The sequence below is a fragment of the Magnolia sinica genome, chromosome 1 (assembly GCF_029962835.1).
Source record: "Magnolia sinica isolate HGM2019 chromosome 1, MsV1, whole genome shotgun sequence".
In the NCBI taxonomy this organism is placed as follows: Eukaryota; Viridiplantae; Streptophyta; class Magnoliopsida; order Magnoliales; family Magnoliaceae; genus Magnolia; species Magnolia sinica.
The window spans coordinates 26,536,051-26,608,139 of record NC_080573.1 but is presented as its reverse complement, the minus strand read 5'-3'; the positions used below and the strand labels follow the sequence as shown (position 1 = coordinate 26,608,139).

The 72,089-nt window shown below is 40.8% G+C and overlaps 3 long non-coding RNA genes and 1 other non-coding gene across 6 annotated transcripts; 2 read left to right on the top strand and 2 right to left on the bottom strand.

Annotated features, from left to right (window-relative positions):
• Window positions 1-23,541: 23,541 nt before the first annotated feature.
• Window positions 23,542-32,627, top strand: LOC131243475 (uncharacterized). The gene is made up of 3 exons (XR_009170095.1): window positions 23,542-23,638; window positions 32,050-32,409; window positions 32,540-32,627. It is a non-coding gene; the product is annotated as an uncharacterized LOC131243475 (long non-coding RNA).
• Window positions 32,628-34,442: 1,815 nt separating this feature from the next.
• On the bottom strand, window positions 34,443-39,042 carry LOC131243457 (uncharacterized). Its single transcript, XR_009170082.1, has 4 exons — window positions 38,749-39,042; window positions 37,912-37,983; window positions 36,252-36,329; window positions 34,443-34,590 (listed from the first exon to the last, which is right to left on the bottom strand). It is a non-coding gene; the product is annotated as an uncharacterized LOC131243457 (long non-coding RNA).
• Window positions 39,043-39,651: 609 nt separating this feature from the next.
• Window positions 39,652-40,903, top strand: LOC131243464 (uncharacterized). 3 transcript variants are annotated; one of them, XR_009170083.1, is made up of 3 exons: window positions 39,652-39,764; window positions 39,982-40,088; window positions 40,770-40,903. It is a non-coding gene; the product is annotated as an uncharacterized LOC131243464 (long non-coding RNA). The 3 variants fall into 3 exon arrangements; XR_009170092.1 differs by lacking the exon at window positions 40,770-40,903 and adding an exon at window positions 40,218-40,430; XR_009170094.1 differs by lacking the exon at window positions 40,770-40,903 and adding an exon at window positions 40,209-40,430.
• A 13,842-nt stretch (window positions 40,904-54,745) lies between these two features.
• LOC131222596 (small nucleolar RNA R71) lies at window positions 54,746-54,851 on the bottom strand. Its single transcript, XR_009160118.1, has one exon. It is a non-coding gene; the product is annotated as a small nucleolar RNA R71 (small nucleolar RNA).
• Window positions 54,852-72,089: the final 17,238 nt, after the last annotated feature.

Below are 72,089 nucleotides of genomic sequence, written 5' to 3'. Positions count from 1 at the left end.
TCCAGGTGAGTGCCTTTTCCTTACACTATGAATATGGGCCTTTGAGGTGGGCCATCTGGGATCAATGGTTGATCAAGGCATTTGTATTCGATATTTGAACAGATGAAAAAGTTCCTTTTGTCGATGAATTTTCCTTGCAAGCCGTTGAATTGCATAATGCGTAGTGGACGGTGATTATCCATTTGTCTAGAAGCAACTTGGACAAGTGCTGGGAAAGCCAAGTCTAGATGGGCCATGTTCAGGACCCAATTGTCGAAATGGGCCATGTTCAGGACCTAATCGTCGAAATGGGCCATAAGTTAAAACCATGGATGGGCTACGTCCATGGTTTGGATTAATCATTTGAGAAGTGGGTGTTACACATCATAGTAGTAGGATGATTTACCTAACCATATGAGAATGGACGTGTGTGGAAACAACTGATCATTCTATTGATGTGGGGCCCACATGATGCATGCATAAGATCTAACCCGTCCATCAAATGCTTCGGCACGTGTTACCATCATATCTTAAAACCAAGTAGATCAGTGAATCAAGTGGGTCACACCATAGAGAACATGTCGGGATGGACATCCACCCTTTATTTGCATGGAGGGTCCACCGTGGTGTATATATGAAGTCTATGAAATTGAGACCCTTAATCTGATTTGAAAACTTATGGCTAGAAGTAGCGATTCATCTCCATTGCTAATCTTATTGTCCAAACCTCTAGATGATCAACATGCTATTTGATTTGACTTGATATGATTACTTCCTACAAATGATGATATTGTTATCGTTAGCCTATTTTGCAAATTTCAAGAAGTCTTGTTGAGCTTCTATGTGCTCAAGCCTCAAGACAGTATTCTATTCTTGGATTCTAGATCTTTTTTATTGTTAACTCAGTGCAGTGTCATTGAGATTACACGGGCCTTGTTTTTAGATATCATTGGAGGTTTCCTGGTTGGTGTTTTGTCCTTAAGGTTTGAGGATCTATATTCTTTACTTATATAGGTTGATTGCGGTAATTAGTTAGCACTGATGTAAATTAGGACCACCTTAACATGGATATAATGCTACCAAGACATCCTTGATGGGAATATTACCATTACCAGTAAAAGAACCTGAAATGGAGGAAAATTTCGTGCAGAAGGCCTAGTGTATCCTCCTTTCAAGAAATTTTCTTGTCTTTGGGAGCATGGCATTACTACCACAAATGTGAATAATAAATAGTAACTTGGCTTTTGGGCTAACATAAAATCCCCCTTTTAGGTTGAGTCGGGTTGAGTTTTGCAACAAGATCCTTGATCCTAAAGTGTATACAACCAACTTTAACATTATTGGGAGACTGAATCGACTTTTGAAAGGTGAGGATCACTCTTCAAGCCTTTTTACATTATGATAATAGGCATTGTTTAATTATATTCATTCAATTATCTTATTGATTTCTTAATACAATATGGAAATGATAATAAAAGTTAGTTTTAATTGAGTAATTCTTTATAAATAATTGATGACTAGATTAAATTCAATGATTCAATGATTTGCACTCTTCTTGGAAAATTGTAATTAATTAATTCATGTGGTATGGATGATTATGTGCATATATTTACAGATATGTATAGATCTTTATTTTTTTTTTGTGATTGGTGACCACATGTGTAGCATGTTTTGCCAGTTTATAAAAAGCCTCTTTTTTTATTATATCTCACTTTTTAGATACTGCATGCACGTGATATCAGAAATGGATTTGATGCCCCTTAGCAAGAATTGGATGACGAAAGATATATTGAGTGATGAATACATTAAAGGCGTTGAATTATTTATTATTTTTACGAAAAGGAATTCGGGAGGTGTTGATTGGTATAGTTGTCCTTGTGCTAGATGTTGTAATGTGCGTGGGAAGAAAATACTAAGTATGCAACCAGATCTGCCCATAAGGAATTCAGGAGGTGTTGATTGGTATAGTTGTCCTTATTTTTGCTGCTTTAAACAGATAATATAGATTCACTCTTGCAAGCAACCAGATCTTCCCATAAGGTTTTTAAGATGAAAACCCTTACAAATAAATTACAAGAACTACTGCACCGACACACTCTCAATGTTTGGGGGCAAGTTACTCTGGCCCTTCTTGAATTAATTTTACATGCAATTTCTTTCTTTTTCTTTTTTCTTCCTTTTTTGAACTAAGTATGGAAGGCCGATATTAAGTATTACAATCTATCCAACCTTGGATGGGTAGCTAATTTATGATTTAATTGAGCGGTGGTCTCTAAAAGGTGGAAACCGTTGTTATGACCATGATGAAATTGTCCATTTCCTATGGATAATAATATGAGTGGCCTGGCCATTTGGACATGCCTGTGTTTATGTATTAAACATTGATGGAGCAGACCCGGATGTGCGTCGGAGCAATCAGGATGTTGAGCGTGGGTCTCTGGAAGGTGGGAACTGCTGTTATGACGATGATGAAGTTGTCCATTTTCTATGGACAACATTGGAGTGGCCTGGCCATTAGGACAGACTGTGTTTATGTATTGGCTTGAATTTGTAGGAGCAGGCCCGTGTTTATGAAAACCTTCATTTATGCTTGAGTTAATTTTGTGTAATTTGAAATGAGCTTAACCATAACCTATAACCTATAACATATAACCTAAAATCTAAACCTAAACCTATAACCTAAACTTACTTCACTTAACTTAAACCTACACCTAAACCCAAACATATAACTCGAACCCAAACCCGAACCCGAATTTCTAAACCTGAACCTAAACCTAAACCTAAACCTATAACCTATAACCTTAACCTAAAGCTATAACCTATAACCTAACCTAAACCTAACCCTAAACCTAAACCTATTCTCAAATCCCTAAACCTATAACCTAAACCTAAACCTATAACCTATAACCCAAACCTTAACCTATCACCTTAACCTAAACCTATAACCTATAACGTAACTTAAACCTAAACCTAAACCTATTCTCAAATCCCTAAACCTATAACCTAAACATAAACCTAAACCTAAACCTAAACCTATAACTTAAACCTATAACCTAAACCTATTCTCAAATCCCTAAACCTATAACCTAAACATAAACCTAAACCTAAACCTAAACCTATAACTTAAACCTATAACCTAAACCTATTCTCAAATCCCTAAACCTATAACCTAAACCTAAACCTTTAACCTATAGCCTATAACCTAAACCCAAACCTAAACCTAAACCTTAATCTAAACCTATAACCTATAACCTAAAACCTAAACCTAAACCTAAAACCTAAACATATTCTCAAATTCCTAAACCTAAACCTACACCTAATCCTAATCTCAAATCCCTAAACCTAAACCTACACCTAATCCTAATCTCAACTCCCAAACCTAAACCCAAACCTAAACTTGAAAACCCAAACCTAAACCCGGTCTCGAATCTAAATCCCTAAACCCTTAGCCTAAACCTAAACTTAAACTTAATTCACTTAACTTAAACCTACACCTTAACCCAAACATATAACCCAAACCTGAACTCAAATTCTTAAACCTAAACCTAAACCTAAACCTAAACCTATAACCTTAACCTTAACCTATAACCTTAACCTAAACCTATAACCTATAACCTAACCTAAACCTAAACCTAAACCTATTCTCAAATCCCTAAACCTATAACCTAAACCTAAACCTAAACCTAAACCTATAACCTAAACATTTTCTCAAATACCTAAACCTATAACCTAAACCTAAACCTTCAACCTATAACCTAAACCTATAACCTATAACCTAAACCTAAATCTAAACATATAACCTTAACCTAAACTTATAACCTAAACCTAAACCTAAACCTTAGCATATAACCTAAACCTATAACCTATAAACTAAAACCTAAACCCGATCCTAAACCCGAACCCAATTTCCTAAACCTAAACCTTAACCTATTCTCAATTTCCTAAAGCTACAACCTATAACCTAAACCTAAACCTATAACCTTAACCTAAACCTAAAACCTAAATGTATTTTCAAATCCCTAAACCTAAACCTATACCTAATCCTAATCATAACTCCTTAACCTAAACCTAAACTTGAAAACCCAAACCTAAACCTGAACCCAAACCCGAACCTGATTTCCTAAACCTAAACCTTTAACTATTCTCAATTCCCTAAACCTTAACCTATAACCTAACCTAAACTTAAACCTATAACCTACACTTATAACCTAAACCTAAACCTATAACTTAAACCTGTAACCTTAACGTAAACGTAAAACCTAAACCCAAACCTAAAACCTAAATGTATTCTTAAATCTCTAAACCTAAACCTAAACCTAAACCTAAACCTATAACCTACAACATTAGCATAAACTTATAACCTACAACATTAACCTAAACCTATACTTATAACCTAAATCTATTCTCAAATCCCGAAACCTATAACCCAAACCTAAACCTTAACTTAAACCTAAACCTATAACCTATAACCTAAACCTAAACCTTAACCTATAACCTAAACCTTAACCTATAATCTATAGCCTAAACTCAATTCCTTAAACCTTAACCTATAACCTAACCTAAACCTAAACCTATAACCTAAACCTAAACCTAAAACCTAAATGTATTCTCAAACCCCTAAACCTAAACCTAAACTTAAACCTATAACCTAAACCTATGACCTACAACATTAACATAAACTTATAACCTACAACATTAACCTAAACTTATACTTATAACCTAAACCTATTCTCAAATCCCAAAACCTTTAACCTAAACCTAAACCTTAACCTAAACCTAAACCTAAACCTTAACCTATAACCTAAACCTTAACCTATAACGTATAACCTTCAACCTAAACCTATAACCTCTAACCTAAACTCAATTCCCTAAACCATAACCTATAATCTAACCTAAACCTAAACCTATAACCTACACTTATAACCTAAACCTAAACCTATAACCTAAACCAATAACCTAAACCTAAACCTAAAACCTAAACGTATTCTCAAATCCTTAAAGCTAAACCTACACCTAATCCTAATCTCAACTCCCTAAGCTAAACTTAAACCTAAACTTGAAAATCCAAACCCAAACCCGATCCCGAACCCGAACCCGATTTCCTAAACCTAAACCTTAACCTATTATCAATTCACTAAAGCTATAACCTATATACTATAACCTATAACCTAAACCTAAATCTTAACCTAAACCTATAACCTAAACCTAAACCTTAACCTAAACCTAAACCTATAACCTTAACCTAAACCAAAACCTATAACCTAAACCTTAACCTATAACCTATAACCTAAACTTATAACCTATAACCTAACCTAAACCTTAACCTATAACCTATAACCTAAACTTATAACATATAACCTAACCTTAACCTAAACCTAAACCTAACCTTAACTTATTGTTGTTTCTATATTTTTTAAAACTTTCTTTTAATTCATTGCTTAGTTTCAATAAGATTGTATATAATTTATTTCAAAGGAAAAGAAAAGGGCTTAGTTTTTTAGTTCTTTTAAGCTTCCTTATCATTTATGCATGGCACTGCAAACCTTTACTAAACTATAACTCTAATTGGAACTTTTTATGCAATCTGATCAACTGCATTAACATCTAATACTATCTTATTCCTTTGTAGGATAACATTGCCGTATTTATGGGCCCTTGTGCTGCGATTCTTGTTCTCATCATCAGTGGACTCTCATGCATGGGAATCAAGGATGTATCCCTTTAACACGTGCCCCGTTTTACAAAGCTTTAATTTTTGTTGTTATTTATATTAACTTGAATTGAAATACTTTTTTGCATTATTTTCTTGCATTAGTTTTATTTTAATGATTAATTTTATTTCAAAAAAGTGTGCCCACTTTTTTGAAAAAAAAGAAGCAAATGAAGTTTCTGCAATTCTTCATAATTCTGAATTATAATGTTTTGTTGGTTAAATATTTTTTTATTAGATGAAAGACACAAAAAGTAAAAAATTGTTGCTGATTTTATTTTTTAATGCAAGAAATTTTTTGATGGCTTTAGGCCGTCCATATTTTTCTAAAATATTCAAATCTGAGACGGTCCATAACCATCCTTTTAAGATCTAATCTTTCATGGCGGTCCATGATCGTCCTTCTTTAGAGACGTTCCATAACTATCCTTTTTTAAAGTGCAGCCGTGTAACATCAGAGACTACTCATAACAATCCTTTTATTATCCATCTTTAAGGACGGTCCATGGCCATCCTTCGTAATGGACGGTCCATAACCGTCGTTTTAATGTCTATCTTTATTGACGGTCCATGACTATCCTTCGTAATAGACAGTCCATAACCATCGTTTTAATGTCTATCTTTATTGACGATCCATTACCATCCTTCTTACAGATGGTCCATAACCGTCCTTTAAATGTCCATCAGTAATGACGGTTCATGACCGTCCTTTTAAGTAATACGACGCAGCAAAATAGGACGGCCCATGAGATGGTTTAAAACCGTCCTTTATTGTGATTTGAGAGAGTTTTCAACCGTCCTTTTTTCACTGTTTTAGCGTAGTGCTACCTAATGCCAGATAGCTCCTTAGCTGCTTGATGTTATCCCCTCCATTTTATCTAGGGAAGACAACATCTCCCTTATGGCTTCTCCTTCATTAAAAGAAGTCTAACAGACAGCCCTATTTATCCCCAAGGATGACGCAGCTAGCCTAGGTAGTTTTTCTTGTGCCTTTTATTTTGGCTGCTGGAACATCATCGCTCACGACATCCATAAGGCAACAGAGTTCATCTTCCAGAGTGGCAACATCCCTCGAGCCATCACTACCACTCTAATATGTCTGGTCTCAAAATCAGCCGCCCTAAAGCGATTATTAAGCTTTCATCCAATAAGTCTTTGTAATTACCTCTTCAAGATTATCTCTAAGATCATAGCTTTCAAGTTAAATCAGAATCTGCCCTCTCTAATCTCCCCAGAACAAGGGGCTTTCATCCAAGGCAGATCAATGGCCGAAAACATGGCCCTTTCCCAGGAATTATTTAAGGAAATCAATAGGAAGACTCGTGGTGATAACATTGTGCTGAAACTAGACATGGAGAAGGCCTATGATAGAGTCAATTAAAGCTTCATCAAAAAGGTATTGTAGAGGTTCGAATTCACTTCCCCTTAGGTAGAGCTGGTGTAGAAATGTTGGGCTAATAATTGGTTTTCTGTGTTAGTAAATGGAGAAGCGACAGGGTTCTTTAGATCTTCTATAGGCCTGTGCCAAGGAGACCCTCTTTCTCTTATCCTCTTCATTCTAGTTACGAAAGTTCTGAGTTGGGGTCTAAAATCTTTGATAAATCAAGGGCTAGCTCAACCTTTCAAGCTAAGAAAGGGATGTAAGACCCGTATCCTAGCCTATACTGTCCCGTAGGCTTCCGCGGTTCTCCCGGTTGAATTCCGATGACCTGCGACGCGTAGACAACAGTTGCGCGTGATCTTGAGTCGTGTCCCATATATCAGAGTTGCTTGACTTGAGACTTGTACCATTGCGACCGCACCGTCGCCACGATTCCAATGCCATGACTCGTGGACCAATCCGATACCTTGGCAGGGAAATGTGGACCCGCGTTTAGTTCGAGGAAAAACACCACGCATTGCAAATCCCAAGAAAATCTCTACAACATGTCCCATCAATCAATCACTCCATCAATCAATCACATCACATCATGTTAAGTACAAGAGCAACCCATGCTTCCTTTTTCCACAAGTCAAGCAAACCCCAAAGTCAACTAATCTTTCACCTCACCCATCACTCACCTCACATCTATCACTCACATCTCTCTTACAACCACCACACCTCTCTCTCTCTCTTTCTCAACACAAATTCCAAGCAAAGTGATGGACGTCCATGGCTTTCCCAAGTGAGAGAAAGTGTGATGTATGTGGCCCACTTCCTCTTTCAAGATCTTTCATCTTAGCCATTCAAACCTCATCATCTTCCATCAAAGTGTGGCATAAGGAGATCGGCTTTCCAACGGACCAAGAAGATTGAAGGTGGGTGCTCCTATAGGCTAGTTTTCATATTTTTATGATGGGCCAAGCGAGGCCTACCGATCAATGGTGTGGATCTCACTTTGGACCCTAGGTGTGGCCGATGGTCCACCTTGATTCTCATGATCATTCCATGATGGGGCCATTCTCCATGGACCCCATCATGATGTTTATTTTCCTTACATGGATAGGTTCATCTAGACCTTACATCTTGGTGGAGAAGGGATCTCCATCATTGATCTTTGATTTTGTAGGCCCACATGCAATGAGACCCACTTGATGTATGATTGGATGCTTGAAATGGAGGGCCCATAGTGCCAGGATCCCTCCATCACGCGTGTCCCTCTATCTTTCTCTCTCTCCCTCTCTTTTTATTTATTTATTTTTTTTTTGTGATGAGGTGGCTGTGTGGCCCACTTGAATGGACCCCACCATAAAGCATGTTTTCATCCAAGCCATATGTAGATGGGGCCCACTTCACATATGTGTCGTATCCACACCAACAATGCATTTGGTGGCCCACCTGAGCCAAGCCCACCTTGTGCATGTGTTAGGCCCAGACCATCCAGCGTCCAGGGACGCTGGACGTGGAATGAAAATACAAATATTAGTTAGATTCAAAGCTTTTTGGGAAAGGCCACTCCTACAAGCCCCACCTTGGTGTATGGACTTAATCCATGCAGTCCATTCCTTTCCCCACTTCATTTTAGGCGTTGAGCCGAAAAATGAAGCTAATCTACTCATCGGGCGGGCCATACCTTTCAAAACAGTGATCCTCACTGTTTAAATTCACTTTAATTTTTTCTACACGTCGAAATATATTCAATATTGGACTTGTTTAGCTTGTCTTGAGCCATGGAATGCAATGGCTGTGGTGGATTTTGAGGATGCGGGCCCCATGTGCGAAAAACCTTGAGAAAACAGGTTTTCAAAAAAAAAATATAACCATGCAGTAGCTGACGCTGGTGCTGTCAGAGCCGCAGGCAGCGCCAGCGCTACGCTGGCGGGTGGACGGGCAGACCACTGGTCCCCTGCCGTGGGCCCCATTGTGATGTATGTGGAATATCCACACCGTCCATCTTGTTGGCCCTTGGCACAGTGGGCCCCACCCCAAAAATCATCCGAATACACGACTCAGGTGGCTCATATCAGAGGAAACAGTGGGAGTTTGAACGTCTGCCATTGAAACCCTTTTTAGGTTGCAGAGGTTTTGAATCAATATGAAATCTATTTTTACTCCCATCCAGGTCAGCGTGACCTTATCAACAGGTTGGACGACATATAAATATTATGGTGGGCCCCACGTGGGACCCACCTGATTTGGAATCGGATTGGCTAGAGTACGTTTACAACAGCTAAATAGCTGCTGTACTAACATTAGCAGGTGGGGCCTGGTGATCCAAGTCGTTCATGTGGACTCCACCGTGAGGCAGATGTTGTATTCACGCCGTCTAAACATCACAGTGATGTTTTCATTTTATTTTATTTTATTTTTATTTTATTTCTCATGGCAGTAAAGGGAGTATGGGATAGATCTAAATTTCATGTGGGACTTACCACATGTACATGGTATACTAGCAGGATTTACGGGTTTTGGATGGATTGTGGGACCCATCAATAAGGTTTGTATTATATCCGCCCCATCCATTTGTAGCTCGTGGGCCCACCCCACACGTGTGACATGTGTGGGTGGGACCCCCCTTGCTGTATATACTTTATGTCCACAACGTCCAACTGGACGGGTGGTGTACAACCACTACAATATATGTATTTCATCCTTGTCGCCCGTCCATTTCTGGACGTGTGGGGCCCACCCCACATGTGTGGCATGGGGCCCACCTTGATGTATGTAATCTATATACCGTCCATTTGCCCTTGGACGGTGGGGCCCCCTATTATGTATATGTTTAATACATGTCATCCATTAACATGTTAGGTGCACCATGATGAATGTGTTTCAACCATGTCGTCCATCTAATTCTCTTGGGGTGTGGTCCACCTTAATGTATGCATTGTGCATCAGCACTGCCCATCAGGACGTGCAATGGGACACACCATGATGTATGTATTGAATATCTATGTCGTAGATTTGATGAGGCATATTGTGATGTATTTAGAGCCCATGGGTTGAGGCCCATTGTGATGTATAAGGGCCCATGGGTTGAGACCCATTGTGATGTATTTAGAGCCCATGGGTTGAGGCCCATTGTGATGTATTTGGGGCCCATGGGTTAAGGCCCATTGTAATGTATTCAAGGCCCACTGTGATGTGTATGAGGCCCGTTATTGAGGCCCACCTTGACATATATGAGTACCATATGATGAGGCTCATTTGATGTATTTGAGGCCCATGGGTCGAGGCCCATTGGGATGTATACAAGGTCTATTGCATTGTGTGATTCCACCATGGATTATGTAATGACATTTATGGTGGGCCATGCATTGAGAGCAATGTTGGTTTGACGTCCACATTGTAAGAATAATGTTGGTTAAATGTCTGCATTATAACTCTCCCTAGAGCCCATTGATAGGCCCATACTTGTTATGTGTAGGCCATCAAGGCCCATCTTTGTTGTGAGGATAGTTCATCACCATATAAAATGCTTAGTATAACTCCATGACTCATGCCCATACGTATCATATGTATGCCCGATATGAGGAATGTTTGATCATAATATACGCCATTAGGCAGACTATTTACAGGACTCCTTATGAGACGGAGTGCCCACATTATAGCGCCATATGCGTAGGATTGCTGCATGACTAGATAGTGTGACTCATGCATCTCACATATATGTGACTTGATCATTGTATGCCCTAGCGACATCAGGGCCGTGGCCTCCATAGACACATCATGGATGGCCAGATGGGACACCAAAAATGCTTGGTTCTAGCACTGTGGGCACGTAGGATGTCTTTGGTTGAAAATCTCATAACCTCTTTGGTACCAGGAGATGCTCCAATGTCTAGACTGAGTGGAATATGAGTACCGGTGCCTATACCATGAGGTCGTGTCTCCCACTTTGTCGTGGTCAGTTGGAAGGGGGTGTGACATTATCTGCCCAAGTGAGGAGGCTATAAGCTAGGCTGAGTATGACCAGCTCATAAATGGGTCCGCTATCGACGAGCTGGGTCCGATATTGGCAGGCAGATAGTGAGTTCTCTTCCACTCACTGGGCTGTGCAGCTAGGGAGGAGGCAATTGGAGTGGAGTGTAATAGACCCCGATGATTTCCCCAGAGAGCAACCGTACTGATATGTGGACTCATTGAGCAGGAATTGCATATCCATTCATTCATTCATTCACTATCCACTCGGGCTGGTTGTCACGCCCCAAACTCGGAAACCGAGCTCACAAAATTTCCGATCGCCGAATCCGGTGTCGACAGCCTCTGTAGAACCCCATTCTCGGCTCCCGGTACCTATTCACTAGGTTCCGATCCTGGGATACTACAAGGAGGATTTATAATCATCAGTCTGATTCATAATGAGCATAACCCACGAACAATAACCACAAGAACACCATCACAAAATCCACTAATATAATTATTTGAATACATTGCTGAAAGGAAAATACATAAATCGAAAATCAAGCTCCAAAAGATCGCTGCATGCTCCAAGCTTAACACTGCTGCAACCTAACATCACCTACACGCATTTATTGTGCATAAGCTTATAGGAAGCTTAGAGGGTGGTGTAAGTGTCTGTACAAGGTAAGTGTCAAGTATTCAACATGATGACATCATCATATAAGACCAGAAATACCGGTAATCCATAAATTATACAATATCGGAATAAGCAGAAATATTGATAAGATCATGAATTATCAGAGTAAGCAAGAATATTGACAAGATCATATGATAACAGAGTAAGCTAAAATATAGACAAGTCTATGAGTCACTCAATGTCAGAATACACAATATAGAACAATTATGCAAATGAGGAATCAAAGATAGCCAAATATCAGATGCAGAGGATGCAATACAATATAAATTCTTGATGAGTAACACAAATAGCGTCAGCCATACCTAGACCATATAAATGCAGAGACACAATAACCCAAAATGTCGTATGCTGCGAATGTTATGCAATATGCGATGTGAATGGAATGACCATACTGGAGTGTGAAGTCGAGAAGATAGTACGTAGTATCGCAGGCTATGGAGTCCATCACAAGGGACTTCTATCCAAACCAGTCCCATACCTAAATTTGGATAGTTAGACTCAATGTGTTAAACTCCTGATCTCAGGTTAGTCGCACGCCCCAACCGAAATCCCGGCCATTGCGAAGGCACACGTAACAAATAGTTATGCACCACCAACCCGAGTGGATAGTGAATGAATGAATGTATGAATGAGTATGCAACTCCTGCTCACTAAATCCACATATCAATACAGTACATCTCTGGGATCATCACCGGGGTTTAGTACACTCCAAATGGCACTGTCTCTCTCCTAGCAGCACAGTCCAAGTGAGCGTAAGAAACCTCACTATCCGCCTGGCCAATAGTCTGCTAATATCTATCCGGCACGTCGATAGCGGATCCATTCACGAGCTAGTCAAACTCAGCCTAGTATTGCCCCCTACCCTCAAGCGGGTAAGGCCACACCCCCTCCCAACTGACCACGACACAGTGGGAGACGCGGCCTCCTGGTATTCGGCACTCGGACACTCATATATCCACTCGGTCTAGACGTTGGGGCGTCTCCTGGCCACGGAGGTTTAGGAATTTTCACCCAGGGACATTTATGGCGCTCGTATGCTAGAACCAAACATTTTCGGTATCCCATTTGGCCATCCACGATATGCCTGTGGAGGCTATGGCCCTGATGTCGCTAGGGCGTACAGTAATCATAATGCGAGATGTATGAGTCATACAATCCAGTCATGCACCAATCCTGCGCATACCGCGTGCTCATGTGAGATAACCTCCACCTATCAGGGAGTCTCATAACAACATGCTCAATGACATATGCAATGATCAACCACATCTCATAACAAACATGCAGATGATGCGTATGAGCATGTATCATGATGCTATGCTGTCACATACTCATAACTGGTATCAACAACCAGCATCGACAATCGACCTCGACAATGTGGACGTTTAACCAACATTACCCTCAAGGAATGACCCACATAGGGCCAAACATATAATGGGCCCACGGCCTCACACAAAGGCCTGATATACAATACAGTGGGTCTTACTCAAGGGACACATATACACAACAGGCAGGCCCTGCTCATGGGCCTACATACATCACAATGGGCTCCTTCGCTTGGCCCCCAAATGCATCACAATGGGCCTCATCACCTAAGCCTTAATATACATCACATTGGGTCTTAAATACGGGCTGGATACACATCACAATGGATCTTAAACACAGGCTGGATACACATCACAATGGGCCTTAAACACGGCCGGATACACATCACATTGGCCTTGATAATCGGAAACGGCAATCAGCCACGATAATCGAAATCGACAATTGGCCTCGATCAGTAATCAGCCTCGATAATCGAAATTGGCCATCAGCCATGACAATCAGGATCGACAATCGGTTACGATAATCAGAATTGATCAATAATCAGAATCGACAAATCGGTCATGTCAATCGGGATCGATCGATAATCAAAATCGGCAAATTGGTCATGTCAATCGGGATCGATCGATAATCAGAATCGGCAAATCGGTCACGATAATTGAAATTGATCGATAATCAGAATCGGCAATTCGATCACGACAATCGGGATCGATCGATAATCAGAATCGGCAAATCGGTCACGACAATCGGATCGATCAATAATCAGAATTAGCAAATCGGTCACGACAATCGGGATCGATCAATAATCAGAGTCGGCAAATCGGTCACGATAATCGGATTGATCAATAATCAAAATCGACAAATCGGTCACGACAATCGGATCGATCGATAATCAGAGTCGACAAATCAAAATCGGTAATCGGGATCGATCAATAATCAGAGTCGGCAAATCGGTCACAATAATCGAATCGATCAATAATCAGAATCGGCAAATCGGTCGGATCGATCGATAATCAGAGTCGACAAATCAGAATCGGTAATCGGGATCGATCAATAATCAGAGTCGGCAAATCGGTCATGACAATCGGATCGATCGATAATCAGAATCGGCAAATCGGTCACGACAATCGGATCGGCAAGAATGAGCTTAATAAGGCCTAAGGGAAGGTCACAATGAGGACATCCAACCATCATTGCCCATCAATGTGGACATTTAACCAACATTGCTCCCAAGGAGTGGCTCTTGTAGAGCCAGACATATAGTGGGCCCACAAGGGCCTCATGTACATCACCATGGGCCTAACTCAAGGGCTGAATACACATCACGAAGGGCCTCACTCATGGACCACATATATGTCACATTGGGCCTCACCCATAGGCCTCGAATACATCAGGTGGGCCGAATCAATGGGCCGAGTCGAATGGGCTGAAAATACATCTCAATGGGCCTCATCATATGGGCCATAAACACATCACATCATGCCTTGCCCATGGGCCTCGAACACATCACAACGGGCCACAACCCATGGGCTTCAATTACACAATAGGTGGGCCCTACACATGGGCATAATATACATCACAGGTGGGCCCTACACATGGGCCTCATATACATCAAGTGGGTTGCACTAATGGGACACACTAATGGGCCGAATCCAATGCATTTTGGGAGATCCAACCTATTCATAAGTTAGCATAGAGATAGGTGAAGTGAGAATCAAATATCAGCTTGGGCGGGAACCACTATGGCTCCCAAGAAGCTTTAAACAGTGGATGCTACTGTACCCCATTATTATTGTAAATGGTGGGGTTCACTTGATCTTTAAATCTCACTCATTTACTCCATGCCATAAAATGATCTCACAAATGGTTGGACTGTTTGGATACAACACATGTATTATGGTGGGTCCCATAAATAAACGGCATGGATAGAATAGGTGGGACCATGGAACTTGTCGCCGTGTACAGCAGCTAGCAGTGGGGTACATTTGTTGCTGTGCATAGCAGCAAAATAGTTGCCGTGTACAAGCATTCAGCTGCTGCTGGCCCACCCTTAAATATATACAAGGTATGTATTTTAATATATATGTATCTCTGCTGCTAGTGCAGCTTTACACATTAAGGAGAGGGTAGAGGTGGGTCCCACGCAGGGCCCACCCTCATATATATTTGTATTATATATACCTAATATTATATTATAATATAATATAATATGTATTATATTATATTATATGTTAATATAATACAAAATAATATATTAATATATTATATTATATACACAACGTCCAGGCCCTGGACGGCCTGGACATACACATATATCAACTTATCATGGTGTCCCCACACGTGGGGTGGGTCCCACCGTCCATGGACAGTGGATGGCTCGGATATACACGGTGGTGTGGCCCACCAAACTAGATGGACGTCGCGCATGGGTCCCATGTACTCCACCGTCACACATACCTCCCTGCCACCTGCGTGGTAATGAATGCCCATACCTTAGTGTTGAAACGAGGTATCCTTCACTCTGTCTACCACCTGAGCCATGGGACGTGGGTCCCACGTTGAAATGTGGTGTCTTTCACTCAGTTTACCAGTTGGGCTATGGATCTGGGTGTGGAAAATGGGCCCCACAAGGATGTGGCCCCACTATCCAGGGCAGTGGACGGTTTGGATAAAACACATACATCATGTTGTGGCCCACCAAAGTGGATGGATGGAGGGAGTGGATGGGTCCCATGGACCCCATGACCAGTCGACACTCACACCAGTACTCTTCTGTCAGTACACACTCCAAGTTAGCCGCCACCACAGGGATCAATACCAAGACCTCCAGTGTTGCAACGAGGCATCCTTCACTCGGTCTGCCACCTGTGCTATGGAGTTGGGTGGGCCCTCATCAGATCACACTTCACTAGCAGCCATCCCCACTGTTAGCCACCTCAACGTGCCCCCCCCCCCCCCTATGGACGGTTGGGATGGCATATAAACATCATGGTGTGTCCCACATAAATGGAGTCTACTGGTAGATAACATAGATGAAATACACACATCATAGGTGACCAAGATCATAGAAAGAGAGAGGGAGAGGTAGAGAGACATCGGCAATATCGGAGGGGCCCCGCCACTATAGGCCCCTCTTAAATGTAAGCATACATCAAGGTGGGTCCCACATATATGGACCCTTAAATCAAACAAATGAATGAAATACAAAAATCCAAAATCACCCACCGATCGGTCTTCTTCTTTAGCTCCTTAAACTCCTTAGCTCATTCTTTAAGGGTGGATGATGAAATTTAAAAGGTGGAGATGGGAGATGAGAGGGGTAGAAGGTGGGGCATACATAACTCTTTTAATCTCTTTGGAAGCCATGGACGTTGGCTCTCCTGGGAGTTGCTTGAATGGGGTAAAGAGAGAAATGAAAGAGTGATGAAAGTTGTAAGGATGAATGACATGGAGTGTATGGGTGAGGGATGGGGCTAATTGACTTTTTGGGCATGAGATGAGATAGGGTATGGGTAGCATTGCCTTGTTGGCATGAAAGGTATGGGAGAGGTAATGTCTTGGTTGACTTAGTGGAAAGAGAGAGTATGGGTAGAGATTCCATTCTCTCAACCAGGAATCTTTCTGGAAACGGTGCACACGATTCCCGCGGTGTTTCCTTGATCTATTCTCAGGCCCATAACTCCTGACCTGGGTATCGCACCGGCACACGAGACGCGGCATCGGAATCGCGACGACGGTGCGGTCGTTAAGGTGCAAGTCTCGAGTTAAGCCAACTCTAGAATACGAAATACGACTCATGGATGCACACAAATGCTATTTACATGTCGCGAGTCACCGAAATTCCACTGAGAGGACCGCGGAAGCTTATGGAATGGTACGGTATAAGATACGTGCCTCACACTGGTGGTGCGTATGTTACGTGTACCTTTGCATGGCCAGGATTTCGGTTGGACGCACGACTAACCTGAGATCAGGAGTTTACCACATTGAGTCGGACTATCCAAATTTAGGTATGGGACTGGTTTGGATAAAAGTCCCTTGTGGTGAACCCCGTAGTCTACGACACTACGTACTATCATCCCGACTTCACATTCTGGCATGGTCATTTCATTCACACCGCATATTACATTGCATCTGCAGTACTTAGCATTTTTGGTTACTATATTTTTGCACTTATATAGCCTAGATGAGGTTGATGGTATTCATGGCTTGTTAGGATTTGCATATTGCATTGCATCTTCAGCATCTGTTATTCTCTATTTATATTTCGCATCGCATTGCTTTGATATGGCCGATAGCATCCATGCCTTACATCACATAGCTTTGGTACAGATGGTAGCATTTATGGACTTACCGCATATTTTCGCATTACTCTGATATTGTATGATTCATGATCTTGTCAGTATTTTTGCTTATTCTGATGGTGTATGATTTATGGACTTTATTATATATTTGGCACTTACCTTACACACACCTTCACCACCCTCTAAGCTTTCTATAAGCTTATGCATGATAGATGCGTGCAGGTGGCGTTAGGTTGCATCAGCGTTGAGCTTGGAGCGTGCACCGATCTTCTGGAGTTTTGATTTTCGACATATGTATTTTCCTTTCAGCATTGTATTCAAATATTTATATTAGTGGATATGTAATGATGATGTTGCCTTTGTGATTTGAGTAAACTTATGGTTATGCTCCATATAAAAAAAATCATACTGAAAATTCTTCTTGTAGGATCCCAGGATCGGAATCTGGCGCATGCACGCTGGGAGCCGAGAATGGGGTACTACGGAGGCTGTCAGCACCGGATTTGGCGATCGAAAATTTCGTGAGCCCGGTTTTCGAATTTGGGGCATGACAAGGGATACTGTAACACCTCAAACGTTTCAATACTTGATTATTAAAAGTTCTTGAGTGTTACCATGAAATTCAACCTATGATGTACATGTGTACAATACCAATCTAGCTATCCTAACCTTACATCTATTCTCCAACATGAATCTGACCAGTGGAAAAAATCTCCATTCATTGGTCAACCATCTAACCGTTGGTTTTAAGACAAGACCACCCATCACGTGCTTTAACATATCTACCTTCCCTTAAATGAAATTAGTAAATAATTCTTCATCCGTAATGATTTAGATGTAAGTCCTTTTGTAAGAATTGTTTGTAAAGGTACATACAACCATGTTGAACCAATCGATTTTAGAAAACTCTTGGATCAGCAATAATTACGAAAATACCATTAACCTAGACCCCCTGAATTGTAGATCACATGATTCCCATGATCCGTTTCATGTGAAATTTTATACCAGGTCTAATTATCATTAAGTAATCATACATGTCAAATTTCAGCCCTTAAATCATAGTAAACTAGCTACTTAACCTATACATCGATCCGTACACTTATTAGATCAAGATTCTGATCTATTCATCTTGTTCACCTCATATGAATATGCTTAACCCACCATTCGAATTATAATATGAGGAACTTACATGTATGAAAAAGTCACTCGAATTTAACGATATACATTTCCTACCTAATCACTCCATAAACCCACTTTTTCACCATCCATCTACGAAATTGACCATACATCCACCTACATACATGGTCAGAATGCTAACCATCAAGTTCCCTTATTTTTAGCAAGTCATCTAACCGTCCTTCATGCTTGCATCTATCAAACAGGCCACACGAATATCATGGTAAACCGATCGCCATGAAGATCTTAGGATATAGGTCCAAACTACCCGGTAACTTGTCAATTAGAGGTGTACAAAAGCTATTTCGAATTATGAAGTGTGCTACCCACTGAAGGAGCATCTTAGTCATCCTTGAGAGATCCGAGCCCAAATTTAACCGGTTGAGAGATCTCAAGAAATAATGATTAATAGCGAAATTTCGTCTCATTTGGACGACACAATCAAGAGAAACGGATGACACCAAGTCGTGACAACGGAGAAGGGCGAGATTGTAATTATAAGCTTAGAACTTATATCCACAGCCACTTCCGTTTTTCACTTTCAATGGATTTTTTTAAGTATAAGTGAAACTTACACATTTTTGCAATGTGAGGCCCACCCACTATTAAGATCTACTTCATATTTGGGCTGATGGATCAAGACAACCGACCTAAGCTAATAAATAGATTGGATTTCATAACGAATGTCACAGTGGACCCCACGTCATACCATTGTAACGGCTTGTATTTCAGATTGGGGCGTAGCCCGTTAGCATGGCCCACCTGAGTTGTGGATTTACACCATCCATGGTCAAATAACCCAACAAGACCCATAGAATGGGACAGATGGCATGGATTTCATTAATCATCACTGTGGGCCCCACACTTAGGGGTGTGTCTACACCGGATTTGTACACTCCTACAACTCACAGGAATAGGGGAGCACTCGGAATGGGCGCTGTCCCGATACAATTTGAATACGGAAGGGATTTCACTCTCTTTCCTCTACTTCCGCCCGCGACGGACGACCGTCCGCTATGCGGGATAGTGAGCCACCAATCATCATCCGAATAGATGATCCGGACCGTACATCTTGCATCCAAATGAAATCCGAACAACCATTATTTTGGTTCACGTGAGGACAAGATCACACGTGGACACAAATCCAACCACAAATGGACTACGCATGGAAGGATAACGTGAAGACAGAATCCATTTTGATATTACCTCGCTGACAATATTCATTCCTATAACATCAGATGTTGGACAAAGATCATCTTAACCGTCCGATCTACGCTAGAGAGAGAACTAATCCCAACCAAAGATGCTGTGAAAACCGGGATATCTCCTCGATCCCGTAAATAGAGGATTCTCCACAAGACGGCACAACAAAGTGACCGGCTAGAAATCCAACTTCAATCTAAACTATCCAAACCATACGGAATAGGGTTCCGATCTTTCCCAAGGAGTCCGAAATAGAAGAAGGAGAACGGAGTAGCGGCACTTCCCGATCCTCATGTGGAATAACTATGTTAGATACTTAATACTAGCTACCGCCTGATTGTTTCTTGCACTTCAAGAAACTGAGCACAACCTTCTATCCATGGGCCATCCAAGAGTAACTCAACACTGTTCAGATCCGCGGTGCAAAGAAGAAGAAAACGTGATAGAAGGTTGGTTGTGGATAGCAAACACGCCACCAAAAGTTGCGTAAAAATAGGGGTTGCATAAGGGTGATGTCCGATTTCCATGCTACGTAAACCTAGTTGCGCAAGAACTTACGCAGAGAGCCTAGAATCTCTAATGCATATAAAACGAACATCCTCGTCTGTCCATGGGAGAGGAGAAAGAAAGAAAGAAAGGAAGGAAAGAAAGTAGGAGAGAGAGATTGGCTACCCATGTCAAACAACCCGCTGACGGTGAATTGAAATACAGGTAAACCCTTCCTCTTAAACTTCTCAATAATTGAGTTGGCCATTGGCACTCTTTTGTTTGTTGAGTTAGCCATTACTAATATTCTTTTATTGAGTTAACCATTGTTACTCTCCTCTTTGTTATGTTGGCCATTTCGATTTCTATTTTTGTTAAGTTGGCCATTGTCACTATTCTCTTTATTATATTAGCCTTGTGTTATTTATCTTTGAAGCTTGGGCATGTGTCTTGATATTCTAGAACTCCCATGATTCGACTTAAGTGTAAGTGAAGTGTTAAGATGTTTCACAACTAGTGACTCAATTATTATATCATGGACATAATACGCTCTCGGTAAAGACCATCTTATTTGTCACGTAAATCCATGGGTTTTGTGTAGTGCTGTAAAATTGATGTATGTAATTTGCAAATGCAGTATCACATCACTTGCGGGATTGGATGTTGCAAATAGTCACTACATGAACAACTCGTGTCACATAATTCATCCGACTCATGTGTTGTGTGCCTTAAAGTATTTACGTAAATCCATGGTAGCGTCGGACATGCCTGTGAATCTCCGTAGTGTGAGAATGTGGGGTGATCTAGGTTTTCTATGAATCCTATTCCACATTGTAATGATCACTATGTATGATGAGCCGCACGCGCTTTGTTGGGCATGCATCTCATATAGGTTTTTTGCGCATACTGATACCCTCGTATTAATGGAGTACGGGACGTATCAGACCCTTAAATTACTTTTATGAATCTCTTGAATTATTATTAATCTTAAAGGATAACCATCACTGTGAGTAGGGCGTTAACCCTCTTCAACCGTACAGATGATGCAGGTGATGTACAGATTGAAGTCATAGAAGGCCATTTCCTTATGGAAGACTATAATGAAAGAATAAGAAGATAGCTTTGTGATTTAGTTTTATGCTTCCACTGCGAACTCTGATAATGTAATAAGCTTCCATTAAGAAGACATTTGATTATTTAATGAATTCTTTTACTTTGATGAAATAATCAACACAGTTGATTTTATTCTCGTGAATGATTACCTTCATGAATGTACACTACCAAAAAATTGAGTAAAGGCTACGGACTTTGGAAGTTTTTAGCTATGTATATAAACCGTAGCTAATATGCTACAGATTTAATCTATACCTAAAACCTACTTAATCTGCAGCTAAAACCTAGCTTCCACCGGGATCTTATTAGAGATTGATGGTACTTAAGGGGCTCCATGGGGCCCATTGGAATATATGTGTTTTATCTAAGCCGCTCATAAATTCTGATATATAATTTTAGTAGATGAGCTCAAAAAGTAGGTAGATTGAAGGTCAAATTGGACCACACCATAAGAAATAAAAATAAATAAATTTCTATCGTTAATATTTTATGTGGTCCGCTTACAGCTTCAATATAACTCATGTTTTGAATAAATAAACCCAAACCCTCTCTCTCTCATGCCCGCGCCTCTCTCAAAACCTAAACCCTCTCTCTCTCTCTCTCTCGTGTGCCCACCCCTCTGTTTCCCAACCTCTCTCTCTCTCTCTCTCATACGCAGACGGTGTCGCCGTTAGGATTTTCTAGTCATCCCTTTGTATCTGTCTCTCGTCGAAATACATAGACGACTGCTAGATTTTTCCAGCCATCCCTCTCGATGTCGATCTCTGATGCATCAACCACTACAGAGGTTGTTCCGGCCAATATATGAGGAGTTTCCCCATCCCTCCTCCTTTATTATTACGTATCCAGCTCACTACAGAAACGAGGTATCATCTCCACTTTCAACTTAAAAAAAAAATAAAAAATTTTAGCTGAGATCATGATGACAAGTGGGTTAGTGATTTAATTTTGCTTCTTGAATGCATGATTCATGCTTTTAGTTGAATTTTTGTCTTTGATAGTGTGTGCAATTTCCTTCATGCTTGAAAATATTGGATTGCCCATCGCTGTTTCCCAATTTCCCCTTTTTTAAATTATTATATATGATTAGTGTGTTTACTGAGGTTTTGTTATTGCTAGTTATGAACTATACCATTTGGTTTTTGAGTTATCTCTCCCTTCAAAAAAAAAAAACTAGTGTTTGTGGTCACAGGGGTTGCGACTGTTTTAATTGCATTCATGTTGTTTTAAGAGTAGTGTTGCTTGTTTACAAATTTTACATTCCCATTTGTAGTTGTGCAAAGGCAAACATTATATTCCACAATCGAACCCATGGTTCGCTAATCCAGACCATTGGCCTATTGGCATCGAACTACGGATTAATGAAGGCCCGAAAAACTTCGTGATGGGAAATTCACAGGCACCAATCTTTGGATAAATCTCATTTGGATGGAGACTGACACTATAATTTTCAACCAAAATGTACTTTCTTTCTATTCTTTTTTTTGTTGCCACAATCAAAAGGCTAGAATTGTCCCAGCTAGAAGACTTTAATACTCTACACAAGGAAGAATGTAACAGAGCAATGGTCTGGACTGCCTATTTGGCTTTGTGGAAATAGAAGGGAAATAATGTTTCTTAAATTGCCATTTATAAATGTTGAGAAAGGTAAAATAATTTGTCTTAAGGCCAGTTTGAATAAATTGCAGATTGGAGAATGCAACTAGTTTGCATCAACATGGAATTTATACCTATTTGGGAAGCAATTGCATTTGCTTTCCCCCAATTAATAAGGAGTAGAAACTCTTTCTTTTTCATAAATTTAAATGAAGGAAAAAGAATTTACCACCAAAATGAGATTTTAGATGGTAAAATTAGAGGGAATTTACCTCCAATATGTGCAAAAGGTTTTTCCCCCGTTGTTGAGTTCATTCTACTTCCCTCTTATATTATGTTTTTACTTTCATTCCCTTAGTTTTGGCTTTTTTCTTGTACTTGCAATGGAGGCCTTCTCATCATCTTCTATTCTTCTTCTCCTTTTTCTTTAATATGAGATCTTTTAAATATATATATATATATATATATATAAAAGTTGAGTAGCCTTCCAGAAAATGCTCCTTGGAGTTGAGATAGTAATTTCTTTTTTAAAAAAAAGGGTCAAGGATCTAGGACATAATGCTTTTGAGAACTTTAATATCAACTAAGAGTTTTACCTCTTTTTATCTGCATGATGTAGAAGTTGAATGGATTTTGATGTTATTCCTACATTTCTACAGGTATGGGATCAGATTCACCAAGCAGGTTATTATGTTGATGTTGATACAATAGACAGGAGGATCCAAAAGAAGGTACATTTGCTATTCTCTTAAAAACTGTTAGTTCAATACTTAATTTCTTAGTACGTATTTGAATGGTAGCTATATTTTTTTGATAAGCTATGCTTTTGTGGATCAATGAATAAATAAAATACTTCAAAATAATGTACTTTGTTATTTTTCTATTATAAGTGAAAATGATGTTATATAAACTAGTAAATCAGCTTCAGCATGATAATTATGAGGTTCACCCCTCGTTCTTCATGTATGTTGACTGCAGAACATTGGTCATATTTGTCCTATCATCCATTTCTCCTAGGCACAACTAGCTCATGAAAAATTTCTATCGGACAAGTTGCTGCAAAACTCCATTAACATTACCAGTGTGGTCAGATGGTCCCTTGAGGTGCTAGTTGGAGGGGAAGGTGTTTGGCTGAGGTTATATGACATTCTAGCTCATGCCTAGATGGAATCTGTCCTCCTGGATTTGGGAAACCAGCTGGGAAAGGTGATCTCCATTGATCTAATTAGCGCATACGGCATTTTCCAGACCTTCGCCCGAATCAAAGTGCTCCTTCGCCCAGGAGCCAACCTGCAGAAGGTCCTGTCCCTATTGGTTTTGGGAAAATTCTTCCCGATTACGGTGGAATTGGAACACAGATTTACATCAACATCCTTTCCTGCGACTCAAGCTTCCATGAAAAGCACTAAATAATGGGTGGAAAGAAGATTCTTCAACAAAATAGCAGATTCAAACAACTCCCAGCTCCCTGTTTGTGGATATGCCGAAGTGGAGGACCCTTTTGAGACTGATCAATGTTTCTTGGATAAAAGCAGTACCCTGTTACATACTCAACATCAAATTGCTCCAGCCATCATGCTATAGTTTGCCACCCGGGTGTGGACTCCTCAGCTTCTCAAGGGCCAGGTCAAGGCCAGGTAAATGGTAATGCTATTGGAATTACTACAACAGGCCAATCCAGGTAAAGGGTTATGCAATTGGAATTACTACAACAGGCCAATCCAGGTAAAGGGTTATACAACAACTCAGGCATCAGGAGAAGTTCCAACTTTGAATGTCCTCCAAAGCAGGGTGACTGGGTCTGGAACAGTGCAGGCCCCTCAATCTGGATTGCCCGCTGCTATGGAGGTCAGTCCTTCTCCTGTGCCTGACCTACTAATCGGTCAAGGATACTATGTTCCTCCCTCCTGATGTGTGGATGGCACGAGTGCTGCCTCTTCTAGCCTTGTGGTTCCTATTCAACATTTGCTTTCGGTCGACAGGGCCGTAGGAAACGAGCCAGTTCAATGCCAGGAAAATGGATATGTGACTGAATATAGAAGCATAGCTCAGGTAACAGCTCCTTAAGACCTAGGCCAGGGCCAGGGAGGCAAAAATGTAAATGCAAATCATCTCTCTCCTCAAACTACAGGAACGACCCTCATCTCTCATCTGAGCCAGGGTGGTGATGCAGAAGTCTCTCTTGCTCCAACTGATGCAGAAGTCTCTCTTGCTCCAACTGATGCAGAAGTCATTCAAGATCTTAATGATTGCCAAAGCAGGGAAGAGGATTGTACTGTGACTGGAATCGTGCAGGCCTCTGATCTCAACTCAGATAGGGGTGCCGGTAATACTCCTTTGCCCAACCCGCTTTTCAGGCCCGGAAGCTGTGTTCCCCCTACCTGCATTGCAGACGATGCTATGGCTGCATCTGCTATGTTAGCAGATCCTATTCATCATCTGCCTCCTGCTAGCAGGCATACTGGAGCTGAGCCTATCTCATGTCCCAGCTCGTCTATCCAACAATGCCATCCTTTTAGTTCTTTGCATCAGCCCACCCTTCAGCGCCAGAGAGAGATGATGGATATATCCAGAGCGATCTTCCATGTGGACTCTGATCCTTCTGCAACATCCTATCGAGTCAATCAACAAGGTGTGGAATTGGGGACAAACCACGGTAATGAACAGATGATTAATTATGGATATAGGTGTGCTAGATCGGAGGGCAATTCCCCATTTAATCTCGAGGAACACATATTTCTTATGAAGGAAACTGATCTTCCTTCAGACGACGATCCAGGTGTTGAGTTAGATGATGGCATGACTAAGACTCTTGGAACCCCAAACACCTTGTAAGGTGTTTCTTAGCGATCGGAAGGTTTTCACTCGCCACTGAGAAGGGACTGGCTGCTTGACCAGCACTTGGAGATTGATTTATCTCCTTTCTTCTCAGATCATGATAAGGAAAATCAAACAGTAGTTATCAGCTCCAGGAAGGACCTCTGCTCAAATCCCATCTCCAAACAGAAGAAAGGTGAACATCTGCACGAGGAAGCAGAAACTTAGCCCAGTCAGGCAATCCAGAAAAGAACTCTTCAAGGAAAGTTGTCTTCTAATCGGAACAAGACTCTTACAAGAAGATCGCGCATGCTCTATAGTAAAGGAGACTGGGAATTCAGACTTAGACGTCTCAAACGTCGGGCAGTGAACATGGGATGTGTCACGGATGGATAAAATTCTGGTGTGGAATGCCAGGGGAGTTGGAAACTGCAGAACTATCAGAACTCTGAATCGTCTGATGAGAGCCCATCACCCCGGGATTGTGGTAATCCTGGAACCTATGATCAGCGATGCTAGCCGCATCCGCATTGGTCTTTCCTTGGGTTTCCACCTTTCCTTCTCGAATGTGGAAGAGGGGGGAAAGATCTGGTTCTTCTACAAGAACCCTATTTCCTGTTTAATTATTAAAGTAACTAACCAGATTCTTTCTGTCAATATGTATGTCCAAACCTTGCAGATCTCCATCAACCTAACATGTATCTATGCTAGTTGTTCCAGATTTATAAGGAGGCTTCTCTGGGAGGACCTGATAGATTTGTCCTCCTCGCTCCAAGGTCTTTGGGGGGTCTGCGGTGATTTTAATGCTATCACTAAAGCTTCAGAAAGATGTGGCAGAGGAATTTTCGATCGGCATAGTGCCAGGGAGTTCTGCTAGGCCATTGACAACGTTAGCCTGATGGATGCAGGCTTCTCGGATCCTTGTTTCACTTGGTGCAATAATCAGTCCGGCTCTGCTAGAATTTGGGCCAGACTCGACAGAACGCTCATCAATTCAGCTTAGGCCTCCTCCTTCCTGTCCTTCCAAGTTGAGCATTTACCGAGGACTAATTCAGATCACAGTCCTCTTCTTCTTTCCTTTCCCCCTCCTCCGCCGAGCGGACCTAAGCCGTTCAAATTTTAGAGGATGTGGATTAAGGATAAATCCTTTATGCAAGTAGTAAGGCAAGCTTGGAATAGCGTGGATTCGTATCATCCAGTCTTTAACGTGCTTGCCAAACTGAAAAATGTGAAAGCTCATCTGAAAATCTGGAATAAGGAGCAGTTTGGTGATATCGGTGAGACACTTAAGTTGGCAGAAGCTAAGGTTGCAGAGATTGATAGGCAGCTCCAACAGTTGGACTTAAGCCAGGGTGACTACACTTCCTTGCATAACAGATTCCAGGTAGCTTCAAATCAGCTCAATTAGTGGGAAATCAAACAGGAAATCTTCTGGCAACAGAAATCCAAGTTAAGCTGGCTGTAAGAGGGGGACCGTAACACTAAGTATTTTCATGCAACTGCCACGGAGCGACACAGGCGCACCAGGATCTCCAACATTCAGCTTCAGTCAGGTGCAGTTGTGACAGATACCGCTGATATCAAAAGGGAAGCCATCAACTATTTTGAGGGGTTTTTTAAGGGTAGAACCAATCCGATAAATTCGTAATTGTTGGATTTGGTGCCCAAGTTGGTGACTCAGGATATGAACCATTTCCTTATCTCTCCACCTTCTTTGCAAGAGATTAAAGAGGCCATTCAAGCCATCCCATCTGATAGTGTGCCAGGCCTCGATGGCTTCTCTGGATTTTTCTATTCAGCTTGTTGGGATATCATTGGCACGGACATTCACAAGGCCATCTCTTATTTCTTCCAAGGTGGTAAGATTCCTCGTGCAATTAATTCCTCACTGATTTGTTTGATTCCCAAGAGGGAGGTGCTCAGAAAATGGTTTGATTTCAGACCCATAAGTTTATGTAACTGCGTCTACAAAATCTTCTCTAAGATTATTGCAGTTCGCCTCAGTGGATTCCTCCCCACCCTCATTTCTCTTGAGCAGGGTGCTTTCATCAAAGGCAGAGCTATCTCAGAAAATATTGCACTTTCTTAGGAATTGTTCACAGAGGTGAATCGGAAGACCAGAGGAGGTAATGTGGTGCTCAAGCTAGATATGGAAAAGGCGTATGATAAAGTCGACTGGAACTATCTTAAGCAAGTTTTGCTGCATTTTGGTTTTTGTGACAAATGGGTCTCCATCGTTGAAAATTGCTAGTCTTCATGCTGGTTCTCAGTTCTTAGAAATGGTGAAATATCAAGTTTTTTCAAATCCTCTTGTGAGCTCCGCCAAGGAGACCCGCTATCGCTAAGTCTTTTCATTTTGAGAGCTGATGTCCTTAGCCGTAGCCTTCATAGGTTGGTGTCCGATGGCAGTTGTGTACCTTTTTCACTATGAAGGGGCTACCTGCAGGTTTCCCATCTTCTCTATGCAGATGAAACCCTGCTATTTCTTAACGGCGGCAGAGCATCGTTACGTAAAATCATAGCCTTGTTAGAGGAATACCAAACTGCGTTGGGGCAGCTGATTAACAAAGCCAAAAGCTCCTTCTTCTACTCGGATAAGTTCCCTGCATCCAGAATTCATGCCCTCTCCTCTCTGCTCGGTATTGCCAGAGCCTTAGGCCCCTTTACCTACCTCGGCCTTCCCCTATCGGTTGGTAGGATGAGGTCCTCCGCTTTTCAGCCTCTGGTGGATAAAGTGGGGAGCCGTATTAAGGGTTGGACTTCCAGATTCCTGTCGCAAGTGGGGTGAATGGTCCTCATTCAACATGTGTTGTGCAGCATTCCCATCCATGCTATGGTATCTTTTTCTATTCCAAAGCGTGTAGTCTTTGATCTTGACAGAAAGTTTGCTTCCTTCTTTTGGGGGTGGACTAAGGGCAAAAGAAAGCTTCATTGGAAGAGTTGGAAGTCTATCACATTGCCAAAGGAAGAAGGTGGCCTCGGTATAAGGAAACTTGTTGATGTGTTGAATGCCTTTCGTATTAAAATGGCGTGGGTTCTTCGATTTCACAAAGATTCCAGTCTCTGGGCCTCTTTCATTTCAGCGAAATACAATTTATCTCACGATCAGATGGAACCTGATCTCTTTCAGGGAAGAGCTTCCCCTTTTCATAAGATGATCTTTAGCAAGTTTGCTTTCTTTAAAGAAAAGGTTCAATGGAATGTTGGTGCAGGAGAATGTAATTTATGGGAATCAAATTGGACTGGCCTTGGCCCCCTACAGAATTTTCTATCTTCTCATATTGTAGCCGCAGTTCCACCACTGAAGGTTAATTAGGTTTTTGGCCCTTGGGGTCCGCTTCCACCGTCGATTGCCCTGTCCATGCTCCCCAACGAGGTGACCGACTTCATCTTCCACCATGGCTTCTAAGTCTCTTCCGAGCCTAACTCCCCCTTTCGGCCCTTCACCTCCTTAGGCTCCTTTTCTGTCAGGTCTGCGTGGGACGTCAATAGGCTGGCTGGGCCTAGGAAAAGCTGGGCTAGGTGGGTTTGGCACGGTTCGCTTCTGCCTAAAATCTCTCTTTTCCTTTGGAGGCTTCTTCACAAAGTTGTTCCTCTTCAGTTAGCAGTTCAAGCAAGAGGGGTGTCACTTACCTCTAAGTGCTTATGCTGCAGAGACGACTCTGAACCAGGTCCAGCGGCTGAATCGTATTCGCATTTGTTTCTGGACGGACAGATTGCAAAGTCTGTCTGGAATTTTTTGGTGTGCAGGCAGAGATCTCCATCATGCAAGCGTTGTCAGTAGAATCCAGAATCACACAATGGACGAGTACCTGCACTAACAGGAGAATTCAGGGGAAGTGTCAAATCCTCTCTCCAGCTTTTATTTTGTGGGAACTCTGGCGGGCTCGGAATGCGGCCTTCTTCGACGACAGCTCGATGAACCACCGGTGGGTCATTCCAAATGTCTCCAGGTGGTTGGCTTGCGCCAGGGAGAAGGTTGTCAGGAACAAATTCTCTCATCAAAATTTTTGTCCCCTCCAAACGTCTCAAACGGTCATCCGTTGGTAGAAACCTCCTATAGGCTGGATTAAGGTAAATGTCGACGGATCCTCGAGGGGAAACCCGGGCATGGCAAGGGGCGGGGGCATTTGTAGAAATTACAAGGGGGAGTTTATTTTTGGTTTTGCTTAAGGTTATGGTCCTTCGATTACGAGCACTGGCACTGAATTCAGGGCGGTTCATGACGAAATCTTTTGTGCTTGGAAAGAGGTTTCTCCCAAATCATTGTCGAGTCGGATTCAAATCCGGTGATTAAGGTTTTCAATGACAGGACTAAGACTGCTTGGGTTTGGAAAGGTTGGAGAACCCTTATCGACAGGCTGTGAGGTCTCACAACGGTGAATTTTGTACACACCTTTAGGGAGGGGAACAACACGGCTGATGCTCTTGCTCAGATCGGTAGCTTTTCTCAGTCTCACTTATATTTCTCCTCTTTCACTGATCTTCCTCGCCAGGTCAGGGGAGTCCTTTTCCTAGACAAAGTGGGGCTCGGAGCAATTAGGGAGAGGAAGATCCCCTGTAATTTTTTGTAAATTTCTATTGGCGGTTTGTTGGGTCTTTATGATAGGTCTTCATTGGTCCTTTTTTCCGAGGAAGACTCAAATCTTTGTACTTTTGTCCATGATATCAATATAAGGCATTCAATTTTTGATAAAAAAAAGTCATGTTCATAGTGGAGCCAACCAATATGTTGAAAATGTGGGGCCCACCTGCAGTATATGCATGGGCAGATGCACATTGGGGATTTTCAGTGCATGGACCATCCATGTTGAAACCCAACATCATATAATTGGATCACTGATGCATGGGCCTCACCTGTTCATGCTGAAAACCCAAGCTCAATAGACAAGCTCTTGGCCCAGGCATTTTCCTTGTTGGCCACCATCATTGCCATTGTCATAACTTTCCCCTAGCTATTTGAGATTGCCTTTGATCTTTTCCTTGTTCTTCTGGGAAAAAAGGAAAAGAAAAGTGAGAAAGGATTAAATCAGTTAGTTGAAATTTGTGAACATTTGAAGAGATCAGTGGAGAAATTAATCCCTCGAGTTCCTGAGAACTATGGGAACTTCTCATAGAACACTGAAGCTTGTCTATTAGATAACTTTGAATAATCAATTTCTTGTTCCGGGTAAAGATGCACTTGATTCATCAGCTGATGCTCTCATGCTATTTAGGATAAGAGAACATTAAAGGACCTCTTTTTTTCTTCTTAAAATTAAACTGTATATCTTTTGAATTATGCAGAACTTTTTTCTTCTCTTGTGGACCATCACTTAAAGTTGAGTTGTTTGTTACTTGTTCACATTATGGGCATTTTTTCCCTCATTTTTACTTATCCCTTTTTATTATCATACTACTCATTTTCCATTTTGAGAATTCCTCATATGGGTGTATGGAAATATGAAAAGGGTGGGGTGGATGTAGATATCAAATTTCATTTAGGGTTCGTTTGTTTGCAAGGATATATTTTATTTTTTATTTTTTACGAGGGATGGGCAGGGGGGGGATTGATTGGAAATCCATTTCACTCCTTTCATTGGCTAGCATTTTGTGTTGTTTTAGATGATGAATTATATGTCTAGATGAAATTTACAATGATCATATATCTAGAAATATCATGATATTTTGACCATCTAATCTCATGTTTGGGATCATGTATCTAAAAATATGTCTAGATTGTCATGTATACAGTGTGTATATAGATGAACATATGGATAAAATACATGCATGCTTGTTGGTGCTTCCTGGTGAAGGGGAGACAGTTGCATTGCCTTAGCATGTAAGCATTGGCACATGTATCATTCAATTGTATGATAATTAACTGACATTCACCTGCCTCTGTTTAGTAGTTGACTACGATTGGACTATTGCAATTATCTTATCAATTTGATGCTGCTGGATAAATTAATCTTTCGATCAGTAGAATGACCTGACTCTAGGACCAAGTCATCTATGTGGTGAGCCCATATGAAAGATGGCTGGGATGTCATGTCACACATAGTTTTCATAGTCATGGTTTAGTTCAGTTCAGGTTCAGTTTGCAGTTTGGATTCTTGAGGTGCTTAATGAATCTAATTCATTGAGCTTGGTTCACCATCAGTTTATTCAGTTTATAGAATTGATTTACTAAGTTTATTTACTCTCTTAGTCATTTTGTGAAGTTTGTAGTATTGATTTACTAAACTTGTTCACCATGGGACCCACTTGTACAAATTGAAACCTAAAATTGTTATACCCTGCTTATTAAAATCCTGTTATTGACCAAATGGTTGTTTATGTCCAGATAAATCAGACATCAACTGGCAGTAACTGGAAAAAAGTTTACAGATGCTGGAATTTGCATTCGAATGCTGGGAATTGTGATCAGAATGCTAATTTTTTTATAGTTCTGGAAAACTATTTTCTTACAAAGGTATTTATATTGGAAATAGTCTAAGACTCCTAACAAATTAAATACAATAGAAAAAATAGCAATTGAAGTAAATAGATGTTCAATATCACTTTATGAGGAATCATCACAAACAACTAGTTGCATGTGAAGTTCACATGCAAGCTTGCTCATACGCCAAAGTGTCATGTGTAGGACATCCGAGTGATGCATAAGGTGGGATTCACTATGACAATCACCTGTTGCAAAAAATAGGTCAGCCCGCTCATCAGGAAGTCACCCTATATGAAAACAATGAGCGTTTTTAATTGGAACTGTTAACTATCTGATTCAACATGCATGTCTATCCTGCCTGATCAGTGGATTTTTTTTATTTCTATGTTAGGTGGCCTTCATCTTATGCATAACTTGATGTGTCATACACATGACGTGAACGGGGTTTCATCTAAAGTTCACATGCAACTGGTTGTAGGTGATCATTCACTACCAGAAAATTGGGTAAAGGCTACGGATAAAGACCATAGCTAAATCCCTATGGCTACGGTTATAGTCCGTAGCACAACCGTAGCCATTGGTACTGTAGCCATAGGTCTTAAAGCTATGGCTATGGATTTAATCCGTAGCCATAGAAACAATAAGTATGGATTAAATCCGTAGCTATTGCTTCCGTAGCTCTATGTATCTACAACTATGGATTATATCTGTAGCTAAAAGTAGAGCAAAAACCGTAGCAAGAAGCTAATTCAACAACAGCTACGGTTTCTCGATAAATGGCTACGGTTAATATCCGTAGCTACAACCTATTTTTTTTTAAAAAAATATTAAGAAAATATAATAATGCCATCTCTTACCATTGTAGTACATGCCTTGATAGATCAACTCATAAAAGCTAATATAGATAAATACTTCATGGCTAAATCATTTATTCATTCAATCAAATACAATCATTCATTTTAATCCATTCACAAAAGTACAATGCCAACATAATAGTTATATGTCTATTTAAAGTTCTCAATATTGACAGCAAGTCCAATGCCTCTCGCAGCCAAATAGCTTTTCAACAATCACAAGTAAGAATACCATGGTTGTACCTCTACTGGTTATCAATTTGCTATCAACTAACACCCTATTCTTAGCTTTACTTTGATCCGAAAGCTTACTGCACATGGCTGAAAATCAATTTCATCATACAAACAATGTAGTCATATGAAAAAGGTATGCCCCAAAACTGAAGAACTAAATTATAGAGAAAGACGACAATGAGATGAGGTAAAAAAGAAAGACAATACTCGGGAGCATACACTGATCTTTTTACTTCTGAACAAGCAAAATCTGCAACAGCTAAAGACAAAATAAACATTCAGCTATTCAAAATACTGACTAATATAGGTATAGTAATACCAACTAAATTTGCAAGAATAGATCAACCATTGAAGCTAAATTAAGATTTCACTCAACCTATGATTTGTCGATTCGCTTGATGGATAAAAGTTCAACAGAATGAGTAAAGAAGACGGTCCCAAAGGAGACTTCATAAAGAGTGTGAGAGAGTAGCAAAAGTATCAGGAAGATAGGTAAAATAAAATTACAATAATCAAGTATTTCTGATATTTGAAAATCTGTTTGCTGTATTTGAATTGCAGTAGATCTTTTTATATTGACAGTTCATTTTATGATGAGGTTTGGTCCATCGGAATTTTGGAATGAACCCTCATTAAAATGGTCCACCAATCAACATATCTTACAAAGAAAAGCTAGGGGGCATTTGAGAACACTTGAGAACATTCGTGCCACAGTTTTCATTTAAAAGGTAGTTTAACTCCCATCCTGCAATGCAAGGCTAAATAAATTTGGTAGCAGCATACCTTAATTAATATCACAAAATGATCCAATTGCAATTGTCAAAAGTTGTGAAGGCCCACCTTTCCATGTCGAAGGAAAATGTGTGATTGATCATGGTGCGCTTCTTGTACACTTATGTCAAGAACTTCATTACCAATTAGCAATTACAAACTGCCATCTAACCACCTCACGAACTGCGCATTGCTTTCATACTGCAAAACCAAACTTCATCAACATACAGCAAGTGTGCAATAGTTATGCTAAAATGCAAAATGCAAAATGTCAAAGACAATAATCCATATGTCAACAATATATACCTTCAGGTTGCTCAACATTTTCACAGATAGCATAGAAGGAAATTTAGGTAATTAGATAGCAGGCAAAAAAGAAAAAGTAGGTAGGAAGCAGGACTAGGAGCCAGAGTCCAATGCACAATATTCTCAGGTACGTAGCAATGTTTTTCTTTCACTCTAAGTAGGAATTAGAGAGGTAGGTGGTTCTAAATTTACTTGATTGGGAACTAGAGAGCCAGGTTGGACATTACTTAGATGTTAATTCGCTGGCAGGGACAACCAGCAACTCACATTTCACAACCTGCAGCAGAAATTATAGTTAACAAAGATAAAATTGGAGTAGTTAAAATAATTCTACAGCAAGATTCATGCATTCTCATTTCTAAATGAGACTCTATTCCTAGATATCCAACCATCCATTAGTGGTGGATGGGAATCATGTACACAACCAAGTTTCAACTTGGGTCACATGTACGATATAGGTGGCTAGGATCTTCCAAACTAAAAGATTTTCCTATGCCAAACATGCTATAGTTGGTGGTTTTCTGTCCATTTTCCTATGCCAAACATGTTGTACTTGGTGGTTTTCTATCCATTTTCCTATGCCAAACATGCTGTAGTTGATGGTTTTCTGTCCATTTTCCTAGCACAAGCATGGCTCGCCGGATGATTAAGTCGGCTCATGTGGCATGGGTATACACATGCTGTGATTCACATTTTTTTCCCCTTACAAATTACTTTAGCAATAATCTGAAAAGTTCTAAAAAGAGCTTGAAAGGTGTTTAAATGTCAGGGTGCATTTGGAAGCTTCACTTTTGGCAACAGGTGAATGCACTCTGCACCAACCAGTAATTGGAATAGAGAATGGGCAATGGGCAAACCCAATTGCAATTTGGGGCAGCAATAGCGGAAAAGAAATCTGACTTTGATTGTTTTTTTAGTAGTGAAATGAAAGCAGCTGATAATTGCTTTCTAGCTTTAAGCATCATGTTCCTGACATCATGCATTTAACAAATAGAAAACAAATAATCATGAAAAATAGTCTTACATCCATGTTTAGATGTTTCTTCTACATTGGTTGTCTCCTCACCAGACTGCTATAACATGACATATGTTCCCATCATATGTTTCTTCTACTCCGTTTTGATTCTTGAGAATGCCACAGACAGGAAAGGCTAATGGTTTAGCAATCAACTTGGAAGCTTTAATCTTGAACTGGTTTTTCTTAGCTAACCCTTTGATACTTGATGGTTTCTTCTTTTGTATGCCTCACCAAAAAAAAAAAAAAAAAGGGTTATGGATTGGGTGGAATGTGGTCAACTGTAAGAGGTTCTAATCGAATTCATTTTCCCATCCAACAAGATTGTCCCACCATGAAATTGAGATGCTCCAAAAATCTCAATCCAATCATTAGATGCACCCCCACATGAATGTGGAGATTTTTGGGTGGTTGTTTATTAATTTCCATCGTGTGCCTACTGCATCTAAAAGTTAGATCCACCTGATTTTTGAGGCATCCGATTTCTTATGTTGGTAGAACCTATGTTGGGAGAACCTTGTTGGATGGGTGAGGTCATACAAACATCAAACACCATGGTGGCCCTACACCCCCGCTGAGCTTGATTGGGAAACTAAGCCTTACATCAAGCATCTTACATTATGGAAGCATCTTCCATTACAGTGTACATTGTGGAAGCATCTTCATTAGGTGGATAGTCAAATGCGATTCTACTGACTTTTTTGGCTAAGAACTAATTATCTACAACCAGTCATAGGATTACCTAACCTATGATTAACAATGATTCCCCCAAAATACTTTCAAAAGAAAATGCACAAACAAAAGTTTTCTTTGTAGAATCCACTTTTTAAATTGTCATGTTCATGCTCTCTCTCTCTCTCTCTCTCTAAATGCATTATTTTAGGGTAAAACATGACAGAATAGCAAAATATGGAGATTCTTACCATACACAGTGCACCAATGGCTAGTGCTATGTTCTCGGCAGATCAATGAATGGATTCCTCTGCAATTTTACACATACTCTATAAGAAAATAAATAGAATAATTGGGCTGCAATAATCAACAAATGCTTCTAATAGAATTGCAACAATATTACTAAAAGACACAAGTGAACTATGGAAAAGAACCAAACAACAGGTTTGAATGCAGTATTGGGTATTCTAAATGACTTGATTGGGTATTCTAAATGACTTGATCAAGAAAAGTGAAAAGCAATTTAAATTAGCAAAGATATGGAAAGCCTCCACAACCTCCAACTTATGCTTCAAAAGAGGAACTTCTGAATACGCTATGGGTTATAAACTAGCTTTGCAGCCAATTCCACCATTACTTCAGATTCACAACTTGCACCAACACAAATTCAGACATAGCTTGTTACCCGGAGCCGGTGAAGCTTGCCACCAACAAAACTTCCCTTCCAGAAGCATTCCCAGATGTAGTTGAACCAGGCACATGGTTAGAATCACATACTCGTAGACTGCAAATAGTTTCATTCGGCTTCTAAAGTTGAATGTGTAGCGTCTCAATAGCATTCATACAATATGCTAGTGGAATTAAGAAGAAAACAATATGAGCACCAAGGTTCTAGTTATCATCTAACAAAAATGCATTAATTTGAACCAATTGTAACATGAATAATGAAAATGGAACTCTTCACATCTCTCAAACACAGCTTCCATTTTTCTTGGTTAACATTTTTCTAAAGACATGAAGACATGAAGATGCACCTATTCATGTCAGTTTCCACTGCATGTCACCATCCATTAATTTTACAGATTCTGATACAGACCAACCTGATACAAAATTTTTGCATTCATAGAAGGACAATAAAGAACATTCAATCAGAATGGCAAAAGATCTTCTATGTTCCTTTTTTTCAATAAAGCTTTTCCATTCATCCAAAACAATGTTGTTGATGACAAGGAAAGACATGAATAACAAAACCTTATTTTACAAGAATCAGAACGGCTCTAAAGCATCAACAGAATTAAATAAAAGGAAAGATTGGGTCCTAAACAATCAATCTTGCAATAAAAAAGAAAAATAAATTAAACCACTAGTGCTTTGTGCTTTTCATAAATTGCATATCAGGATCTAAAAATGCCTCCAACGCAACAAATTTTGGTCACATCTTTAGTCACATCTATATGAAGAACATCTTTCCTGTTGGAATGGCCACCATGGCTTTGATAATGCTTGATTAAGATTTGAAAATATCAGAGCATTTTCCTCTCTCATCAATCAGAAGTTAATATGAGAAAACAAATGGTCAAAGACCAAATGTATTTTTAAAAAAAGTTCACGGAACTATACCCCTGATGAAGCAGAAAAACCGGTCCTAATATCACTAGGCTTATCATACAGCCATTGAGGAGACAATGGTATATTGCTCTCTAATGTTACTTTATCTGCAATAATTTCATTAAAAAGTGAGCAACAACCAATTACAATAAATGTGCTCATAGTCATAAGATGCATAAATCACAATAGTAGATTAAAACATATTGCTAAGAAGATGAATTGAGCACAAACAACCAAATATCAGAAGCCACCAAAATCCATAACAAGAATAGAAACACATAACTGTGGAAGGGCATTGATTACCTTTGGAGTCATCAAAGAAACCCATAAGTGCATTTTCATCATCGTTTACTTGAGAGGCATCATCTGAGGATTCTGAACAGGCAAAGAATAAGAAAGAACGATTGATGTATAATGCACACCTAAAATAAAGAAAATGCTGCACAAGAAAACAGTTAGGCAATAATAGTAAGAGAAAAAGTTGGGTTTTTTTTTTTAAAATAATAATAATAATAATAGCTAAAGGGCAAAAACAACAACAGAAAGGAAAATAAAAACCAGAAGCCAAACAGACCCAAAAGCAGGAGGATCAGGGATCCCACTAATAGATAAACGAAAAAAACCTTCCCAACAATAGTGTCTAAGGAGCGATGTTAGGTCAGCACGATGAATTTCATTGCCTTGGCAATCACAACAGCAAGAAACATAACTACAAGTTCTTAAAGGGAAGCTACAAAAAGAACTGCAAGGAGTGATCTAAAACCAAGAACAAAATCAAGACATTCATGTGCTTAAAAAGGCTGTTGGAAATTGGAACCATTGATTCATCTAACAACCATGTGGACAAGCCATAGCCAAAAAATCCAAGTGAGTTAACAAATTAAATACATAGATAGATACCGTAGGTTGCCATTTCCATCCTGACCGTCCCACGAGATGTGGCCCACGTGAGTTTTGGATCACGGCCAAATTCATGCTCAATGCTGCAAGCATCTGCACAAACCTTGAATCTCTAAACCCCTCAAACCCTCAATTAATCTAATTAATACCCCCTTAAACCCCAATCCAATTCCACCAATAAAAAGAGAGAGAAATTTGAATATTCAAATGAGAAAAAAGAAGATAATCGGTCTTGCATACCTAAAAAGGAACAAAATGAGACACGATCGAGCAGCAGGGATGTGGATTATGGCGTGAGAGAGGGGAGTCTTCTTCAGATTGAGAGAGAGGGGATGGTTAGGGAGAGAAGAGGGGTTTGTGAGAGGGAAGTATTCATGAGAGAGGGTTCGTGAGAGGGGAGTATTCGTGAGAGAGGGTTGGGGAGATAAAGAGAGAGGAGATGTTTAGGGAAAGGAGGGTTTGGGCTTTTTTTCTGACGAGAGTGGGAGGGAGGTGAAATTTTTGAGTTTTTTGTTTTTTTCACGGGAGGCGGAAGAAGAAAAAGGGACGCGCGAGGTGATTTGTTTCCGCATTTTTATTTCTACGGCTTTAAACCGTAGCGAAAACCCCTTCGGACCGTAGCCTTTATACTATAATTCAAATCACCTTGCCATTCGCATGGCTTCTAACGAGTTGGGGATGGACAGTCATCTCAAGGGATTTGTGGGGTCCGTCATGATGTATTTAGTATATCCACTCCATCCATTCATTTTGATTTTTTTTTATAGAGAATCACCCCAAAAATGAGGCAAATCGAAGGTCTAATTGAACCACACTATCAATCAATGGTATGTATTTAATCTCCACTGTTTCCTACAATGTGGTCCACTTGAGCCTTCGATCTACTTCCTTTTTCAGGCTCTTGCCCTAAAATGATCTGTTAAAATGGATAGACATATTAGATGGAGCACAAGCATTTTAGTGGGCCTCGTAGAGTCCCTTATGGGGTTGTCCCACGGTGGTTTTACGGGTGGTGGCATTAGCCTTTAGCTACGGTTTGATCATTTTTTAGCTACGGTTTTAAGCCGTAGTAAGTTAGCTATGGTTTTAAGCCGTAGCCAAAAGGTATCATGGTCTATAGCCTTTAGTCATTTTTTTGGTAGTGATTCCTACTAGTATTGAATTGAATTGACTGTAATGATGGTTGTCTTTGAATAATCCTAGAAAGTTCGGCATAAGAACTCGCTTAGATGTTTGTCCAAGAGATGACTTTGAAGGTAACATTTGTTTAGCCTTTATCAGCAAATCTTTGGCTGATAGTTGTATCATCTCATCTTTTGACACGTTGTGGGTCATCTTTCCATGCTCATAACTGTCCTTTGTTTATCTACATATTTTTGTTGTTGTAAGCATGGGGTCTTGTTCATTTACATATGTACTTGAGGATTAATGCTTCTTTTTTTTTTCATTTATTTTTTTAACTTTTCAATGCAGCGAATAATAGCTAAAAATGCTGTGAACCATGAGTGGTTTAGTGAGGTCTCTTTGCCCAAATGAAAAGATTTTATGCCGACAGTTCCTGTTTAACATGCCCAAAACAGGTATTTGGATGTACAACATGGATTTTGAACATAAAATGCTTCAAATGATTGATTTCTTGTGCCTCCTTCTCGCCTCCGTTCTCAAGAAAAATATAGAAAATTCTAATTTCAATGATCAAGTAATCCCAGGGGATGAAGATATGGCTTTGGAAGTTGGGTCAACACCTCTAAGTCTTCTCTAGGTCAGTTGCTTAAGTTTACTGATACGTTTAGGGGAAAATTGTGTATCAATCAAGGTCTTTTTTTCTTTGATAAATTTTAATGTGTTTTGTGTGAAAATTTCAGCTATGTCAATGACTCAAGTTGCTTGCTGAAATTTGTGTTGGTACTGGATGTGAAGCACTCTCTACCAAATATTTGTGAGGTAGAATGGCTCATTAATTGCAAATTGGGGGAAAAATTGGGAAACATGAACCCACCTATTTAAAAAATATTACCTGAAGTTGTCTAACACATCCAACTATTTCCAATATCGGGGCCCACATGCTGATTGGACCATTACCCATTTCAAATCGGATCGGTAGTGACCCTGATCCACTTTGGACCACTTGACTGTAAACAAATTTTGTGGGAACGCTGTTTGGAGCATTAATTCAGTTTATATCAAGGGAATTCTATGTTTTCCATACATTTAGTTTCCATCCTTCTTCAATTGATTGATTCTTTATTTTTATGTTGCAGAATCATCTAGTGGTGGCTCGCCCTCGACTAATTACAGAAGATGCATAGGAGAAGTTATCGGTATAGCTGTCGAATGCGCAGGTGGGCAACTGATACTCACATCCATCTTCTATCTACGGTGGATGAAGGATGCACTTGGCCATATGCGAGTGCACACAGACTCACTAAGATTTATATTTCAGCATTATTGCAAATTGTAATTGTAATTGATTCATTATTGAATGAATGAATGATGGTAATTGATTCATTATTAAATGAATGAATGATTGTAATTAAATGAATGAATGACGGTAATTGATTCATTATTAAATGAATGAATGATTGTAATTGAATGAATGAATGATTACGCAGGTGGTGAATGAATGAATGATTATAATTTTTTTTTTAAACGTAGGGAATAGCTACGGATATTGACCATAGCTGGTAATTTGACGACCATAGTTGTTATTAAATTCGGTATATTCCTACGGATCTACACTACTTTTATCTATAAATACTATCTATAGCTGTAGGTACTTTTGGCCACAGAAATGGTTGCTACGGATTATATCTGTAGCTATTTAATCTATAGCTATGAATTTAATCCGTAGCCATAGGTTTTAGACCTATTGTTACGGCACCTACGACTACGGTCGTGCTACAGACTTAAACCGTAGCCATAGGTCTATGGCTACGAATTAAATCTGTAGCGCTTGCCCAGTTTTCTGGTAGTGGTACTAGGATGTGATGCAAATGGCAAAAAAATATGTGCAATTTTTAAAGCATCTAAGTTTTATATTATTAACACTTGATTTTCTTGGACACTAGTATAAACTCTGACCGTGAAAATTCGGGATGTTACAATTGGTATCAGAGCATGAATGAGATTAACTAGGCCTGAGGGAGTGGACCACCATAAGCTTTACACAATTAGGACATATAATGAATTTGATATATATATTCAATTGAATTCCTAAAGGAAATAGGGAGTTGAGAAATTAGAAACCCATATTCAAGTTTCCCAATGAAAATATTAAGCTAGACGTAAAAAATCAGAAACTATGAATTTAGGTACCCCCATTATAAATTCTCAAAATTCTAAATAAACTGGTTCTAAACTAAAAGTCATCTTTAAATAGGGTCACAATCAAGAAAAACAGGTTTCCCTTACAGGAATCAAGACTTTCCAATTTATTTTAGGATTTTTGGCTATTTCAATGAAATTATGATGTATTGTGAAATCCCCATTAGTTGCAGATAAAAGATACGATAGGAAACTCTATTTTTTTTCCAATAGATCACTTAGGTCTCCATCAACCTTCCTCTAAAATTTCATCTCCATTGTCGTCTAGTCCGGCTAGGATGCTCTTATAGTAAAACAAAAAAATTCACGGTGTTCCCCAAAAATTTAGAAGGATTGGGACCATAGGCTTATGGAACCATAATTAGGTAAAGCATAAGAGGGTTAACCCAATTATCAAATCTTGGGGTCGAGATTTTTGTTTAAGGGGGGTAGGCTGTAGCGTCCCGATTTATGTAGCTAATTATACGTATGCCTACCTTACGAGTGATACATTGAAAACTAAAACATAATGAATCAATGAGGATGACATAAGTAATTTTGGGTAGTGTATCAGATAATCAGAGTATGCAGTGAAAGCATAATGGGCCATGTAGAATTATCCCGTACGAGAACATAGGACTTATAATATTCCCCATGAGTTAGAACAATCAAGATTATAAACTGATGGAACCATGCTTACGCGTATTCTAAGTCCTAGAAATTCTCAAATGATCCCAATGCCTTGATTAAGCAAATGATCGAGATTTAAAGGGATTATGAATTGATACTAGTAAATCCTTTATACTGCGCAAGCAAAGGATCTTTGTATCGGGTGCAAACCCACGACAACCATATATTCATATTACCTCGAACACAGGAAGTAGGGAATCCTTAGAGGCTTGGAAAATGGCTTGTATAATAGAAGTACTAAATTTTAGGGGAGAAATTATATTTAAGAGGGGTAGATTGTAACACTCCGAACATTTCATTACCCGAGTATTGAAAGTTCTCGAGTGTTACCATGAAATTCAACTTATGATGTACATGTGTATGATACCAATCTACCTATCCTAACCTTACATCCATTCTCCAACATGATTCTGACTATTAGGAAAAATCTCCATTCATAGATCAAGCCATCTGACAGTTGATTTTCAGACAAGAGCACCCACCATGTGATTTGACATATGTACCTTTCCTTAAATGAAATTGGTAAATAATTCTTCATTCGAAATGATTTATGTAAGACCTGTACCCTAGCCCATACCATTCCGTAGACTTCCGCGGTCCTCTCGATCAAATTTCGGCGACCCACGATCTGTTATCGGCAGTTGCGCGCAACCTTGAATCATGTCCCGTATTCCGAAGTTAGCTCAACCAGAGACTTATACCCTAGTGACCGCGCCATCGCTGCAGTTCTGATGTCGCTTCTCGTGTGCCGAGGTGATACCCAGGCCAGGAGATGTGGGCCCACGTTCAGTTTGAGAAAACGGCGCGCGTTTGCAATCCCAAGAGAATCTCTACAACATGTCCCATTAATCAAGTACACATCAACCACCTCATGTCAAGTACAAGAGTAACCCCAAAGTCAACTCTCTCTCTCTCTCTTATAACCTATACATGTCAAGTACACATCACTCACTCCATCACCCATCCCTCTCTCTCTCTCTCATTTCTCTATATTCAAGCTAGCAACCCAATATCCATGAGAGCTCCATGAGAGAGCTTTGTGTGGCCCACTTCCTATCTCACATCCCCACCCTCCAAAACCAATCTCGATCGTTGAAGTTTGTCCATTTGAGCTCTAAGATGCTTTGGCAGAAGGAGGAGAAGATCATAGGTGGGTGATTCTATTATTTGATTTTGTGATTTGAGGGCCACATATGTAGGACCCATCTTGATGTATGCATTGTTTAAAGAGGGACTCATAGTGGCGGGGTCCCTCCATCGCTCACCTCTTTCTTTCTCTCTGTCTCTCTCCCTCTCTTTCATCTTTTTGTGATGATGTGGCCATGTGGCCCACTCGGATAGACCCCACCATGAAGTATGTATTTTATCCAAGCCATCTAGTAAGTGGGCCCACCTTACAGCTGTTTTGGTTGAAAGGAAAACATTAATATCAGCTGGATCCTTAAGTGGGGTGGCTCACATGCATGGACCCCACCTTGATGTATGTCTTATCCACATCACTCAGCCATTTAGTGGCCCACCTCCCCTAGTAGCATGTTCGTAGGGTGGGCCCACCTCAAATATGTATTGTATCCAAACCATCCAGCGTCTAAGGATGCTGGACTTAGTAATACAGTGAGGTGTAAACTGACAGTGGGGTGTATTCACCAACTTTAAATATATTAATATATTAATATAATATATATCTTATACAAATATATGTTATGGTGGGCCTTACGTGGGACCCACCTGTGTTGTCTTGAAATAACAGTAGCTGCTTATACGCCGCTGTATAGCTGCTTTATTAACGTCAGCAGGGTCTGTGGGACCCAGCTGTGTGGACGTTATCCACACCGTACGTCCATTTACATGGACCCGTCAGATGTATTTATTATATCTTACACCGCCCATCTGTTGCTGTGGGGCCCACCTTGCACATGTGACACATGTGAGGTGGGAACCACCTTGATGTAAGTGTTTTTAATCCACACCGTTCGTCCTAGGCGTTCAGAGCCTCTGGATGTTGCTTCTTTTAAAATATAATATTATATAAAATTATAATATGATATATCTGGTGGCCCCACGTGGGAACCACCTGTGATATGTATTATACATAATATATAATATACATCTGTGTATATCTAGTGGGCCCCACGTGGGACCCACCTGAGATATGTATTATATATAATATATATAATATATTATAACCTATAACCTAACCTTAACCTAAACCTAAAACCTAAACCTAAACCTAAACTTGAAAACCCAAACCTAAACCTGATCCTGAACCCGAACCCGATTTCCTAAATCTAAACCTTAACCTATTCTCAATTCCCTAAGGCTATAACCTTAACCTATAACCTAAACCTTAACCAAAACCTATAAACTAAACCTTAACCTATAACTGATAACCTTTAACCTAAACTTATAACCTATAACCTAACCTTAACGAAAACCTAAAACCTAAACCTAAACCTATAACCTAAACCTATAAACTAAAACCTAAACTTAAACTCAAAACCTAAATGTATTCTCAAATCCCTAAGCTTAAACCTACACCTAATCCTAATCTTAACTCCCTAACCTAAACCTACACTTAAACTTGAAAACCCAAACCTAAACCCGATCTCGAACTCGAACCCGATTTCCTAAACCGAAACCTTAACCTATTCTCAATTCCCTAAAGCTATAACCTATAACCTATAACCTAAACCTAAACCTAACCTAAACCTTAACCAAAACCTATAACCTAAACCTTAACCTATAACCTATGACCTAAACTTATAACCTATAACCTAACCTTAACCTAAACCTAAAACCTAAACCTAAACATATAACCTAAACCTATAAACTAAAACCTAAACCTAAACCTAAAACCTAAATGTATTCTCAAATCCCTAATCTTAAACCTACACCTAATTCTAATCTCAACTCCCTAACCTAAACCTAAACCTAAACTTGAAAACCCAAACGTAAACCCGATCCCGAACCCGAACCTGATTTCTTAAACCTAAACCTTAACCTATTCTCAATTCCCTAAAGCTATAACCTATAACCTATAACCTAAACCTAAACCTAACCTAAACCTATAACCTAAACCTAACCCAAACCTATAACCTTAATTTATAACCTTAACCTAAACTAAAAACCTAAACCTAAACCAAAACCAAAACCTATAACCTTAACCTAAACCAAAACATATAACCTAAACCTTAACCTATAACCTATAACCTATAACCTAAACTTATAACCTATAATCTGACTTTAACTTAAACTTAAACCTATAACCTAAACCTATAACCTAAACCTATAAACTAAAACCTAAACCTAAACCTAAAACCTAAATGTATTCTCAAATCCCTAAACCTAAACCTACACCTAATCATAATCTCAACTCTTTAGCCTAAACCTAAACTTGAAAACCCAGACCTAAACCCAAACCCAAACCCGAACCCGATTTCCTAAACCTAAACCTTAACCTATTCTCAATTCCCTAAACCTTAACCTCTAACCTCACTTAAACCTAAACCTATAACCTACACTTATAACCTAAACCTAAACTTATAACCTAAACCTATAACCTAATTGTATTGTCAAATCCCTAAACCTAAACCTACACCTAATCCTAATCTCAACTCCCTAACCTAAACCTAAACCTAAACTTGAAAACCGAAACCTAAACCTGATACCGAACCCGAACCTGAACCCGATTTCCTAAACCTAAACCTTAACTTATTCTCAATTCCCTAAAGCTAAAACCTATAACCTATAACCTATAACTTAAACCTAAACCTATAACCTAAACCTAAACCTAAACCTATAACCTATAACCTATAACCCATAACCTATAACCTGAACTTATAACCTATAACCTAACCTTAACCTAAACCTAAAACCTAAACCTAAACCTATAACCTAAACCTATAACCTATAACCTAAACCTAAATCTAAAACCTAAATGTATTCTCAAATCTCTAAACTTAAACCTACACCTAATCTTAATCTCAACTCCCTAACCTAAACCTAAACCTAAACTTGAAAACCCAAACCTAAACTCGATCCCGAACCCGAACCCGATTGATGTAATAATGTAGCCCAATCACATGGCAACAAACAAGAAAATCTTGCTTTGTTGGCAAGCATACTCGAACTCAAGCATTACAATGCATCTATTTCCATCTCCACTATCTCTTATAGCATAGATTCTTTGACATTTGGATTTATGTCATTTTTAGAGTCATGTCCTAACACAATATGATAATATTAATAGACAAGGTGGATTTGTCACCAACATTATTCCAAGACCCATATAACTTCTCCTTATAAGAAGTTGGGTAGGGCACAAGTAGCTTGAATCCATCAAAGGAGATACAGATCACCTCTCATATGTTCTCTCTCTTTTCATTTGTTTTTTTCCATAGGATTGTTTGGATGAATGTATTTTATGTTTGGATGGATTTACGTAGTTTGGGTTTAGATGGATATGAATGTGAATACGTTGAAATATATTATATAACAGGTGTATATCAGGAAGAATATATTATAACAGCTGTATATCAGGAATTTTGTGCTGGAAGATTGAAGAAAAAAGAGACTTTTACGAAATATTTCATAGGTAAAAGTCTCATCCAAGTTTTTTACTTACGAAATTTTTCATAGGTAAAAGTATTGTGAAATATTTTTACCTATAAAAATTGTCATAGGTAAAACTCTTAGTGGCAAATTTCGTCTGGTAAAAATATAACACTTTTGCCGATGGATATTTTCATCGGTAAAAGTTGTTTACTAACAGTCAGCGGGAAACTTTTCGATTTTCTATTTTTTCAAAAATTCAAAACACCCTTTATCTATGAAAATTAAAGATGGCTTTTACCTACGAAATTAGATTTCATCGGTAAAAGTAAAATTTTTGATTTTTTGTTTTTTCAAAAATTCAAAACACCCTTTACCTACAAAAAGTTTCTTAGGTAAAGATGACTTTTACCTACGAAATTACATTTTGTAGGTAAAAGTAAACTTTTCGATTTTTTGTTTGTTTGAAAAATTCAAAACACCCTTTACCTATGAAATTTTTCATAGGAAAAGATGGCTTTTACTTACGAAATCAAATTTTGTTGGTAAAAGTAAACTTTTCGATTTTTTGCTTTTTCAAAAATTCAAAACACCCTTTACCTACGAAAATTTTTGTAGGTAAAGATGGCTTTTACCAGGTAAAAGTAAACTTTTTGATTTTTTGTTTTTTTTTTTTAATTCAAAACACCCTTTACCTATGAAAAGTTTCGTAGATAAGGATGGCTTTTACCTACGAAATTACGTTTCATTGGTAAAAGTAAACTTTTTGATTTTTTGTTTTTTCAAAAAATCAAAACACCCTTTACTTACGAAAATTTTCGTAGGTAAAGATGGCCTTTACCTACAAAATTACCTTTTGTCGATAAAAGTAAACTTTTCATTTTTTTTTTTCAAAAATTCAAAACACCCTTTACCTACTAAAATTTTCATAGGTAAAGATGGCTTGTACCTAAGAAATTAAATTTCATCGGTAAAAGTAATCTTTTACCGATGAAAATAATTTTCGTCGGTAAAAGTCATCTTTACCTACGAAAATTATTTTCGTTGGTAAAAGTTTCGTCAGTAAAAACCATATTTCTTGTAGTGGGGTCCAAGGGAAAAGAACCGAAGTGCGAGGCCGAAGAGGGTGCTTTGAGACCCGGCGGGATGGTTTATGGCCGGCCCATCAGGGAGCAAATCTAGGGCAAAGGTTCCCGAGGGCTTGGTTCTAATCAAGTCTCAGGTTGCCCAGATTCGCGCCAATTACCAGATCCCGGAATCGGTGCATATCCGAGCTCCCTCTCCTACGGATCAACCAGGCTATCCAGCTGACGGGGAGATCACCATATTCACCAATGCCCTTCAGTGTGGGCTTCAACTTCCCATCCATCCGTTCGTGTGTTTGGTCACCGCACAATTGAAGGTGGCCTCGAGTTAGTTGGCCCTGAACGCTTATTGGATCTTAGTCTTTACCTTCATCATTTGGCATCGGATAAAAAATCAAAGTCTGACGCTAGATGAATTCTTGTATTTGTATATGGCCAAGTATGACAGGTCTGACCCAACTTGTTATTGCTTCTTAGCTAGACCCCCATGTACTCTTGGCTTGATAACCTGACTTCCTACCCTCAACAAAGATTGGAAAGGGGACTGGTTTTATGCCTCGGGGGAATAGGAAGCACTTGCCTCTGAGCTAGGGAGCTTGTGGGTCTGGGTCCCCACCAATTCTCCAACCCAGGTTGAGCACTTTTCATTGTGTCGTATTCTTTGTCTACCTCATCTTTCCATGCTTTGACTTGTACTCTACCTCTGCTTGCAGTCCAACCGAAAGGGTCCCTCGATCTCAATCCTCTCCAGCAAACCCAGGTAGCTAGAGTCAGAGTGCTCAATGCATATCAGCACATCTAGTTCAAACTCATCAGCAAGGAGAACCTCATGTTGCCTGGTTTTTACTAATTTCTACCTCACCCTTTCGCTTTAGGTAAGTGGGGTAAGGGCTCTGACTGTCCGGCCATCCCTTTGCAGATTTTGCTTGGACTGATTCCCTTTTCCTTTTGGGTAGGGATGGCTGAGGCAGGTAGTTCAAAGAGGAGGCCTGTTATAGCGCGCCCTCCCATGAGCATGGTCCTCGCTGTCAAACCGAGGACTAAAGTGATGGCTAAGAAGAGGAAGACTTCTGCTACCGAGCTTACACCAACTCCAACCCTAGCCGTTGAGGCACAAGCTCCTGAAGCACTAGCCAGAGCCGGGCCCATCATCATTTTGACTCCAACTCTTGAGGGGTAACCCTCTGAGGCTCTACCCCTCATTCCCACTTACCTTCCTGGGATAGGGGGAGAAGTCGTTGTGGAGACCCTTGACGCTGATTATCCCCCGTCATGGGGGAGCCTCCGAGGTCCCTGCTTATTCCGATGCCCACCTCACTGCGGTCAAGATCGATTTCCTGGCTGGCAGGACCGATGCCTTGGTCAAGTATACCGCCATGCCTGAGGCTGCGGTTTAAGCCTCCAAGGCCACCACATGTCATTGTTAACCCCACCCCTTTAGAGATTTCTCCTCCCGACTACCACATGTTATTATTGACTGAGTGGGCGGCTAACCACATGTCAGAGTCGACCATCATCGACACCCTTTCCTGCCCCTATACTTCGTTCATGAACGATTATGCCGCGGTCTACTACCAGTCACTGCCGATGCTCGTGGCGGTTAAGGATTAGTTAAAGGAGATGGATTGGCTTGAAGTGGACAAGGCCGAGCTCGAGAAGCTTTTGGAAGCTTTAGCTAATGAGCAGTAAGAACTAAAGAGGGTCGCGGATGAGGGTCGAGCGAGGGAGCTAACACTCCAAGGCGAGATCAACCAACTCCAAGCCTGCTTAGATGTAGCCGATCCCGAGATCGTGCGTTTGCAGGGTGTTGTTAAGCTCCTGGAGGCCTCTGTCGAGCGTGCAGAGGCGGACAATGCACAACTCTTGGATGACCTCAAGAGGGTGAAGCATGAAGCTGCTGAGGGGTTGGTCGAGCAGAGGGCTGTCCTCAAGGCCTGAGCCACTGCGGAGTTGGAGAAGCAGCGAGGGCAACTCGAGGATTTGGTGACGTCAAGTGCTGTTGTGGCCATTGCGGAGTACAAGGCATCGTCAGAGAGAGCTGGAGAGTTGGACAAGTTGTATCTCTATGGATATAATTTTGGTTTTGATGCCTGCCTTGCTAAGGTCCGAGAGCTCCATCATGACATCAACCTCGACTCTATTGGGGCGGATGAGGTTGAGGAGGCTGAAGTAGCTCTGACTAATGTGCAGGAGCCTGAGAATGCCCCAGCTACTGCCAAGAAGGCTCCTGATGCTCAGCCCCCAGTTCAGCAGTAGGCCCCTCTTCTCGGAGGGAATGAGACATTTTACTTTCTTTTTTCTTTTTGATGTGGAATATTTATGGATGATGATTTTTAGATATTTATGGATGATGATTCTTAGATATTTGTGGATGATGATTTGTAGATGTTACGCCTTCGTTGAGTAGTGAGCTGGCCTTTTAAGGGGTTGACTTACCTAAGGGTTCCTTTCTGCCAATGGGAAGCGGCCCTTATTCATTTCGTAGACCTTTGTTGTATGGTGAGCTGACCCCTTCTTTAGGGATCGGTTCACCTAAGGGTTTAACCTCTACACTCGAGATATGACCCTTAATAATTTTGTAGATTTTCGTGGATTGATGAGCTGACCCCTTATTTAAGGGATCGGTTCATAGAGTTCACCTCTACTCATTAGAGTTGACTCTTTGTATAGTTTTTGGGGTTGAATATTGCATATTAGACCCCAATTACTACCTGGATTTACGAGCATAACACCGCTTAACGGTTTATTTTAATCGTGTTTGTGATGCAAGGTGAATCTAGGAGCGTGGACTGGAAAGGATGTTAAAAGCATGGATTTAATGCTCAGGCATCACCAAGGCATTAGACGGGGCTCCATGGGACCAACATTGAGGATTTACATGCCAGAGATCAGAGAAATTCCAGCCACTCCTCTTAAACAGGCCTAAAAGACATCCAGAATGCAAGATCATAGGGTTCCCACAATCTGATCGGCTCGAAACTCCATACGTGGCCTGAGGACCATAAATGAATGGTACACGTCAAATTGCAACCCTCGGATCCCTGTGGAAGTGGCCCAACGGATAGATCAGCCACCAAAACAGTGATATGGGGCCCACTTACTATCAGGATATGCTTCAAATTTGGTCCCCATGGTTAAAATGAGATGGTAAAACGGATGCATGGAGCAGATGTCTCAAAAAGATCATAGTGGACCCCACATGTACACATGTGCGTACATATTACACTTTCACCGGCCACGCACCAGATCTCCCAAAGTCGGTCAGCACACGCTGACCGACTCAAATCTCTTTCCTACGCAAAGACACCAGCGGACGGACAGATTCCGTCCGAATTTTGATTGTGGGCCCCACCCCTCATGTATTTTGATAATCTGGACCATCCATTCGCTTAATAGGTGGGGCGTAACCCTCACTTAGGTGTCCTTCTGTTCCCATTGTACACACATGTGTAAATCGCGATCAAACGCAGGATGGACGGCGGAAGCAAAACATCAACGGGCCACACTCAACCCAATCTAAAACCGACCATCTCAAAACGGTTTTCTTAGGAGAAACTAATGGATGTAGTGGATTTATAAGATACCAAGTATGTGGACCCCACCGACTCTCATTCAAAAATAGAGCCTTCCGTTTTGACGCTGCTCGAAATCTTGAACAGGGACCTGCGGATGATCTCTGTGGGTCTCCATATTGGCCTGGAAAACTGATCCGGACCGTCCACATGACTCACGTGGCCCATATCAGTCAGGTCTAGGTGGAAGTATTTCGAAAGATAACATATAACTTATCTCAGCCGTCCAAACGTAAGTCGGATGGCAGAGTGAAAAAGTCTATGGACCACATCGAAATCATTCAAGAACCATCCACTCCTGATGGGTTTTTTGAGTTGAATCTGATGGACGGCGTAGATCTCTCAAACGTCGGCTGCACTAGGCCCCACCGACATCGTAGCGTAATCAGTTACGCACTCTGTTATAGAGCGTCCGAGACCCGGACGCTGCAGGCTATTTTGCAGACATGGCTAGGACCGGTCCGATGATCCTGGCCATTAAAAATCTCTCCAAAGAAGGACCGACCATGGCCAAGACGATTGAACGTCTTAGATTTTTTATTCATGGCCGTAAATTCAATCGGATGCAAGTGATTTTTATGTTGCTGCCGCACCAAACTGAGGGTGTGTAAACACCTCCAGCCGTCTCTAGCCAGCTGTCTACGCACTGCTCCTTGTGCGTATGCACCATCCGCTGACCTTCCATCTGTTTAAAGGGAAAGAGAAGCGAGGGAGAGGGGGAACAGTTGGACGTGGATGCACAAGAGAGAGAAAGACAGAAAGTTCAGATTTGTTTTCTTCTTTTACTGTTTTATGATGTTTATGAGATCCAACCTAATTATGTTGGGCTAAACCCCTTAGCTAGGGCTAAGAGGTGAAGCTTGTAGCATAATGAGAGAATTTATGCATGTGCCTTTTGTTTAGATTGAATGGATTTTGATTTAATTTTATTATGAAAATATTTTTAGTTTTTAATGGTCTATTGTGACTGAAATTACAATGGGTCTGCGATGACTTTGAGTATTTCTTTTTCCTTATTTTGATTATGATGTCAGGAAGCCCTATTGTTCGTCATCGTCTCGTGGGCATGGTTGGATGTCGGTACCCTTCTTAACCTCCATACATTGTTGATTGGTTAGTAATTGGTTTAATTCTGTTATTTACTTTGTCTCATGGGCATGGTTTGGTGATGAAATCCATTCTAATTTATATACCTTTCATCTATTGAAAACTATATCAAAGAAAGTTCAGTTCAATTTTCATGATGGGACTCTAAGTCCAATTGAGTTCTTGAAGAAGGCATAGGATCGCCCTGATCTCTACAAGTGGATCCTCTGAATCCCTAGTTTCCTACCTCTGAATTCTTTAAGTTTTAGATTAATATTTCACCATTATTCCCTCAAATTCATTCGATTTAGATTTCATCTTAGTCTAGTTCTAGTTCTATTTAGTTTCAGATTACGTACAGGTTTCAGTCCCTTGGGATTCGACCTCGGTCTCACCGAGTTTATGACTACATCACAACCCTATACTTGGGGAGTGAACAAGTTTTTGGCGCAGTTGCCGGGGATTGACGGTTACATTTTTCTGAAATTTACTAGTTTTAGAATTAGTTTAAGATTAGGATTTTACTAATTTTAGTTTTAGATTTTTATTTCTATTTGATTTCTAGAACTAACTTATTTTCCTGTTTTGTAGGATCCTGACATAAATTTCTAAATTGGTAATCCCTTTCTAATTCCTCTACTTTTTCTATTTTTAGAATTAGGGTTTGAGTTTTAGAAATTTTCTAATTCTAGTATTTTCTTATTTTTAGGAAATAGTTTATTTTTAGAAACTTTCCTCTTTTGTTTTTAGAAACTAGGTTAGTTATTTCCCTTTTCAGAAATTCTTTCTAATTTTAGAAACTAACTCATCTTTCCTTTTTTTTTTTTTTTTTTAGAAACTTTCTAATTTTAGGTTTAGATTTTCTATTTTAGAAACTTTCTAATTCTGGAACTTTCCTTTTTAGAAACTAACTTTCTATTTTTATTTTTAGTAACTTTCTAATTCTAACTCTTTTAGAATCTAACTTTGTTTCCTAATTTATTTTTAGAAATTTTCTACTTGTAGAATTTTTGTTTAGAAACTAACTTTCCTATTTTGTAGGCTTTTAAGATAGAAATTTCTAATTCGGTAAGCTTTTTCTCTACTTTCAATTTTTCAGATCTCTTTTAGTAACTTACTTTCTAGTTTAGGACTTTCCTAATTTATTTTAGAAATTTCCACTTTCTTTTTGGAATTTCTTCTTTTAGAAACTAGTATACTTCTATCTTTCTTTTTAAGAATTTTCTAATTCTAGACCTCCTTTTTAGAAATTGACTTGTTTTGTTTTCTTTTGCAGGTTTTTAACTTAGGGACTCCAATTTGGTAACTTCTTTCCAACCCTCTCTTTCTTTTTAGATTTTCTTTTCCTTTCTTAGGATTAGGTTTCGAATTTGATTGAGGGCTGTGAGTGTTTCATGTTCAAGTGGGCCCGTGACAACACTCGACGTCTCTTGACTGAAGGAGGATTGGTTGAGGGGTTAACTATCCATTGCAGGACTAGACACCACTCGAAATCCCCTGAGTTAATTGAAGTGATGGCTGAAAACTAACCTCTTCTACCCCAACCTAGGGTGGAGGACATTCAGGATGAGAATGAGGTGTATCAAGCACCCTTGCCTCGTACTTTAAAGGATTATTTACAACCAGCGGGGCTGAGTATGCCTTCATGCATGATTTTTTCTAAAAATACAGGACATATGGACATCAAGCCAGGGGTTATCCAACTCCTTCCTAAGTTCCATAGGCTTGAATCTGAAGAACCATATCTACATTTGAAAGAGTTTGATGAGATCATAACCACTTTATATATTCAAAATGTGTCTGAGGACACCGTCAGGCTAAAACTCTTTCCTTTCCTTGAAAGAGAAGGCTAAGACGTGGTTACATTCACTGCGTCCTAGATCCATTGGCACATGGAATGATATGCAAAGGGAATTTATAAAGAAATTTTTTCCACATCATAAAATGATTACCCTTAGAAAAACAATCACGAACTTTACCCAAAAGGAGGATGAAATATTTTACCAATGTTGGGAAGGTTCAAGGATTTGGTCAGTTCATGCCCACAACACGGCTTTGAAATGTGGCGCATTACAATTTTTTTCTATGATGGACTGACATCTTCATGCACCAAATGGTCGAGACAATGTGTAATGGAGAATTCATTAATAAAAATATTGACGAGATATGGGATTACCTCGATAGTCTTGCTGAAAAAATACAATCATGGGACTATTACTTAAAATCGAGCACCACGACTAGGCCGACTCAATCTAAGGAGAAAGGTGGATTGTATCTCTTGAAAGAAGAGGATGATCTCAAGTATAAAGTGACTATGCTCATAAGAAAAGTTGAGGACATGGAAGGAAAGAAGGATAAGGTTAATGAAAGTGTTTGCGGCATCTGTGATTGCAACATTCATACAACTAAAAATTGTCTTACGATACCCGCCTTTCGAGAAGTGTTGAATGAACAATCCAATGCCGTAAATACTTATCAAAGACCTTTCAATGGACCGACCTCTAATACGTACAATCCTGGTTGGAAAAATCATCCAAACTTTAGTTGGAGAAATGAACAAACTACTACCCCTCAAAGTTTCTTCAATCAAAATCCAAATCAGAGGAAACCTCAAGAAGAACCGGTTCAAAATTCCATGCAAGTGCTGACCCAAGTAATGCGAGATTTTATGCAAAAGATGGATTCACGTATGATGGTTATAGAAAAGGGGATGCTTCCTGCACAATTACTCCCCAATTCTAAACCACAATACGAGATAAGTAATCCCAGCTCTTCAAATCAAATGGAGTACGCTAAATCCATCACCACTCTTAGGAGTGGGAAGATCATTGATAAAACCCTTCCAGTTATGCCCGAAAAGCCTCAAGAACCAGAAGAGGGCGACAATGATGAATCTAGTGAGGCCCCACAAAAATTAGAACCAGAACTTCTAGAAAAGCCAGTTGCTTCATTTTTCCAACGGTTGGTCGCACCAAAACCTCTCTCTAACTCTCAGAATATCCTAGAGGTGTTGAAACAAGTGAAAGTCAACATTCCTCTACTTGATGTCATAAAATAAATACCTTCATATGCTAAATTCCTGAAAGACTTATGCACGACCAAACGACGGCAGAGTATTCAAAAGAAGATCTTCTTGACCGAGAAAGTGAGTGTCATCCTAAAGCAAGACGTGCCACATAAATTCAAAGATCCCGGTAGCCCAACCATATCATGTGTAATTGGGGACCACTAAATTGATCATGCACTTCTTAACTTAGGAGCGAGCGTCAATCTGATTCCCTACTCGGTATACAGACAGTTAGGTTTGGAGGAATTAAAACCCACCCTAACCACATTACAACTTGTTGATCACTCTATTCGTGTACCAAGAGGGATAATTGAGGATGTGTTGGTCCAAGTTGATAGATTTTACTACCCTGTAGATTTTATCATCTTGGACACCGAACCGATCAATAACACGAACACTCAGATTCATGTTATTCTTGGTCGCCCATTCCTTGCCACTTCAAACGTAATTATCAATTGCAGGAATGGTATCATGACTATGTCTTTTGGGAATATAACATTGGAGTCAAACATCTTTTTCAATAACGGCAGAAACTTAAAGGATGATGACGATTTCCACGACATTAACATGATTGACTCTTTAATGGAAGATACGACACCTCTAACCTTATCCTCGGACCCTCTAGAGACGTGCCTGGCCCACTCCCATGATTTTGATGATGACATGATTAGGGAGACGTGTGCCTTTCTTGACACTGCATTGGTACTGGAAGTTAACCGGTGGAGGCCACAATTTGAAGAGTTGCCCCAAACTGATGTAGTGCCTCTACCATCTAACCTCAAGTCACTGAAGCTTGACCTAAAATCTTTGCCCTTTGATTTGAAATATGTCTATTTAGGTCAAGATGAGACATACTCGGTGGTGATCTCTGCTCACCTGGAGAAAGAACAGGAGAGTATGCTTATATCTACTCTCACTGAGCATAAGGGAGCCCTTGGATGGACGATAGCGGACCTCAAGGGGATTGACCCCTCGATTTCTACTCACCGCATATATCTTGAGGATAATGCGAAGACCGCTCGACAATCACAACGTAGATTAAATCCAAACATGAGGGAAGTGGTTAAGGCCAAGGTTCTTAAACTATTGGATGTGGGTATCATATACCCCATATCTGATAGTCAATGGGTGAGTCCAACTCAGGTAGTTCTTAAGAAGTCCGGGATCACCATTGTACCCAATGCCAATAATGAACTCGTGCCAATTAGAGTTACTACTAGTTGGAGAATGTGTATTAACTATAGGAAGCTGAATACCGTCACGAGGAAAGACTACTTTCCTTTGCCCTTCATTGATTAAATCTTGGAAAGGCTAGCTGGTCATTCCTATTACTGTTTCCTTGACGGGTATTCGGGCTACAATCAGATTGAAATCGCCGCTGAGGATCAGGAAAATACCACATTTACATGTCCCTACGGCACCTTTACCTACAGAAGGATGCCATTCGGATTATGTAATGCCCTTGCCACCTTTCAGCGATGTATGATGAGTATCTTTTATGACATGGTGGGGAAATATCTAGAGGTCTTCACAGACGATTTCTCTATTTTTGGTTCATATTTCAGCAAGTGTTTAGAAAGTCTTAAATGTGTGATGAAAAAATGTGAAGAGAAGAACTTGGTACTTAATTGGGAGAAGTGTCATTTCATGGTTCATAAGGGAATTGTCCTTGGACATATTATCTCATCCAAAGGAATCGAGGTGGATAAGGCAAAAATTGATCTTATCTCTAACCTACCTCCACCCAAGAACATACGGAACGTGCGATCCTTCTTAGGACACGCTAGGTTTTACAGAAGATTCATAAAGGACTTTAGTCTCATCTCTCATCCTTTATGTAATCTACTTCAAAAGGATGCACCATACGAGTGGACTGAGCCATGTCAGGAAGCTTTCACTAAGCTTAAGGGCATGTTGACTAGTGCACCCATCATACAACCACCCAACTGGAGCCTTCCTTTTGAGCTTATGTGTGACGCTTCTGATTATGCTCTTGGAGCGGTTCTAGGTCAGAGAAAAGATAAGAGGCCCTACGTCATTCATTACGCGAGTAGGACTTTAAATCCTGCCCAAGTGAACTACTCGACTACGGAAAAGGAACTCCTAGTCGTAGTGTTCGGCTTGGAAAAATTTAGGTCCTACTTGATCCGATCCAAGATCATTATCTACACAGATCATATGGCACTTAAGTATCTTCTTTCTAAGAATGATTCTAAGCCCCGCCTGATACGATAGATCCTTCTACTCCAAGAGTTTGATTTAGAGATTAAAGATAAAAAGGGAGTAGAGAACGTAGTGGCCGACCACCTTTCTCGCCTTAATACTTCTGATTCCCTTGAGGTGACCCATATCAATGACATGTTCCCTGATGAACAACTGTTTAGAGTCTCTCATTCACCTTGGTTTGGTGATATTACTAATTATCTTGCCACGAGTTCCATACCGACATAGTGGACTGCACAAGATAAGAAGAAATTCTTTGCCGAGGTGCGTAACTTTTTCTAGGACGATCTATATTTGTTTAAATATTGCCCAAACCAGATCCTAAGGAGATGTGTGCCAGACGATGAGCATCAGAGTGTCATTTCCTTTTGTCACTCACAGGCCTGTGGTGGTCACTTTTCTGTTAAAAAGACCACGACCAAGATTTTACAGTGTGGCTTTTATTGGCCCACTATGTTCAAGGACACTCATGAGTTTTGCAAAGCTTGTGAGCATTGTCAGAAATTGGGAGCATTGTCCCGTCGAAATATGATGCCATTGAATCCCATCCTTATCATAAAAGCATTTGATTGCTGGGGCATTGATTTCATGGGACCATTTCCCTAATCTTTTGGAAATCTATATATTTTACTCGCTGTATACTATGTCACTAAATGGGTTAAAGTGATTCCGTGTCAGAATAATGACCATCGTACGATCATTAAATTCCTAAAAGAGAACATCCTTTCCCGATTGGGAACGCCTCGAGCTATCATTAGTGATGGGGGCTCACACTTTTGTAATAGGCCATTCAAGAGTTTAATGAAGAAATATAATATCTCTCATAAGGTGAGCACCCCATATCACCCACAGACAAGTGGGCAAGTTGAGATTTCCAATAGGAAGATCAAACACATTTTGGAGAAAACAATTAACCCTGACCGTAAGGATTGGTCAATCCAATTGACTAATGCCTTATGGGCTTACCGTGCTGCGTTTAAAACCCCTATTGGAATGTTTCCCTTTAGACTTGTCTATGGAAAGGCTTGCCACTTGCCTGTGGAGTTGGAACATAGAGCCTACTGGGCAATAAAAAAATTAAATTTCAATCTAGACAATGCTGGCTCGTTACGCAAACTTCAGTTGAATGAACTCGAAGAAATCCGGAACGATGCATACGAGAACTCGAGAATTTATAAGGACAGAATGAAGGCGTTTCATGACCAACGTATTCTACGAAAATCATTCACACCTGGTCAGAAAGTCCTTTTATATAATTCTCGATTACATCTTTTTCCAGATAAGCTTCGATCTCGTTGGACTGGCCCTTACATTGTGGTCACTGCATATCCTTATGGGGCCGTTGAGATAAGAGATCCTGACAATGGCAAGGAGTTTAAAGTAAATGGACATATCTTAAAGCCATTTGCGAGAAAATTGATTCAGTGGACATGACCATACCTCTGACTGATCCTGTTTACCAGGATTGATCTCCTAGTCTGATGAAGGTATAGGTAGTTTCCTGCTTTCATAGGACTAAGGTAGTTTGTTTTATACTGCTTTACGATAGATGTTAAACTTAGCGCTCCTGGGAGGCAACCCCACTTTTCATTCTATTTCATTTTCTTAGTTAGTTAGTTTAATGTTTGTGGGTAACATTGCTCCAAACCCTCACAAGACTACAACTCGTCCACTAGGGGCAACCTAGGGGTTTAAAGGCTTGTTGCATACGCTAAATGCAATCAAGAGTACCTGCAAAAGTGGTGTAGGTAGGATCTTCTTTTTTGTGATTTTATTTTTGTTATTTTGTTTTTGTTGATTTCTCTCTTGTGCTAACTCGCTTTTACGGTGATATTTTTGAGAAAGCCTCTTAATTCTCCGTTCAGGTACTATCTTTCCATCACTCCTCTTTTATTTTCGTTGTCCCATGTGCATTGGATGATTATTTCTTTTACATTGAGGACAATGTAGACTTTAGGTTGGGGGTGGGAGATTAGGTCTCCTAATCGGAGTTTTCATGGTCTTAAGTGCGAAAATTGTGAAAATTTTTAAAATTTTCTGGAATTTCGTATGAATTTGAAGTGATTTTGACAGCCATCTTAGATTTAGAATTACAAGATAAGTAATGTTGGAATTTATGACTCTTGGATTCAACTATTTGTTAGATTTCATAGTTAAGTTCGAACTATTAATCCATGGTTAGAGGTTTTAAATATTGATTGAGTCAGTATTTCACAAAACACGTCTCGCTTGCACATTAAGGTTTCAGTTCGATATTAAAGGATTAACTTGGTGATCACTAAGCTTGAAAGGATCCAACCTAAGAAATTGAAAGGATTGGACGAATGGTTTACACCATAGGTTTGCTCCCTATAGGTGTAGATTTAATTTCCCATGGATGATATGTGAAAAAAGTTGGGTGTACAATCTTCATCATAGGTTTGCTCCCTGTAGGTGAGGATTTGATTCCCCTTCTCGACGTTACTTTTACTAAAAAAATCAAAAGTTAAAAAAAATAAAAATATAAAAATATAAAAAATGAAAAGATGATTTGTGAGGCAAGTTTTGGTAATTCTCGTGTTGGTTACCAATGATATCCTGAGATAGAGAAGTGAATTTTAATGATGATAAGCCGAGATTAGACTATACACACATGGATCCTAATGTTTAGAATTTTTTCTAATTGGTGGATTATTACTTTGATCTTAACTATGAAATTTACCGTGCGCGTGAGGCAAGGAGAGAGTAATGCCCAACATTCATGAATCTTAAAATTCTAGTATTTGAATTGTTTTTCAAAAATCACTCGAGTTCATATAAATTGTCTCGTAATTCTTAACTTATTTTTCACATATTGTGCTTGGGACTAGCAAAATGCTGGTTAGGGGTTGTGTTGAGGTTCGAATATTGCATATTAGACCCCAATTACTACCTGGATTTACGAACATAACACTGCTTAATGATTTATTTTAATCGTGTTTGTGCTGCAAGGTAAATCTAGGAGCGTGGACTGGAAAGGATGCTAAAAGGATGGATTTAACGCTCATGCATCACCAAGGCATTGGACAGGGCTCCATGGGACCAAGATTGAGGATTTACATGCCAGAGATCAGAGAAATTCTAGCCACTCATCTTAAACAAGCATAAAAGACGTCCAGAATGCAAGATCATAGGGTTCCCACCATCTGATTGGCTCGAAACTCCAAACGTGGCCTGAGGACCATAAATGAACTGTACACGTCAAATTTTAACCCTCGGATCCCTATGGAAGTGGCCCAACGGATAGATCAGCCACCAAAACAGTGATATAGGGCCCACCTGCTATCAGGATACGCTTCAAATTTGGTCCCCACAGTTAAAATGAGATGGCAAAACGGATGGATGGAGCAGATGTCTCAAAAAGATCATAGTGGACCCCACATGTACACATGGGCGTACATATTACACTTTCACCGGCCACGCACCAGACCTCCCAAAGTCGGTCAGCGCACGCTGACCGACTCAAATCTCTTTCCTGCGCAAAGAGACCAGCGAACGGACAGAGTCCGTCCGGATTTTGATTGTGGGCCCCACCCATCATGTATTTTGATAATCTGGACCATCCATTCGCTTAATAGGTGGGGCATAATCCTCACTTAGGTGTCCTTCTGTTCCCATTGTGCACACATGTGCAAATCGCGATCAAACGCAGGATGGACGGCGGAAACAAAACATCAATGGGCCACACTCTACCCAATCCAAAACCGACCATCTCAAAACGGTTTTCTTAGGAGAAACTAATGGACATAGTGGATTTATAAGATACCAAGTATGTGGACCCCACTGACTCTCATTCAAAAATAGAGCCTTCCGTTTTGACGCTGCTCGAAATCTTGAACAGGGACCTGCGGATGATCTCTGTAGGTCTCCATATTGGCCTGGAAAACTGATCTGGACCGTCCATTTGACTCACATGGCCCATATCAGTCAGGTCTAGGTGGAAGTATTTCTAAAGATAATATATAACTTATCTCAGCCGTCCAAACGTAAGTTGGATGGCAGAGTGAAAAAGTCTATGGACCACATCGAAATCATTCAAGAACCATCCACTTCTGATGTGTTTTTTGAGTTGAATCCGATGGACGGCGTAGATCTCTCAAATGTCGGCTGCACTGGGCCACACCGACATCGTAGCGTAATCAGTTACGCACTCTATTATAGAGCGTCTGAGACCCGAACACTGCAGGCTATTTTACAGACGTGGCTAAGACCGGTCCGACGATCCTGGTCGTTAAAAATCTCTCCAAAGAAGGACTGAGCATGGCCAAGACGATTGAACGTCTTAGATTTTTTATTCATGGCCGTAAATTCGATCGGATACAAGTGATTTTTATGTTGCTGCCGCACCAAACTGAGGGTGCGTAAACACCTCCAGCCATCTCTAGCCAGCTGTCTACGCACTGCTCCTTGTGTGTATGCACCATCCGACCGACGTTCCATCTATTTAAAGGGAAAGAGAAGCGAGGGAGAGGGGGAACAGTTGGACGTGGATGCACAAGAGAGAGAAAGACAGAAAGTTCAGATTTGTTTTCTTCTTTTACTGTTTTATGATGTTTATGAGATCCAACCTAATTATGTTGGGCTAAACCCCTTAGCTAGGGCTAAGAGGTGAAGCTTGTAGCATGATGGGAGAATTTATGCGTGTGCCTTTTGTTTAGATTAAATGGATTTTGATTTAATTTTATTATGGAAATATTTTTAGTTTTTAATGGTCTATTGTGACTGAAATTACAATGGGTCTGTGATGGCTTTGAGTATTTCTTTTTCCTTATTTTGATTATGATGTCAGGATGCCCTGTTGTTCGTCATCGTCTCTTGGGTATGGTTGGATGTCGGTACCCTTCTTAACCTCCATACATTGTTGATTGGTTAGTAATTGGTTTAATTCTGTTGTTTACTTTATCTCATGGGCATGGTTTGGTGATGGAATCCATTCTAATTTATATACCTTTCATCTATTGAAAACTATGTCAAAGAAAGTTCAGTTCGATTTTCATGATGAGACTCTAAGTCTAGTTGAGTTCTTGAAGAAGGCATAGGATCGCCCTGATTTCTACAAGTGGATCCTTTGAATCCCTAGTTTCCTACCTCTGAATTCTTTAAGTTTTAATTAATACTTCACCATTATTCCCTCAAATTCATTCGATTTAGATTTCATCTTAGTCTGGTTCTAGTTCTATTTAGTTTCAGATTACGTACAGGTTTCAGTCCCTTGGGATTCGACCTCAGTCTCACCGAGTTTATTACTACATCACAACCCTATACTTGGGGAGTGAACAATAGTAGATAAGCTGAACAGGTAGACCGTGCAGGAGCAATGGTGCTTTTATTAAGAGCCTTAAAAGGCTAGTAGATCTAAGTTGTACATTTATTGAGGGCCTTTAACGGCCAGTAGCTTCATAGATATTAGATCTTTAAGTGCTTGGCATTCCAGGGGTGAGGGAGTGGCCGCCCTTCGAGATCTTCTAAGTGGTAGGAGCCAGGCCTTGTTGACCTGACCATGTGATAGGGCCCTTCCTAGTTCGGTCCGAGCATCCCTGCTCTAGACTCCATGGTGCTTTAGAAGACATGGCGGAGAACCAGATCACCAAGCCAAAACCATCTCGTCTTGACCTTAGAATTGTAAAATCGAGCAACTTGCTGGTGCCGAGCTGCGACTCGAAATCTGGCGACTTCTCTATCTTCTTTGAGTACATTAAGGTTTGTCGTAATCTACTCGGCATTTTGATCCTCCCGGTAGTTCTTGATCCTAGTGGTGAGGGGGCCGATCTCAACTGGGACGATTGCCTTTGAGTCATAAGATAGTGAAAAAGGAGTCTCCCCAGTAGACAACTGGGATGTAGTCCTGTGGGCCCATAGAACAAATGAGAGCTCGTCCGCCCCGTTCCTTTTAGCTTTTTCTAACTTCATCTTGAGGTGGTGTTTGATCACCTTATTCACAGCTTCCAGTTGCCCATTAGAATGCGGGTGACAAGGCAAAGAATATGTGTTTGAGATGTCGAGCCCCCTACACATGCCTATGAATCTATCATTGTCGAACTGTTTCCCGTTATCAGAGACAATGGTATGTAGGACTCCTAACTAATGGATACTTCCAAATAAAGTTAGTCACTTTCTACTCCTTGATTTTTGCCACCAGCTCGACCACGCCCTACTTGGTGAAGTAGTCAACCACCACAATAACAGATTTGACCTGTCCCTTCCCAGGCGGTAAAGGCCCAATGATGTCGATCCCGCATTAGGCGAATGGCCATGGCCAGCTCATAGGGGTCATCTCTTCCGCAGGCTGCCTCGGCATGACAGCGAATCTCTGGCACTTGTCACACCTCTGGACATAACCCTTTAACTCTTCTTGGATAGTCAACCAGAAGTATCCTTGATGAAGTATCTTCTGAGCCAAGGCTCAGCTACCAGAGTGATTACCGCAATTTCCTCATGAATCTCTCAGATCACATATTCTGCTTCTTCATATCGGAGGCATTTGAAATAGGGTTGTGAGGACACCTTCTTATACAGAGTCCTGTCCTAGACTACATATCGTGCAACTCTGATTTTCAGGCGTCGGGCCTCCAACCTGTCTTGGGGGATTTCACCAGTAATGAGATACTTGAAGATCAGGTCTATCCAACTCGATGTTGCCTCTACTAGATTAACCATTTCCTAATAAGCTTGGTCGATACTTGGGCTATCCAAGAATTCCACAGGGACAATCTTAAGAATCTTCCCCTCGGTGGCCGAGGCTAGCTTTGCGAGGGCGTCAGCCTAAGAGTTCTCCATCCTTGGAATTTGGAATTTGGTTGATGGTGCAGCTTCCGAATCTTTCTATCAGCTTCTTGGCCTCGGGTAAGTAAGCTACCATCCTTGTTTCCATGGCCTCATACTCACTGGAGATGTGGTTCACAACAAGCTGAGAATTGCATTGCACCTCAAGAAACTGGACCCCCAAACTAACCGCCAGTCTAACCAGAAGAGCCTCATACTCTACCTCATTATTGGAAGCCTTGAAGTCGAGCCTGATGATGTACTGGATGGTAGTTGAGTCAGGCGTAACTAGGATGATCATCGCCTCGGCGCGCTTAGAATTGGACGATCTGTCCATAAAAAAGGTCCATCCGTTCTCTCCTCTATCCGGCTATGCATCCTTGAGAATCGAGGGAGCTGGAGGAGTCATGGGGACTACCTCCGTGCCCGTGTCTACAGCCTCGATACTCAGACCAGTAAATTTTTCTATGAAGTCGACCACTGCCTAGCCCTTGATTGCCGTTCTCGGTCGATATTAGATGTCGAACTCTCTGAGTTCTATTAACCACTTCGTAAGCTGTCCCGACACCTCAGGCTTCTGAAGAACTTGTCTAAGTGGAGAGTCAGTAAGGACAATGATAGAATGTGCCTAGAAGTATGGACGTAGCCTTTGAGCTGAGACAACTAGGCAAAATGCCAATTTCTCCATACTCAGATATCTGGTCTCCACGCGTACCATCGCCTTTCTCATGTAGTAGACAGGACTCTATCTGCCCCCCACCTCTCTGATAAGTGTGAAGCTAACGGCTGAGGCCGAGACCGCTACATATAGAAACAAGGGTGAGCCCTCTTCAGGCATGGATAACAGGGGTGGCGAGCCCAAGTACTGCTTCAGCTACTGGAAAGCTTGCTCGCAATCTGAGGTCACTCAGCCTTCTTATGACCCTTCAACTGTTAGAAGAAGGGGAGGCATTTGTCAGTGGCTCAAGATATGAACCGTATGAGAGCTGGTACTCATTCAGTGAGGCACTGAATCTCCTTCATCATTCTAGATGAGCTCATGTCGAGCAGTGCCTTGATCTTGTTAGGATTCACTTCAATGCATCTCTGATTGACCTAAAACCTGAGAAATTTTCCTAAGCTAACTCCGAAGGTACATTTAGCGGGGTTCAACTTCATGTGGTACTCTATGAGGATCGAGAATGTCTCTCCGAGTTCTGTGATGTAGTTGGACGCTTTGACGCTCTTGACGAGCATATCGTCAATGTAGACCTCCATGGTCCGACCGATCTGTCTAGCAAACATCTGGTTCACCAACCTCTAATATGTTGCCCCAACATTCTTCAGGCCAAAAGGCATGACCTGGTAATAGTAGAACCCCTTGTCAGCGATGAAGATAGTCTTTTGCCTGTCTTGGGGATGCATTGTGATCTGATTATACCCAGAGTAAGCGTCAGGAAGGAGAGCTGCTCATGACCGGCCATGTTATCCACCAGCTGGTCAATCCGAGGTAATAAGAAGGTGTCCTTGGGGCAGGACTTGTTCAGGTCTAAGTAGTCTATACAGACCCGCCATTTCCCATTTGCTTTCTTCATGAGGACCATGTTTGTGATCCAGTCTGTGTAGTGCACCTCTTCGATAAACTTGACACTAAGGAGCTTCAACACCTCGTATGCTATGGCTGAGTACCTCTTGAGGTCGAATGCTCTCCTATTCTGCTTTATCAGCATATGATCTGGGTTCACATTCAGCCTTTGGACTATGATATCTAGAGAGATGCCTGGCATGTCTTCATGTGACCATGTGAAGATATCCTTATGCTGCCATAGGAAGGCCAGCAACTAAGACAGCTGCTCGAAATCCAGTGACGATCTGAGCTGAATAGTTTTGCTCTAGTCGGCTTCCTCGAGCGGGACGGTCACCAAATCCTCTATGGAGGAGTCTTCTGCAGGAGTTCCGAGGTTGAGAACATTCATATTGAGGACTTTATTCACTGAACATTTTTTTACTACCACGGAGTAACACCTTCAAACTTCACGCTGGTCTCATCAGACATACCCGACTCCTCCCTCTACAAGGAACTTCATCATGAGATGATAGGTGGACACGATCGCCCTCATCGCGTTAAGGGACGACCGACCCAGGATGACATTGTGCACCGATGACACATTTACAACGAGGAAGTCCACAAGAAAGGTGACCTGATGCCGCTCCTCCCCTGCTGTTACAGGGAGGGAGATGGCACCCTCAGAGATTACCTTGTCTCCGGTGAAACTGTGGGAGGGGGTCTTCACAGGTCAGAGGCATGACCTATCGATCCCCATTCTCTCAAATGCCTCGGAGTAGATGATGTCGACTGAGCTTCCAGTGTCAACCAAGATGTGGTAAACCTTGCCGTTAGCTATTGTCATAACCACCACCAGAGCATCGTCATGCAGATGCTAAATTTTACGCAAGTCATCTTCTATAAAAGTCAAGCTCCGGGGGCTTACCTAAAGTTCTTTCTACAGCCTCTCAGCCAAGTGGACATAATGCTCAGGGTCCAAACTCTGAGAATAGGCTTTGCGAGCCCTATTCGAGTCGCTCCCTCTAGATGAACTGCCATAGATCGTGCAGATCTCTGTTGCCTTTTCGGTGATCTTGCTCGACTGATCTTCCTTCCAAATAGCCTTCTCTTCCTTAGTGTATCGCCGTAAATGACCCTTGCGGATGAGGATCTCGATCTCAACTTTGAGATCCACGTAGTCGCTGGTATTGTGACCATGGTCAGGATAGAAGTGGCAGTACTCGGGCTTATCTCGCTCACCTACCTCGGCCTTCATGCAAACCAGTTATTGCAGGAGCCTCTGGTCTTTGATATCTAGAAGGATCTGCTCTGGGGGCGTGTTCAGGGGAGTGTATGAGCTGAACTTACTTTCTGGTCTCTTGATTGGTCGGTGGTCGTGAGAGGCCCTATCCTCTAGCCTCTTACTCGATGACTACAGCTCTTCGTTCCTCGGCCTCTTCCCCTTAGATGACTGCTCTAAAGCCTGGACATTCTTTCGAGAGTTGAACTCCTTGGCGTTGGTGTATTTCTGGGCTCAGTTGAGGAGCTCATCCAAAGTAGTTGGCGTGTTGTTCCCGATTGAGAAGACAAACTTTCCTTCTTTAAGCCCGCTGAACATGGCTGAGAGTGCATCTTATCATCGTAATCGTCCACTAGCAACACTTCTTTATTAAAGTGGGCAATAAAGTCCTTTAGCGACTCCTTAGGCCCATGTTTGAGGGTGAATATATGGGTCATCGGCTTCCGACTCTTCTTCCCAGCAATGAACTGGGTCATGAACAATCTACTGAGCTCTATAAAGGAGCCGATTGACTTTGGCTTAAGTTGTCGATACTAACTCTGAGCATACCCGGAGAGAGTTATCAAGAAAGCCCTGCACATCATGGCGTTTGTGGGCGACTGGATCTGCATCCAAGAACTATAGGATTTTACATGTTTAGACGGGTCTCTGGACCCAAAGTATTGGATCACCGGAGGCATCATGAACCTAGGCCGGCATCACCTCATTCATGATTTTTGAAGTGAAGGGAGTCTCAGTCTCTTCCATCATCGCTTGTATTGTAGTTGGGAATAACGCAGGCTGTTGATTCTGCTGTAATGTCTTGATCTGGTCATGGATCTCCTTAAGCTGAGCTTCCCAAGGGTTTTAGTTCTCTGCTACTGCTTCCTAGGGAGCCTCCGTCGCCTCTTACACTATGCCTTGTCTTCTCCTCTTTAACCGATGGCAAAGGTCAATTGGGTCCAAAGCCGAGGTCATGGACACGTAGGATGGTTCCGCGCCCAGAGCAGGATCTGGGACTCGGGCAGACCGATTCTGGGAAACAATGTTCTTTGCAGGGTTGGGAGCTCGTGCGAACTGGTCTTGAGATTCTCTGACCCAGGAACTGACTTACTGGTGTAGTTCCTCGTGTGCTGGGGTCGCCTCCACCAGGTTGAGAGGTGGCTGTCGGCTTTGTTGTGCCTTCATCTAACTGATTTTGTCTCTAGGCATCTGAACTTCATTTTGCAGTGCCTTATATTTCTCTCCTTGGCTCCGAGTCCGTTGAGACGACCCTATCGAAGCAGATTCAGTATACAATAGTGAAGATGATTGATGTTGTTCGCTCGGTTTAGGCTCCACTGTTGTCACCTTCTTCTTCCCTTTTGCCATTTTTTCGATAAAACTGTCTAACTTTTTATTCGTGTCCCACAGATGGCGCCAAAAATATCGAGGTCAAAATTTGGACCACCCTCCACTCAATGCTTAGAACTCGGAACGGACCTTGGTCCTGCACAAAAAGATGAGCAAAGGAGACCCTGACTTAGCCAGGGGACCCTCCAATGCCTAAGTTAGGCTAGGGAATCTGTATCTAAGTTGCCTAATGTAGAGAGAGGGTGCAAAATATTGCGTATGTCACGCCCCGAACTTGGAAACCGGGCTCACAAAATTTTTGATCGCCGAACTTGGTGCCAACAGCCTTCATAGTACCCCATTCTCGGCTCCCACCGTCCATACACCAGGTTTCGATCCTGGGATCCTACAAGGAGGATTTTCCAATGTATACTTGTCTCATAAGAAGCATAACCATAAGTATACCCAAATCATAAATGCAACATCATCATCACATATCCACTAATATAATCACTTGAGTACAATGCTAAAAGGGAAATACATATATCGAAATCAAAGCTCCAGAAGACAGCTGCACTCTCCAAGCTCAACGTTGTTACAACGTAACGCCATCTACACGCATCTATCGTGCATAAGCTTATAGAAGGCTTAGAGGGTGGTGAAAGTGTGTGTAAGGTAAGTGCCAAGTAAGTAATATCAGAGTAATCACAATAAGTGAAAATACTGACAAGATCATGAATCACACGATATCAGAGTAATCACAATAAGTGAAAATACTGACAAGATCATGAATCACACGATATCAGAGTAAGCAAAAATATACAGGTAAGTCCATGAATACTATCAGTCGTACCAAGGCTATGCAATACGAAACATAATAAGGTAATAACAGGTGCCGAGGATGCAATGCAATATGCAAATCCTTATGAGTCCACGAATACTGTCAGTTGTATCTAAGCCATATAAATGTATAAACGTAGTAACCTAGGATGCCATATGCTACAGATGTAATGCGAGATGCAATGTGAATGGAATGATTATGCTGGAGTGTGAAATCGGGATGATAGTACGTAGTATCGCAGGCTATGAGGTCCATCATAAGTGGCTTCTATCCAAACCAGTCCCATACCTAAATTTGGATAGTCAGACTCAATGTGGTAAACTTCTGATCTCAAGTTAGTCGTGCGCCCTAATTGAAATCATGGCCATTGCGAATGTACATGTAATAAATAGTTGCGCACCACCGGCTCGAGTAAATAGCGAATGAATGAATATGCAACTCCTACTCAATAAGTCCATATATCAGTACGGTTCCTCTCTGGGATCATCATCGGAATCTAGTACACTCAACACCACCTGCCACCCCATCAAGCGCACAACTGGGTAAGTGGAAGAGACCTCACTATCCGCCTGGCCAGTAGTATGCCAATACCTACCCGACTTGTCGATAGCGGACCCATTCCTCAAGCTGGTCAAACTCAGCCTAGCTATACCTACTCCCTTGGGTGGGTAAGGCCACACTCCGTCCCAACCGACCATGACACAATGGGAGACGCGACCTCCTAGTACCGACACTCGGGCGCTCATATATATCTACTCGGTCATGACTTTGGGGCATCCTCTGGTAGCAAGAGGGTTTGGAAATTTTCACCCAGGGCCATCTATGGTAGCCTGATGCTCGAACCAAATATTTTTTATGTCCCGTCTGGCCATCCATGATATGCTTGTGGAGGCTACGGCCCTGATGTCGCAAGGGCGTATAATAATCACAACACATAATGCGAGATGCATGAGTCATACAATCCAGTCATCCATCAATCCTGCACATACAGTGTGCTCATGTGAGATAACCTCCTCCTACCAGGGAGTCTCATAACAACCTGCCCAATAACATATGCAATGGTCAATCACATCTCATAACAAACATGCAGATGATGCATATAGGCATGTATCATGATGCTATGCGGTCACATACTTATAATCAGTATCAATAACCCACATCAACAATCAACCTCGACAATTTGGACATTTAACCAACATTGTCCCCAAGGAATGGTCCATATAGAGCCTAACATATAGTGGACTCATGACCTCACACAAGGGACAAATATACAACACCACGGGCCTCACTCAAGAGCTTAATACACATCACGATGTGCCTCACTCATGGGTTACATATACATCAAGTGGGTCGCATCTCATAGGTCTAATATGCATCACAATGGGCTGCTCACATGAGCTTAATATACATTAAGTCGGGCCTCATTATATGGGCCAGAAATTTATCACAATGGGCCACATCCCATAGGCCTCATCAATCGAAATTGGTCTCAACAATCGGCCTCAACAATTGGCACCGATAATCAACATCGATAATCGGCACCGAAAATCATCATATAAACAAGGTGGGGTCCATAGATGGACAGCTGATCAACCATAATATAAAGATCGGCCCATGCCCGTGGTTATATTAAATCTGATGACATAGAACCATCCATCTATGGCGAATGGGGCCCACTTATTGAGGTTAACCCACTTAGAGAATGGTGCGAATGGGCCTAATAAAGCCTATAGGAAGGTCACAATGAGGACATCTAACCATCATTGCACATCAATGTGGACATCTAACCAACATTGCTCCCAAGGAGTGGCCTACATAAGGAATTCATACACAACGTACGACCACACATACATCACATTGAGCCTCATTCATGGGCCTCTCATATATCGTGTTGGGCTTCCTATAAGGGCCTCAAATGTATCACAATAGGCCATGCCTATGGGCCTCAGATACATCTTGATGGGCCGTGCCCATGGGCCTTGCATGCATTACAATGGGCCTCATAACATGGGCCTCATATATATCAAGGTGGACCTCAACGGATGGGCCATAACTACGTCAAGATGGGCCTCCTCAAATGGGCCTGATATATATCAAGGTGGGTCTCAACAACGGGCCACAAATACATCAAGATGGGCTTAATCACATGGGCCTCCTCAAATGGGCCTGATATATATCAAGGTGGGTCTCAACAATGGGCCACAAATACATCAAGATGGGCTTACTCACATGGGCCTCATATATATA